Source organism: Enhydra lutris, unplaced genomic scaffold (genome assembly GCF_002288905.1).
Source record: "Enhydra lutris kenyoni isolate GAN:26980312 unplaced genomic scaffold, ASM228890v2 scaffoldscaffold65, whole genome shotgun sequence".
NCBI lineage: Eukaryota > Metazoa > Chordata > Mammalia > Carnivora > Mustelidae > Enhydra > Enhydra lutris.
In genome coordinates this window covers 7453681-7525769 of record NW_019154149.1, presented here as the reverse complement: position 1 = coordinate 7525769, position 72089 = coordinate 7453681, and the positions used below count along the sequence as shown (strand labels likewise).

At 41.0% G+C, this 72089-nt stretch overlaps 1 protein-coding gene across 1 annotated transcript; it reads left to right on the top strand.

Annotated features, from left to right (window-relative positions):
* Nucleotides 1-37395: 37395 nt before the first annotated feature.
* On the top strand, nucleotides 37396-38253 carry LOC111158939 (UPF0472 protein C16orf72). The gene has a single exon (XM_022521279.1). It carries the CDS (start codon nucleotides 37396-37398, stop codon nucleotides 38251-38253), a length of 858 nt encoding a protein of 285 aa, XP_022376987.1.
* The last annotated feature ends 33836 nt before the right edge of the window (nucleotides 38254-72089 follow it).

The following is a 72089-nucleotide window of genomic DNA, read 5'->3' as shown; positions in this document are numbered from 1 at the left end:
GCCCCTGGAAGAAGTGACACTTAACTCTTTCTTCTAAGTAGGAAAGATATAGGGAGCCGTACATGAGAGTTGACCAGAGCAGCGGGTACTCTAATCTCTTTAGCAACTGGCTCTTGAGCTCTGCTTAGACCTTTGCTAATAGTAATCCTGTGCAATCTGGTCTTACCCCTTCGGACTGAGGGCCTGGTTTCATTTGCACTTCCTAGGCTCTCTTCCCCAGAAACACTGTATTAACTGCCATGTCCTCACATCTGGAATACTGACCCTAACCTAATCCTGAAGGTCCGTCTCTTCCAGGTAAAGCATTGTTGCTAAAGTGATTGCAATTGATCAGCCAATGAGCAAGAACGGTGATGACCAACCTTATCAACTTTCACTGATTAATATTGATACCAGCAGTTACACTTTCCAGAGATAACACATTTGCCCTATTCCGTGTGCTAGGTTGGTTATAAGGGAGGAAAGAGTAGAGCCCCAAGTTTATGTGGGTATTTTTCTATACGCAACATTTTAACTTCAAATTCTGAGTCCCCACAAAAATTGGTCAGAAAGGGTCCTCTTACTCTTCATTAACTACAAAATGAATAAAAGGATCTCCTCCTTTTGTGCCCCCTCGTGCAGGGGCTTCTTGGGAGGTATGTTAGCCTATTCATATGGTAATTCTGTAGAGCCCTCAATCTTTTCACAGAGGCCCTGTACAATGAGAGGGGAGTCTGCATATTTCAAAAGAGCAGCATATGCTCCTTAAGGTGAACGTGCACTCTAACACTGCAGGGGAAATACAGTGCATTATTCTTTGCCCCTTTGCCGGGAGAGTTTACAAGCAACATTTGGAAATGGATGGCATTTCTCTATATAGAGATTGAATTTGACAATTAACCATTATTTTTTTTTTTAATTGAGAGATGCAGGTCTTCTAAACTACTTTTCTTTTTTTAAATGTAAATAAAAGAAACAAGAGAAATGAAAATTCCAGTTCCTGGAAAAGCCCCTGAAGGGCCTTTCCCTGAAGCTGTTTAACTGTTCTTTTCAAAATGAATTCTCCTCAGAAAAAATTCTGTGCTGCCAGGGAAGAGGACAATGTATATAACTTAATATTTGAAATCCCTCTCGTTCTTTTTTTTTTTTTTCATTATTAAGCCTAATGCGTCCTATCACAAGAATGCTTAATGTTTAGGTTATAATTTCAGATATGCAAATGATTCATTAGTCGAGTATTTGATAATCATATTTCAAAAAACTTCTGATAGACATTAATTGCTTCTTCTAGAATTATGTTCTAGTGCTCAGTAATGACAAACACTGTGTATTAATTTCACATGTATTAGAAATAATGATTAAAGTAAAACCTATTTGATGTAATGACCATTAGTTCAGAGCTGTTGAGCGATGCTTCATGGCTTAAGATGAATAATAATGGCCCATTTTTCATCAGACAGATGTTCCATCTTATTGTAAAAAGAAGTTACATCATTGAAATAGAAAATGTAAAAGAATTAGAATATACCATATCACTAAGCTTGATTAGCCAAATTGAACAATTAATGTCTGAAAAGCATTAGCATTCATGATGCACTATGAGCTGTTTCCATGTTTTCTATGGATCAGTTTTGAAGAATGTCTTACACAAAAAAATTTTAAAATTCCGGTAGAAATCCATAATAACATGGCTCAGGTTTACATGGACTATGAAATGATACAGTGTCAAACCACTGCAAAAATGATTTTTTTTTTCATTTGAAAAGCAACTGTTAGCAGTGGTTGTGTCCTGAGTGGGTTTTTGGTGGCTGGGGAACAGGAGTGTGAAGGAGACTACGTATATCAGCCTTACTTTTCACTCCTTTTTTTTTTTAACCTTTTGTGTCATGTCCCATATATGCGTGTTACCTATTTTTAAATAATTTCATTATAGGCAGTAACAACGCATAACCAAATATTAAAATGGAGAGGTAGTGATAGAAGCCCTAGCACAGGCTCTAGAGCCAGACTCGCACCCATGCACACGCACATGTGCACAAGTACCCTACACTGTCTACATACATAATGGTTCATTTCCCAGTTCTGGCTCTTTCTAGTTATGAGGCCCTGAGCAGGTTGCTTACCTTTTCTAAACTAAGAGAACGTGCCTCATGGGCTTGACATGAGGATTTATTTACTTGTTTGTTAAAGATTTTATTTACTTATTTGAGAGAGTGAGAGAACATGAGTGGGGGGGGCGGCAGAGGAAGAGGGAGAAGCAGACTCCCCACTGAGCGGGGATCCTGATATGGGGCTCGATCCCAGGACCCTGGGATCATGACCTGAGCCGAAGGCAGATGCTTAACTGACCGAGCCACCCAGGCACCCTGATATGAGGATTTAAATGGGTTTTAATATGGCACCTAGCATATGGTGAAAGTGCTTCATAAATGTAACACGGTCTTATCTAATTATGACTTCCCCCTAACATCTGTGACTTTTCTTGTTACAGTACCAGCATTAGAATCATGGCTTCTTTGCAGTAAAATTTTAAAAAATCCTATGGCTTTTCTGGTTAGACCGCTATCATCCTACTAACTCTTCTCTTACTTGTGAGAACTTCATTTCTAACCAGTTGCAGTGGTTGGAATTAGAACCCAGATGCCCTGACTCCTGATGCAGTGCTCTTCAGAGGTCCTTTTGAACAGAAATCTTTTTCAGCCAAGTTGGCTGTCTTAGATACTGTTGAACGCACTGACCTTGTCAAGAAGACTGCCTTTGCTGAGGACTTCATTTTGAATGCAAAAGAAGAAATTCCAACAGTGCTTCCTAGGCAGGACCTAGTGCTCTCTAGTCAAAGTTTCTGCTACCCAGTGGTCACCCTAGCATCTTCTGTTGTAGGGAGGATAAGAGACCGGGTAAGAGCAATTCTCCATGTGTTTTCTAGGTGTGCTTTCCCTCGGTTATTCTCAGCATGGCATCTAAACACAAAACAAATTTCCTTGATACTCTCTTTAGTTTTTCAGTGAGTGTCAGAATTTACCGTAAAGAAATTTGAATTTTTCAGTGTTTTCAATGTCTGTTGGGAACAAGAGCACTGTACCCCAGCCACTTTGTCACCTTGACACTTCATTATCAGTACAGGGAACAGGTGATCTTTTTTTTTTAAAGTTTTTTTAAAAAATTAATTTATTTGAGAGAGAGCATACAAGCAGGGGGGAGAAGCAAACTCCCCGCTCAGCGGGGATCCTGATATGGGGCTCGATCTCAGGACCCTGGCATCATGACCTGAGCCCAAGGCAGGTGCTTAACTGACTGAGCCACCCAGGTGCCCCAAGAACAGGTGGTCTTATAAAATGGGTTGTAGGAATGTACAACTTCTGAAACAGGCATCAGTGTCAGAGTCTGGGAAATCTTTGACAATGTCAAATGTAAGCTAGTCAGGTGAATTGTTCTTCTTTCTAGACCTGCTGTTTAGTGGGCCAGCTGGGCAAGCTAGGTAGGATTGGGGCTGCAAATAAGGGAGCCGTGCTTTCAGTGCACGTGCCACTGGGACAGGTCTTGGGTTGGACCAGGAGGCGGCAGCAGAGAGCAGGGCGGTCAATGAGCCCCGCAAAACCCAGGGAATGAATGAGTTTGAGTGAGACCTCTGGGCAGTAGGATGTGGGACTCTGAGCCAAATGGGTAGAAGAGATGCTAAGAGAGCTAGAGGTCTACTGGCAGGTCATGGGGAGGGAAGTTCCTGAGGGCAAATGCATCAGCTATAGAGTCAGAGTCCACCCAGTTTCATGGAGACATTGGCCTGAACTGACAGTCCGGCTTGGGCAGGTTAACATCTCTGAGCCTTGGTTGCCTCGAGTATGAAGGGGGAATAATAATAGTGCTTACCTTATAGCATTGTTATAAAGTAATTCTAGCATCAATGGAACAATGAAAAACTGTATAATAATAGCCATAACTACCTGCCGCTGTTCCAAAGATAACCTTTGATAAAAAGAGGATTTGAGGAGCCACTAGCTGAGCCTTCTGAAGACCAGTGGTTTTTCCCATCCCCTTTGGAACCTCACATTTGAGAAACGGATTCATACTACCAAGTTGTCTCTGTTCCTGATGTTTTTCAGACCATTTAAAGTCTGAAGATAAGTTGCCCTATTGTCACCATAAAACATGTAAATGTTTCTATATTTCCAGATACCCGTGTCCAAACACTGCCTCCCAGACGGTCATTTACATCTGGGATTGGCAAAGGAACTATTCCTTTGAACCTTGGATCAGAATTTGTGGTTTGGAAAACAGGCTCCACCTTCTGGGGGAAGGTGGCCAGTCAGGGATGGGCTTTGAGAGATCTGGGGTGGGGAAAATATTTCGGAGTAACCCCTCAGATCAGATCAGATCAGATCACAGCAGGGGTGTCCCTGAGTTTTCAGGCATGCTAATGGGAGTGATTTTTTTCCTGGGGTGGGCACCCCAGCTCTTTTCAGCATGTAAACAGTCCTGAATGACCTAATGCAATGATACAGACCATATAATGCAGTAATACACACTAGAGTTAAGGCCTTGGGCACCATGGTAAAGGGAGAAGGTTATGGATAGTAGGAAGGAAAAATAAAAGAGGAAAGCTGGATCGCTGAAGTGAACCTGACTGAACCATTGCTCTCCTGAGGGCTGGCCCAAATCCAGAACTTTGTATATATGTATTCAGTAACTCTCTTCTCAATGTTTCCAAGTTAAAAAAAATGTTAAGATTGGTTACCCCTGCTGGATTAAGATGTTAAAGGAGAAGCTTGACAGAAGAATAAAGATAATGGCTAGTCTAAAATTAGAGTAGCCTTGAGGAAATACTCTGAAAGGCCCAACTGGGATTTTGAAAGGGAAGAACTTTCTAAGCACAACCTCTTTTTTTTTTTTTAAAGATTGTATTTGTTTATTTGAGAGAGGGAGAGAGAGCCAGTGAGTGAGAGAGAGAGCGAGAGAGCACACACGAACAGGGGGTGGGAAGAGCAGAGGGAGAGGGAGATGCAGACTCCCCACAGAGCAGGGAGCCAGATGCAAGACTTGATCTAAGGACCAGGGGATCATGACCTGAGCAGGAGGCAGACACTTAACTGACCGAGCCACCCAGGCGCCCCTGAGCACAACCTTTTATGGATGCCTAAGGCCTGTGTTTGAGGAACTGTCAGAATTTTTTTCCCCTCCAAACATATCAATACAAAGTTCTGGGATATTTTTAAGAGTTGGGTATCTGCAGAACTGAGATACATGTGGACTCCTACTAGAAAGTTCTAGTACTTCCCAGGAAAATAGTTCTTGGGGATGCCAGTTCATTTGCAATTTTTTTCAAGAGTACTAGTTATCAGACTGGCAATTAGGGCATTGCATTTGCTTTATGATAATAAATAAATAATTATTTACTTCACTAAAGACTGTGGGATGTGATAAAAAAGCTCCTTTAGTTTAAACTGTCTAGATTTTTTTACCCTTAAAATGTGCTCTATTAGACAAGATATAGACAGGGAGAGAGAATGTCATATTTTATCATATTTTTAAAAATATTTTATTTTTTAAGTCAACTCTACACTCAACTTGGGGCTCAAACTCACAACCCTGAGACCAAGTCACAGTTCCACTGACTGAGCCAGCCAGGTACTCCCGTATTTTATTATATTCAAAAAATTCACTATAGGCCAATAGCTTATAGGACTTTCTCTTTTTTTTAGAAGATTTATTTATTTATGAGAGAGAAAGAGAGCACTCATGTGAGTGTGCACAAGCAGGGGGAGGGGCAGAGGGAGAGAATCTCTAAGCAGACACCCCATTGAGCATGGAGTCTTACTCGGGGCTTGATCCCATGACCCATGAGATCACGACCTGAGCAGAAACCAAGAGCTGGGTGCCCAACAAACTGAGCCATCCAGGTGTCCCACTTACAGGACTTTTATTTATTTATTTATTTATTTATTTTTTTAAGATTTTATTTATTTATTTGACAGACAGAGATCACAAGTAGGCAGAGAAGCAGGCAGAGAGAGAGGAGGAAGCAGGCTCCCTGCTGAGCAGAGAGCCCGACGCGGGGCTCGATCCCAGAACCCTGGGATCATGACCTGAGCCGAAGGCAGAGGCTTTAACTCACTGAGCCACCCAGGCGCCCCTACAGGACTTTCAATAAGTTTTTTTAATTTGTCATCTCCTCTGCGAAGCTGTGACACTTTCTCTAGGCCAAGTGTTTGCATGCCCAACTCCTCCAACTGCTGAGATCCTTGAGGGCAAAAGCTGGATTTCTTTCATCTTCCTGTGGGAAGGTGGCCCTTCCATAGGGCCCAGTGCTGGGCCTGGCATAGAGCAGATACTCATAAAATGTTAAGTGAAAGCATATATGAAGACATAAAATGTTTTTAGTTCTTTAGGATAAAAATGAACTATCCATCTAATAGCAAAATTGCATATCATATTTAATTTCACACAGGACATTTTAATTTTTTTCTGAGATCAGATATTTCTAAGACTATAGACTTTTTACCATACCAAATCAGTTTAAACTCTAGTCTCTCAAACAGCATGCCATCTGATTGGAACCAAAGAGCTTCATCTGTGGAGTTGCCTGTCAAAGGGCAGCCAGAGGCAAAAATGAGAGGTGGATGAAGTCTATCTTCAATGTTACCAATTTCCTCTTTCATTAGCCTTTAAACATGTTCTTCCACTGGTAAGAATTTATTGAGCACTTACTGTGTACTCAGGATTTGGCTGGACATCATAGCAAAAGATACAGAAGTCAAGGAGACAAGTCTAACCAGCCGAAAACATTTAGAGAGAGATACATGACAAGGGACTAACTACAGATGCTGAATTGTTGAGGTGCAGATTCTAAGTGCTGCAGGAGGTCAGAGGGATGGGGAGAATGATGACAGAGAAGTGTTCTGGGAAGGCGTCCTGAAGGAGGTGGGGGTGGAGCTAGATCCTCAAAGATGAGGAGAATCCAACAAGGTAAAGGGCAAGAGCACATTATTCCGAGGAGGGAGCTCGGTGTAAGCTAAGACCAGGAAGTAAGAATGAGTTGTGCCCACCTTGAGCACAGCAGAGTGGTTGCCCAACAACAGAGTACCACTTGGGTGGTTCAAAGTCAAGGCTTGCTGAGGAGGAAGGCAGGATATGTGTGTGACAAGCACTCTGGCTGAGTCACAGTGGCTTTCTCAGTCTTCTTACTCTTGGTTTCTATTGTACTTTTGCACTATCTGTATTTAGATGGTAAAGTAAGATGGATATGGTTGTTATGAAGTTCTTAATTATGACATATTTCCTTGTCAGTGCAAGCTGCTTCTCCTAGCCAATTGCCACCCCAAATGCCTTGGTTAAGCTTGCTGGATATCAAAGGAGATGGGACTGGCTAGATCTTGAGTTTGGAGAGGTGGCAGGAGCCAGATTTTAGAGAGTTCAAAACCCTATCAATAGAGTTTAGATGACAACAACACATTTTTATGATGCTTTATACCTTACCAGAGTGCTCTCTTGTCATTTGTCTCCTTTTATCCTCAGAAGAACCCTATAGGGTAATCAAGGAAGATATTTTTACTTCATTTTCATAGATGGGGAAGCTGATCTCTTAGCTTCTATGTCTGTTGCTCTTAATGGGTTCACAGGCAAGTTGAAAGAGGCCAACATGTAAACATACAACTTTAATAAACACTATAATTATTCAAAACCCCTCCAAAGAAGTGGGATCCCTGAGCTTTGGTATGTGGGGGCCTCAGATAGGCATAGGAGCAGCAATATTTGCCCAGAACTTCCTAGAACTAGAATGTAGCCCTAGGACAGCCAAGTTGAGATTTAACATCCTGGGGAGATGCCAACTCAAGGTCAATCTTCCAAATGAGATATCAGTTCAGACAGGCTAGGCAGAGAGGGAGAATCTGAATGTGAGCCAACAGGATCAAAACAAGGAAAACCAGATAAGAAAAGAAGGATGGGAAGGATGGGAGGCAGAACATAGAGATATTCTCTGAGCTGTTGAGGGCAACTGCAATAGCCATTTGAATGATCCTTGTGGTCTTGGTTGTTTGTGGTGAGGCATCATTAAAAATTAAAAATTCTTTAAAAAAAAAGTGTTTCTCATCCCTTTGGAGCTAATGATAGTCTTAGGGATTTAAGGCAACTCCATGGCCCCAGCTCAGATTCACAGCCATGAGTTAACCCAGTTAAAGGAACCACTGAGATAGGTGTATATCTAGCATCTCTTAAGTTGTGCTATTCTGTAACACATTGTCCTTGCTGTCTTTTAGTTTTTGGCCTCTCCTGTCATGAGTTCTATGATATGACCTTCTTCTTTTTAAAGATTTTATTTGTTTGGGAGAGAGAGAGAGAAGGAGCAGGGGGAGAGAGAGAAGCAGACTCCCTGCTGAGCAGGAACCCCCCCCCCCATGGGGCTTGATCCCAGGACCCCAGGATCATAACCTGAGCTGAAGACAGATGCTTAACCTACTGAGCCTTGGTGGCTCAGTAGGTTATAATATGACCTTCTTATGAAAAACTTAAATCCTCTATTTCATGCCACCTTTTTGCCAACTACATTGCTGATGCTTCTGTAAATCCTACCTCATGTAGTAGCCTCAAGTCGAGGCTCCCAGTTTATGATGAAGTGTTTTTAGATATGAAAGGGGCAAGGGCACTTCCCCATCTCCACTGTGATTGTGCAATAGATCCGGGACCAAGGTGGTGGACCTACTAAGCAAGTTCATTCCCTTTCCAATGTGTGTCAATGATTCCTCAGTTTCTCTTCTACCCCCCGAGGGTATCTTGCTGCTCCTTCAAAGCCTCCATCTCTTGGACCAGCTGTGGGAGATGGAGGTCCTTATACAAATAGACCATGGAGACCCTTCCAAGTCATCCTTAGCAATAGGTGGTTAAAAGAGATGCTTCAAGGTCTTGGGAGTTAGCAAGACCTCTTATCAGCCATAATGACCTTGTTCCTCAAACATCCCAAGCCCCTTCCCTCCCATGGAGCCTTTGCATGTGCTATTTTCTTGATCTAAAATGCTCTTTCTTCCTATCTTCATATGGCTGGCTCCTTATTATCATTCAGGTTTTCCTTGGAAGAGCCTCCTTTGACTACCTTCACTGAGCTAGCTCTTCACAAACATATCATCATCACTGTCTTTGTGTTTACTCCACCTAAATTCTTTCCTAACACAGCTCCCTAAACTGATACACATATTTTTTTGTTCTTTGTTCATGGCCTATCTAAATAGAATCTAAGTTCTGTGAGGTCAAGAACTTTGTCATGTATAAACTGTTCCCAATACTCAGAACTGTGGCACAAGCAGGTATTTGGTGTTTTCTAAGTTTATAATTATTATTACTATTATTATTATTTTCATTTATTATCAGGTGGGCTGAAGGAAGGTATCAAGGAAATGAAAGTCACAATAAGATTTTCCCTATCATCACCGACTACTATCCCGGTCCTGAGGACCAGGAGAAAGAAAAAAGCTAAAACAAAAATTTGAGCCCTGTGTGGTAGTTTCAGGACATCATGTGCCGGCCAAAATAGAATTTTTAGAGTCCTGGGTGCCCACAATCCTCTGTGGAACCCTTTGTGACGTATGTTGCCTTAATCCTGTGAACCAGCTAATGCTACCATGCTTCAATCTGCCCCTTCAAGTCCTCTGGAATTCATATCACCTATTTGACAAATTCACCTCTGAACTCAACCCTTTCATCAACTGGTCACTAAATGACTTAGCCTTAAGTGAAGCGCAGTTCTTGGTTGTGTCCGACTCTTGATTGCAGCTCAGTTCTTGATCTCAGGGTTGTGAGTTCAAAGCCTGCATTGGGCTGCTTGCTGGGTGTGGAGTCTATTTTAAAAGAGAGAGAGAGAGAGAAAGGAAGGAAGGAAGAAAGGAAGAAAGAAAGAGGAGGGAGGGAGGGAAGGAAGGAAGGAAGGTAGGAAGGAAGGAAAAGAAACTTGGTTCTTCAGAGACTATAACTCTAACTGTATTTTGAGCTGGCTGCGGGTTGTTTTCCCATACTTCATGGAACAGCAGGGCCAGTTTGTTCTTCACTCTCCAAAGCCACTTTCAGCCCATTGCTCCTCCACCCACTCATAAACACAAAACAGAAACAACAAATAACAATAACAAAAAAAACAAAAAAACCTTGCTCCTTTTGAAACACATGCCAATCATTTTAACTTCTCTTTAACCTTCCTTGTTGCTGTCATCTACTGGTCTCCTAGATACTCCTCTGTGTTCACCAATGACTTTGTCAGTAGGCCTGTTCTTTCCCTCTATTCTAAATCTTATTTTACATTGTTGCTGACTCAACAGACAGAAGAACAACCCATCCAGCACTTTGATCTTGATGCTCCTTGACTTCCAGCTCAGCTACCCACATTTCCCATCTCATCTTGGAAGTTTTCAAGACCCTAAATTTGTTCCACCTCTAGGACCACAACTTCAGACATTCCTTCTGGCTACAATCTCCTAGCTTTTCAATTTACTTAGTCAGTTTTCCCCACTGCCTCATCTCTCTACTTTCTCCCATTTTTACCCTCCTCTCTATCCATCTTACATAATATGGGCCATTACTATAATTACTCTCTTGTCAAAATTCTTTATGACATTATTTTTTAAAAATATTTTATTTATTTCAGAGAGAGAGAGAGTGGTGTGTGTGTGTGTGTGTGTGTGTGTGTGTGTGCAAGCATGAGTGGGGGGAGGGGAAGAGGGAGAAGTGGACTCCCTGCCGAGCAGGGAGCCCAATGTGGGGCTCAATCTCAGGACCCCAGGTTCACGACCTGAGCTGGAGGCAGATGCTTAACAAACTGAGCCACTCAGGCACCCCACTTCATGATACTATTGCCAATGTAACAAACTTATTTGTGCAGGGATGGGCCTAGGTAAATGAGCTTTCCCTGCTACCTCTTCTTCCTTACCACCCCCAAAATGGAAGGAGGCACTCACTGTCAGGTGCCAATCCTACTCTTGTATGACCCTGAAGATGAATGTCTCCTTAAATTTTGTGCCAGTAGAGGTGGGGTGTGGGAGGGAAGCTCACTTAGCTTATCCTACTCTCTAGGAAATTCCAGAACCTTCATGAATTCACTTAAATTATCCACTTTCTTTATACCCTTCCTGTATTGGCTGGGCACTGCCAGATAAAGTCACAAAGCAAGATAAATTTATTCCAATGTAAATTCATGATTATTCCTTCAAGTGGTTCTTCAAACCTAGCTTCGCAATTCACTCACTTCCCACTCTGAACAATAATTATTTTAAATCTTTCCACTTTTCTCAAACCTTTGACCCTACTATTCACCTCCACCTCCACTTTTTAATTAATTAATTAATTTATTTATTTAAAAGATTTTATTTATTTATTTGACAGACAGAGACCATAAGTAGACAGAGAGGCAGGCAGAGAGAGAGAGGGAAGCAGGCTCCCTGCTGAGCAGAGAGCCCCACGCGGGACTCGATCCCAGGACCCTGAGATCATGACCTGAGCCAAAGGCAGCGGCTTAACCCACTGAGCCACCCAGGCACCCTCCACCTCCACTCTTAAATGACAACTCTTATCTCTCTTCTCAGGGAAAATAGAAGCCATCAGACACAACTCTTTAAATCTCCACCGCCATATTTATAATCTTCGCTGCATCCTTATCCCATGTGAGGATGACATGTTATCTTTTTGCCATGATCTATTTTCCTCTCCTACCTCTTCTGGCATCTTCTTTCTTCCTCTTTGTAAAATCTCTTCCTCTCTATCACCTTCTTCCCATCAGCATTTAAACATGCACCAATATTTTAAAAATATCTTTCTTCAGGGTCAGTCTTCCTGCCAGACTACTACTGCCCCATCTCTCTGTTGATGCTCACAGCTAAACTTCTTTTTTATTTTTTAATTTTTTATTTTTTTTAAAGATTTTATTTATTTATTTGACAGAGAGAGATCACAAGTAGACAGAGAGGCAGGCAGAGAGAGAGAGGGAAGCAGGCTCCCTGCCGAGCAGAGAGCCCGATGCGGGACTCGATCCCAGGACCCTGAGACCACGACCCGAGCCGAAGGCAGCGGCCCAACACACTGAGCCACCCAGGCGCCCTAAACTTCTTTTTTAAAAAGATGTATTTATTTATCTTGGAGCAGGGGAAGGGGCAGAGGGAAAGAATCCCCAAGCAGACTCCCCACTGAGCACAGAGCCCAACATGGGGCCCCACCCTATGTGTCCCATGAGATCACCACCTGAGCTGAAACCAAGAGTCAGACACCCGACCAACTGAACCACCAAGGTGCCCCACAGCTAAACTTCTTTTAAAACATTTAACACACTTTCCCATTAACACTCACCCCTCCATCTACCAGTCTCCTCTCTTCCCATTCCACCAACCACCACCAAGAAACTGCTCACACCAATGATCTCTTACTTGCCAAAGCTAAGAGAGAGGGAGAGAGCATGAGCAGTGGGGAGGGGCAGAGGGAGAGGGAGAAGCAGACTCCCCACTGAGCAGGGAGCCTGTTGCAGGGCTCAATCCCAGGACCCTGAGATCATTACCTGAGCTGAAGGCAGCGGCTTAACTGACTGACCCATCCAGGCGCCCCAGCATTCAACATTATTGATCATGTCCTCCTCAAAAATTTTTTCCCTTTTCTTCCATAGCAACACACACCTTACACCGGGTGTGGAGATTATTTTAAAAAATAAATAAATAAACTTAAAGAAATACAACTTCGCAGCCACACCTATTCACCCATATAGGTCTGGAGGGGATCCTGAGAGTGTTTAGGAAATACTGGGCAAAACATTTCATTTTCAGGTAACATATTTACCCGTCTGAAAAACTGACATCCTGTATGGGGACAACAATGAAAAGAACCTACTTAACTTTCAATTATGTGAGTTTTGCTCCTGTGAGTTGGAGAATCCCGTCGAGGCAGAGGATGCATTTACTGTAGGAGGGATCCAGTACTCAGGCAGACATTACAGTATTTATTATTAAAAGTTCACATGAGGGGGCACCTGGGTGGCTCAGTGGGTTAAGCCTCTGCCTTCGGCTCAGGTCATGATCTCAGGGTCCTGGGATCGAGCCCTGCATCGGGCTCTCTGCTCAGCGGGGAGCCTGCTTCTGTCTCTCTCTTTGCCTGCCTCTCTGCCTACTTGTGATCTCTATCAAATAAATAAATAAAATCTTTTAAAAAAAAGTTCACGTGAAGTAAAAATGACTTTTCAACTCAGTCTTCAAAAGAATTGAGCCTGTTTCCCCTTAAGCAGTTATAACTTTGCCACCCACCTTTGCATACTGTCTCCTAATTTGCAGAGTTTAGACCTTCATGGTCTCATAAAAGCTCCCTAAAGTGAGTACTTAAAGGCTTATTGCCCCCTTTAACAGATGAAGACATTGAGGCTCTGAGGTTGTAGGAAATGTGACGATGATTAACCTACTCTCTACCTACCATGATGTTAACCTACTCTCTCAGAACCTGAGACTGGGACTCAGTCGTTTTCTCCCCCCAGCATCTGCCACAAGATTGTTGTTGTTGTGGATATTATCGTAGTTATTATTAGCTCTAAGGAGTGTTGCAAATATGTGTTACTTTACTGAAGGAATCCTGAAGATCTCAGCCCCATAAGGTCAGATAGTGAGAATCCTGCTTACCCTCTCCTCTTAAGACACTAGAAGGGTACAGTGCTTGTCAGCATCGAGCAGGGATTGTTAATAAGGCAACATTGTCCCTGGACGAGGAGAACATTGGTTCTTGGGTGATGAAAAAAAAATTCACTTTATGTGTAAAGCACACATACAGAAGCACATTAACAGATATACAGTGTATCTGGGCTACTAACATTTCATGAGGGGGCCATTAGGGGGAAAATATCTGAAAATACTCCTGGAGGTGGGATGGTGATGATGAAAATAAAAGTTGGGCCGCTGACAGAGGGCTGGGGGTAGTTCTGCCCTTCAGAAAGGCTTCAGAAAGACTCAGTTTAATTCAGCATTTTTTATAATTTAGTTTCCTCCAGCACCTCTTTGAAGCATAGTTCCTATAAAGAACATGACTGGGGAGATGCACTGTGGCCTGCCCAGGGGAATTGGATCTGCATTCCATCCATATTCGCTCTCTTGCAGATTCCGTGTCGAACAAATCACCCCAGGCCTTGTTCAGATGTCCAGGGCTAAGAGCTCAGGCCTGAGACAGGTTGCCCGGGGTTTGGATCCCGATGTTGGGATGTCGGGATTTGGATTCCGATGTTGGACCCCAACATCTACCAGTTGGGGTACCTCGGACTTGGGCAACACCTTGAGTCTCACTTCACTGATCTGTCAAATGTGGCTCCTAGTAGCATCTACCTCCAAGGGCTCTCGTCAGAATCCAGGGAGGTCATGTCTGTCAAGGCATTGGAGCGGTGTTGGACACCCAATAAATGCCACCCAAGTGAGCAACAGTGCCTGGTGGATAGTAACTGCTACCCAAGTGTTGGTTAAATTAAATGAACAGCTCTCGGTCAGCCATTCCCCTGCTGAGCAAACATCTCTTGCCCACTATGTTGAAGACATTGTGATACGTGCATGGGGCATGAAGACATGTCAGAAGTAAACCCTGTGCTCGGGGATTCTACTGGCTTTCATGTGGATAGGGGCATGAAAATAACTAGGACATAAAGCCACTAGTGTGAGCGCAGTTAGTGTCACGAGCGGTACCCAATACTCTACAGATGGCGGGTGGGTGGGGGAGGAGCATGTACAACAGGGTTTATGGAGAAAGCCTCTGTTAAAAAGGTGAGATTTTATTTGGGTCTTAAGGACATCATAGACGTTGTGATAGGTGGGGATTACTAGAAATGGGGTGGCCAATTATTAGCAGAGTAAAGAGAAGTTAAAAAGGCTATGAGGGGGGAAAGCCCAAAGTGTGTTTAGGGAAAGGTGATTAATCCAGTTTGAGTGTAGAAGTAGGAGAAAAACCCAGGGGTACAGACTAGAGCCAATAATGATTCTGTAATAATTTTTCTTTGATTTTTATTTATTTATTTATTTATTTATTTATTTATGAGAAAGAGAGATGGAGAGCACAAGCAGGGGGAGGGGTAGAAGGAGAGAGAGATGCAGACTTAGCACTGAGCAGGGAGCCCGAGGCTGGGCTCAATCCTAGGACCCCGAGATCATGACCCAAGCTGAAGGCAGATGTTTCACCAACTGAGCCACTGAGGCACCCCTGTAATAATTTTTTTAAATATTAATTTTTCACAGAAAGAATGCAGTGTTAGGACACCAGGGTCTGTGTCTGCCTCGTTATATGCTGTATCCCCAGTGCCTAGCACAGTGCTTAGCAAAGTATAGGATCTCAGGATGCAATTGTTAAGTGAATGAATGAATGATGAATGAGCAAATGAAACAAATAGCGTTCAAGAAAAGATCTGAAAATAAAATTTGGGCCATGGCATCAGAAGAGAGAAGCTATTGAACAGAGAAAAATGTAAGATTAAATTTCTTGGGGCACCTGGGTGGCTCAGTGGGTTAGAGCCTCTGCCTTCGGCTATGGTCATGATCTCAGGGTCCTGGGATCAAGCCCTGCATCGGGCTCTCTGCTCAGTGGGGAGCCTGCTTCCCTTCCTCTGTCTCTGCCTGCCTCTCTGCCTACTTGTGATATCTGTCTGTCAAATAAATAAAATCTTTAAAAAAAAGATTAAATTTCTTAAAGATAGGCTAGGTCTTCGGAAAGTATTCAAAACATGTGCATCAAAAATCAAAGGAATTGGGGCTCCTGGGTGGCTCAGTGGGTTAGGCTTCTGCCTTCGGCTCAGGTCATGATCTTGGGGTCCTGGGATCAAGCCCCTAATTGGGCTCTCTGCTCAGTGGGGAGCCTGCTTCCCCCTCTTTCTCTGCCTGCCTCTCTGCCTACTTGTGATGTCTCTTTCTGTCAAATAAATAAAATAAAAAATCTTTAAAAAAATCAAAGAAATGTCAAGGTCCTCTGCCCAGGAGTCTAAATCCAAAATGAGCTTCTTAACCCAAACCCACAGGCCAGAAAGAGAAGGGAAGGGAAGAGACAAATGTGGGCAGGCAGCTGTCTCCATGATCAGGTGAGCTGGTGAGAAGCCCGTTTGAGCCATAGAGGGAAAGGACTCACTGGGGCAACATAGGCTTTAAGAGCCATCGCTGGGTATGAGACCCCTCTAACTACAGCAGGAATTTGAACCCAGGAATCCAGACAAACTCAATAAAGCTTGGGGCCAGTTTGGAAGGCTTCTTAAAGATTGATATGCATAGGCCTAGCAGTGGCCCAGGAAATACACTGCCACGAAGCCACAAGACTCATGTTGGCCTGAGGGCAGGGGCACACTGGGTGTGCAGTACTGTTTGGATTATAAACATTAGGGACTGGGTAGAGAGCACCTCAAAAATTGGGGGAATGGGAATGCTTCTGCTTTTGCAACAGTTGTCGTCCCTGTTGTTTTTTGACCTATTAACAAGAAAGTTCCTATTTGGGTAGGAACACACATCGGGTATATGATGATGTCTGAAGTCAGATTCATGAACATGCTGTATACCACAAGCTGAATTTTGTGTAGCCTGCTGGAAACTTGAAATGATGAGCAAGTCAGGTGCTTTGGAAGCAGGAACAGACCAAGAGTTTGTGCGAGATTTCCCACTTCCTAGTTGTGGACTCTTGGGCGAATCCGCAGGTCTCTCTTCATCTCTGCTTTGTCACCTGTAAAATGCAGACAGAACAACAGTGCCTTATCTGAAATGACAGAGCCAAAAGCATCTTCCATAAAGGGAAAAATTTATAAGTTGGACCTCACCAAAATCAGAACACTTGTTCTGCAAAAAACAAAGCCCAAGCAAAGAGGATGAAAAGACATTCTACAGTCTGGGAGAAAACATTTGCAAACTATGTATCTGACAAAGGACTAGGAATTCACGAGAGAGTAAAAGCATATATTCAATCACAAATTGGAGAGAAGACATAGCAAGGATGTGGAGAAAAGGGGACATTTGTGTTCTGCTGGTGGGAGTGTAAAGTGGTGAAGCCACTGTGGAAAACAGTACAGAGGTTCCTCAAAAAATTAGAAATAGAAATAAGTACCAACTTTCAGGGAAGATGGCAGAGTACGAGGATGCTAGGCTCACCTTGTCCCATGGAAACACCTAGATAGCCCCCACATTAGTGTAAATAACCCAGAAAATGACCCAAAGACAGGCAGAACAGACTCTCCACAGCTAAATATCGAGAAGATGCTGCATTGAAGAGGGTAGAAAGGGCGGAAGCGTTGTTGGCAGCCAAACTGATAGTGCAGTACTGTCCATGGGAAGGAGGGACTTGGAAGGCTGAGAGAAGGGAGAGGAGCAGACCCCATACAGGCACCCCAGACACAGGTGACCCATACTGGGAAGATAAATCCCCATAACATTTGGCTTTTAAAACCAGAGGGGCCTAACCTCACAAATTCTTACATCAGTGGGGCTGAACAGCTGGACCTTTAAAAATCAGTGTTCTCATTTCTAGGAGAGCTAGAGGAATAGGAATAGGAAACTGAGTCCCTCCCCTTAAAGAGACAGAAAAACAGGCAGCACTGCTGAGATACAGCATAGAAGCAGCAGTTTGAAAAATGACTAAGTGTATACAGGAAAGAGTTTTTTTTTTTTTTAAAGATTTTATTCATTTACTTGAGAGAGAGAACACAAGCTAGTGGCAGAGGAAGAGGGAGAAGCAGGCCCTCCACCAAACAAGAAGCCCAATGTAGGACTTGATCCCTAGACCCTGGGATCATGACCTGAGCTGAAGGCAGATGCTTAACCAACTGAGCCACCCAGGCATCCCGGAAAGAGATTTATTTACTTATTTCAGAGCATGTGCTGGAAGAGCAGGGATCATTAGAAGACTTATCCAGAAAAGCAAAGTTGGAGGCATCAGAATTCCAGACTTCAAGTTATATTATCAAGCTATAGTAATCAAAACAGTATTTTATTGACACCAAAATAGACATACAGATCAATGGAACAGGATAGAAAATCCAGAAATAAACCCACAAATAGATGATGAGTTAATCTTTGACAAAGCAGGAAAGAACATCCAGTGGAAAAAAGACAGTCTCTTCAACAAATGGTGTGGGAAAATCTGGACAGCAACATGCAAAAGAATGAAAGTGGACCACTTTCTTACACCAGACACAAAAATAAACTCAAAATGGATTAAGGACCTAAATGTAAGACCTGAAACTATACAAATTCTAGAAGAACAGGCAGTAATTTCTCTGACATTGACTGTAGGAACATTTTTCTTTTCTTTTCTTTTTTTAAGATTTTATTTATTTGACAGACAGAGATCACAAGTAGGCAGAGAGGCAGGCAGAGAGAGAGGAGGAAGCCGGGCTCAATCCCAAGACACTGGGATCATGACCTGAGCCGAGGGCAGAGGCTTTAACCCACTGAGCCACCCAGGCGCCCCAACTGTAAGAACATTTTTCTAAATGTGTCTCCTGAGGCTAAGGAAAGTAAAGCAAAAATAAACTATTAGGATAAAATAAAAAGCTTCTGCACAGCAAGAGAACAATCAACAAAACTAAAGGGCAACCTACAGAATGGGAAAGGAATTTACAAATGACATCTCTGATAAAGGGTTATATCCAGAATATATAAAGAACTTACACAACTCAGCACCAAAAAAATAAATAATCCAATTAAAAATGGGCAGAAGACCTAAACAGACATTTGTCCAAAGAAGACATCCAGATGGCCAACAGACCCATAGGAAGACGCTCAACACCTCTCATCATCAGGAAATGCAAATCAAAACTATGATGAGATATCACCTCACACCTGTCAGAATGGCTAAAATCAAAAACACAAGAAACATCAAATATTGGCAAGGTTGTCGAATAGAAAAAGGAACCCTCTTGCACTGTTGGTGGGAATGCAAACTGGTGTAGCCACTGTGGAAAACAATATGGAGGGTCCTCAAAAAGTTAAAAATACCACTACCCTATTATCTAATTATTGTACCACTGGGTACTTACCCAAAAGTTATAAAACACTAATTCAAAGGGATATATGCTCCCCTATGTTTAGAGCAGCATTATTTACAATAGCCAAATTGTGGAAGTGGCCCAGTTGTCCATCCATAGATGAATGGATAAAGAAGCGGTGGTGTAGATATATACAATGGAATATGACTGAGCCACAAAAAAGAATGAAACCTTGACATTTGCAATGACATGGCCAGAGCTAGAAAGTATTATGCTCTGGGAAATCCACCATGGAATATGACCCAGCAATGATACGACTGAACTACTGATACATGGAACAATCTGCCTGACTCGCCAGATGATGATTCTAAGTGAAAAGAGCCAATCTCAAAAGGTTAATACTCTATGATTTTATTTATATAATATTCTCGTAATGACAAAATCCTAGAAATAGCAAAAGATTAGTGGTTTCTAGGGATTAGGATTGGGGTCTGGGCCCTGGGAGGGGGGATGTGCATGGGATTGTAGAAGGGCAACTGGAGCAATCTGTGCAGTATCTTGACTGTGGTGGTAGCTCCATGAACCTGCATACATGATAAAATTATATGGAACTGAATACACACACACACACACACACACACACACACACACACGAATACAAGTAAAAAGGTCAGTAGATGGTACTAATATCAATATGTTTGTTGTACTATAGTTCCTAAGATGTTACCCTTGGGGGAGCCTGGGCATAGGGTACATGACATATCTCTGTACAATTCCTCATGTCTGCATGAGTACCCACAGTGACCTCAATAATGATTTCAATAAAAGATACTATAAACAGTGACAGATAAACTAAATTATAAAACCAAATCTGAAAGAAAAAAAGAAATGAGAGAGGACCTATGTGTTGGGCAGGCAAGTGGAAGAGCTCTCAGGCCACCTCGCGTCTTCCGGCAATTACTGCCCAGAGGACCACGTAAAGAAGCCGGGCCTTGTGCTGAGTGCTCACGTGAATTTATTTGATCCTCATCACAGCCCCATCGCTGACTTTTGAAACCAAGCCTTCTGGTGCCCAGATGACTTCACCCTGGCCTATTATTAGGTGTTCTGCTTGCCCTCTAGGTCTTTAGCTGATATCTAGTTCTTCCTAGAGCAGCTGAGAGGTCCTTGGGATTGGGCTTTGAACATCCCTTCCTCTCAAGCTTCTGCCACCTGTGGTCCAGGATTGCTGACCAGTTAGGAAGTGGCCCAAGTATGACTCTGCATGGATCCTGGGCTCCCTCCACACATAACATCTTGTGACCCCACAGCACGACAGGGATCCTGAGTAATGATAGTTGACATCTGTGGCACATTTACTAGGTGCTAGACGCTCTGCTCAGCTATGTCAAAGGGCCACTGTCCTCTTGTTTCATCCCCACGAGCATCCTGTGAAATTGGTAGGATTTCCACCCCCCTTTTTCTGATAAGAGACCAAAGTGAATTTGCCCAAGTTCACAGGGCTGGTTAGTGGAGGGCAGTGGTTTGCTCCCAGGTCTGGCTGATGCAACAGCCCCTGACTGCACTCGGGGGTCTGTCCAGGGCCTAGATAGGAGTCAATAAATACATGATAGATGAATGAAAGGCCACTCAATAAAGCCTGTCCTGTGGCAGTGCTGGCAGATCTCAAGACAAATGTCCTGAAATTAAGTAACAAACGAGTCAGGTGGGGTAATGGGCATGATCCCAGCTTATGCTTCAAGGGTTCATCTCAAAGAAAGCACCAAGGAAAGAGCTGTTGATGTCTGTTGAGCACATGCCGTACACCTAGTACTGGGCTAGGCACACTTGGGGATACATATCAAGGATGAATGAGATAGGGTTCCCTGTTTAAGAAACACTCAGTGTTGTTAGGGAGGCCAGCGTCAGTTGCGAACTTCATGGTGTGTACCTGCTGTTTCCATCTCATGGGTCCCCACTTTTTCCCACCTTCTTGCTTCTGATTGTAATCTTGGCCATGCCTAGTATGCATTTCCATGACCTACTGAGTCAGTCTCTGGGGGTGGGCCCCAAAATCTGTTTTAATGAGCCCTCCAAGTAATTACGATACACATTCACGTTTGAGAGCCACTGGTATATATGAAGGGCCTGGGATGTAGCTGCTACTTCATAAAAAATGTCAAAATGCTTATCTGGAATGGTTCTGATACTTTGTAGAACTGACTAGTTAAGAAATTGTAGCTCCTGAAAGGGGTGATGTGGACCTCGCTCCAGTTTGCTCAGGACCCTCCTAGATTTAGCACTCAAACTTTCACATCCTGGAAACCCCCTTAGGCCCAGACCGCTGATCATCTGCCTGGTAAAAGACACTGTAATACACATCCTTGTTTTTCCCAGCGTTGCCAGCTGTCATTTTTGTCCCGATTTTATAGATGGGGAAACTATGACAGAGAGAGGTCATAGAGTCAAGAAGAAGGTGGTGGTGTCAGGACTCAAATCTGGGGTCTGTTTCATTCATGTTCTCTGCTCTTAACAAATTCCTAGAAGTGGAATTGCTATGTCAAAGAGTATGTACGTGAAAAATTTCGAACTCTGTTGCTGAATTATTGTCTCAGTAGCACAGCACATATTTTTATATACTATTGTGTGTTTGTATATATAATAACACAAGGTATGTATGACAACCGTATATAAAAATATATGTTTTCCCCATATCCACCAACTGGGCCTGTGAACCTGTTTAATCTTTACCAATCTGATAAGCGGTCCTCGTGTTATTTTTGGTTGTATATCTTTTGACTTTGTCTAGTGTGCTTAGTTGGACAGCAGGGCCGAGTGTAATTTGACACAGGAAATTGAATGGGGCTCTCATGGCTTAGTGTGAACTTCACTGAAGTAAAATCCCAATACACTTCAGAAGCTTCTGGGAGCACCATCAAAGATACAATATGTAAAAGCCTTGTGAGGATGAATATCCCATCTCATTGGTCCCAAGCAGACACCTGTATTGGAGAGGCCACTTTGTGAAGAAACTTGCTAGACTTCTCAGAGCCTCCAATGGTGTCTTCCTCTTCCAGGTCCTGGTTACCCTCTTGGGGGTAGGCTGTCTAAGGTGTAAGCTCAGTAGGTTGCCTACGAGGACAACATGTGGGGGTTTAGGCCACAAGCTCTATCCCTCAAAGAAGTGGTAGACAGGAACATTTGAGCTGTGACAGCACTAGGAGAGGGCAAAGGAATGCAGAAGCATGAGGTTGGGGGGAGGTATCTGAATGTTATACATGTTTAAGACCATGCTAATAAGTAAAAAAAAATGGAAGCTGTATTCTTGGGTAGAGTCCACAAAGATTTTGTGACTGAGTTGTGGGGAACAGAGGTGGAAGAAAAAAGGGAAAGGGAAATTAGGAGTTTAAATACATACTGCTTAGATTCTGAAGGAAGGAAGAAAGCCTTGAGATAGACTGGGGGGTGGGGGAGGAATAGTTTCAGATGGCTAACGCTTAGAAGAAAGCAAAGTGCCATATGGCATCCTCCAAGGAAATAGTTTGCATGGGTTGTGGATTCCCTGTACCCTGAATGTGGTAGCTTTCTTTTTTTCTCTTTCTTTCTTTTTTTTTTTTTTTTTTGCTTTCTGATATTATTGCACTTGGCAGATTTCCCCCAAGTTGACTCTGGGCAACGAGCTTGGACAGGCACTTTGGCGAAGAGAAAACCTAAAATCGTCGCATTTTTAGAAAATTTTCAACTCTATTGAGCTGCAATTTATATACAATAAGATTTACCCATTTTAAGTGTATCAGTGAATGAATCTTAGTAATTATTATAAAGTCATGTACCCACCATCATAATCAAGTTACAGAAGAATTCCATGAACCTAAGGAAGTTCCTTGTGCCCATTTATACTATTTCAAGATTCCTGGTCTCAGGCACGCACTGATTGGCTTTCTGTCACTGTGCTCTTTTGTGTTTGAGTGTTTTTCTTGGCAAAATATTTTTTGAGATTCACACGCCTTGTTGGGTCTGTTGGTGTTTTTTTTTTAATTACATAGTTCATCTCTTTATTAGTTGATGCGCATTTGAATTTTTTCCAGTTTGGGACTATTATGAATAATGCTGCAATGAACTTTCGAATGTATGTCTTTTCTGGATATAAATGCATGTTTAATTTTTTTATTTATATACATTTATTGTATGCATGTATTATTTATTTTAAAATAGGATGTGTGTGTGTGTGTGTGTGTGTGTGTGTGTGTGTGTGTGTATACACATGTAATCTTGTCATACTGTTTTGGTTACAAAAATACTAGTTATGAAAACACATACTAGTTACAACCACTTTGGATTCCTACCAGCAATTTCTGTGAGAGATCCTATGCTCCACATCTTAGCCAAGATGTACATCTTAGCCAAGATGTGGTATTACTAATCTCTTTAACATTAGCCATTTGAGTAGGTGTATAGTGATGCGTCATCATGGTTCTAATTCACATTTTCCTTATGACTAATGATAGTGAGTATCTTTTCATGTGCTTGTTGGCCATTCACATACTTTTTTTGTTAAGTGTTTGCTTCAACATGTTGCCAATTTTTAATTGGATTACTTGTCTTTTTATTGAGTAATAGATTTTTTTTATTATGTTCAGTTAGCCAACATATAGTACATCATTAGTTTTTGATGTAGTGTTCAACAACTCAGCTGTGTAGAACTCCCAGTGCTCATCACAACACATGCCCTCCTTAATACCCATCACCCGCCTACCCCCTCCCTCCAGTTCCCTCCCTTCTGTAACCCTCAGTTTGGTTCCCGGAGTCCAGAGTCTCTCATGGTTTGTCTCCGTCTCTGATTTCTTCCCATTCAGTTTTCCTTCCCTTCCCCAGTCATTCCTCTGTGGTATTCCTTATGTTCCACATATAAGTGAAACTATATGATAATTGTCTTTCTCTGACTGACTTATTTCATTCAGCGTAATCTCCTCCAGTCCCATCCATGTCAGTACAAATGGGGTATTCATCCTTTCTGATGGCTGAGTAATATTCCATTGTATATATGAACCACATCTTTATCCATTCATCTGTTGAAGGACATCTTGACTCCTTCCACAGTTTGGCTATCATGGACATTGCTGTTATGAACATTGAGGTGCATGTGACCCTACCTTTCACTACATCTGTATCTTTGGGGTAAATACCTAGTAGTACAATTGCTGGGTGGTAGGGTAGCTCTATTTTTAACATCTTGAGGAACCTCCATACTGTTTTCCAGAGTAATAGGAGATATTTATATATTCTGGATACATGTAAGATCTTTATCTATATCTGTATCTATATGGCGCAAATGTTTTTTCTTCCTGTCTCTGGCTTGCCTTTTTGTTTTCTTAATGCTAACTTTTGAATAGCAGAAGTTTTAAATATTTTTGTGATTATTTATTAATTTATTTTTAAACGTTTATTTGAGAGAGAGAGAGAGAGCACGAGCAATGGGAGGGGGAGAGGGAGAGAGAGATCCCCAGTAGACTCCCCACTGAGCACAGAGCCTGACGTGGGGCTTGATCCCATGACCTTGAGATCATGACCTGAGCCAAAATCAAGAGTTGGCCACTCAACTGACTGAGCCACCCAGGCTCCCCTTATTTATTTATTTTTGAGTAAATACTACCCCCCATGTGGGGCTCGAACTTATGACTCCAACATCAAGAGTTGCATGCTCTACCAACTGAGCTAGCCAAAATTTTTAAATTTTGACAAAGCCCAATTTATCAATTTTTATCTTTTATAGTTTATATTTTTGTGTCTTAAAAAATCTTTGCCTACTGTAAAGTCTCAAATTTTTCTCCTATTTTCTTCTAGAAGTTTTGTACTTTGGGTTTGTACATTTAAGTTTACGTATGAACCATTCTGAGTTAATGGTTTTTGTCTGATAGAAGGTTGAGGTTGATTTTTTTCCCCAAATGAGTACTGAGTTGTTCAGCACTCCTCATTTCAAAAACTGTCCTTGTTTTTTATTTCCTTTTGTTTTTCTTGTATTTTCTCTCTGTCCTTGTACTTTAATAAGCTACGGGTCTGTTGTCTCCATCTGTTAACAACCCTCCGGACCTACATTGTTAAATGAAAATGCTATCATTGCTTGAGAAATGGTTCTTTACTGTAAGAAATATCAGCAATTACATTTAACCATGGTAATGGTGAAGTTTTGTGGGCGGGAATTCATGCTACCATATTCTCTATGGTTTGTTAGCGCCTTGGAACTTTAGAAAGATTAAAAAAAATCTGAGGTTTAAGTAATAGAATTTGAAGGATGGTGAAAAGTCTCTATCAGTTCCGGGACATGAGGTTATAGACTCCAAGTAAGCACTTGAGTGAGGTCTCTGTAGCTCAATAGAGCAGAACAGGAAAAAAAAAAATCAAAACAAAACTGCACATATGATTTGGGATTTAAGCTGTCCTGAGGGGGTGGTGCCTGGCGGGCTCTGTTGGTGGAGCATGTGACTCTTGATCTCTGGGTTGTGGCTTCGAGCACTGTGTTGGGTGTAAAGATCAGTTAAAAATAACATCTTTTAAAAAAACTAAGTTTTCCTGAGGGAACAGGTAAAAGATATTTGATTGGTGCTTTAATTTTTCTTTTCTTTTCTTTTTTCTTTAAGATTTTATTTATTTGTGGCGGGGGGATGAGAGAGAGAATATGTGTGAGTGTGGGCAAGGAGCAGAGTGGGAGGGAGAGGGACAAGCGGACTCTGCACTGAGTCAAGCCCCATGCAGGGCTTGATCTCATGACCCTGAGATCACGACCCGAGCGGAAACCAAGAGTTGGATGCATAACCAACTGAGCCATCCAGGTGCCCTCGTGCTTTAATTTTTCTAAGGGAATAGAGGACAGATTTAGAAAAAGTATCATAAGGTTTATTTTTCAAATGTGATGGTAAATTTGGTACATTTTCAAATACTGTGGATGTTATCCAGTGGTCTGATTCCAAATTCTTGGAATCAAGATTCCAATATTATATTGGTCTGATTACAAATTCTTAAGTATTCATTCACTGTAAACATGCCTCTTTGCACACACACAAACACACATATTCACAGAGAGCCACAGTCAAACTCGTCATTCTTACCCCATTTGCTGCAAAAGATGGTAAACAGTCGACTATCCCTTAAGAGGGGACCGCCTCAATAAGTTATAGTTATGATACAGTCAGTAGTCATATAATAGAATATGATGCAGATAGCAAATAGATTGTGCTAATATAAAAATTACCTATACTCATGTATGCATTAAATGCTTGTATGTATCTCTGGATCCACTGAAATAAAAGCAGGTATAAAGCTTTTTGTACAAAGGGGTCACTATGGTGTTATTTGTAATGATAAATATCAAAGTATAGTAATAAAAGTGTCCACAAATGGGAGGCTCATTAAATAAGCATGGTATGCTCATACCTGGGGATATCCTGCTGATGTTAAAGAGAATGAAGTAGAGGGGCGCCTGAGTGGCTTAGTTGGTTAAGCATCAAACTCTTGATTTTGGCTCAGGTCATGATCTTAAGGTCATGGGATCAAGCCCCACGTCAGGCTCTGCACTCAGTGGAGAGTCTACTGGGGATCTCTCTCTCCCTCTTCCTCTGCCCCTCCCATTGCTTGTGCTCTCTCTCTCTCTCAAATAAATGTCATGAGATTTGGCCCTGCGCTGGGCTCTGTGCTCCACCCAGAGTCTGCTTGTCCCTCTCCCTCTGCTCCTCCCCTGCTTGCTCTCTCGCTCTCTTTCTTTCTAAAATAAATGAATAGATAAAATTTTCAAAATAAAAAAAAAGAATGAAGTAGATCTACACATTATGTTTGGAATAATCTCCAAAAAATACAAATATGGGAAAACAAGAAGTGGGGAACAAGATAATGTGAAAATTATGCACCTAGGTGTATGTGTGTGTTGCATAATCTGAAAGGATATATTAAAAATGTTAACAAATGATTGATTTCGGCAAGGAAGATATGGGGTCTAGAATTGAGGGAGACTTACTTTCCAGTATATATCCTTTCTATTTGAATTTTGTAACCATGTGCACATCTCACTTTTTCTTTTCTTTTCTTTTTTTTTTTAAAGATTTTTTATTTATTTGTCAGAGAGAGAGGGAGAGAGAGCAAGCACAGGCAGACAGAATGGCAGGCAGAGGGAGAAGCAGGCTCCCCGCCAAGCAAGGAGCCCGATGTGGGACTCGATCCCAGGACGCTGGGATCATGACCTGAGCCGAAGGCAGCTGCTTAACCAACTGAGCCACCCAGGCGTCCCACATCTCACTTTTTCAAATAAAAAATGCCTTTTTCTTCTTCATCTATTACCTAAAATTGAGATCTATTTTTATACTGTGTCAGAAGCTTGTTTGGAAGATGGAAATTAATCATTTCCCTATCTTTGACTCTAACCATGTTGCTAACCTTCCACCAATCTTCTGATTCTTGATTTGAGGGAGGACAGTTTGGACAAGAGAAGGGAGCAGAAGGGCAAGAAGCTGAGTATAGAGTTAGGAATAGCATCCTAGGGTGACTTGGAAGTTAAGGATATGTGAAAATTAATAAAAGGAAATCTCACTAAAATGGAATTGGGAGTCCAGAAGGGGGAGCTCCCAGGCCCTACCATTGGTGGTCAAATGCAGACCCAACAGGAAGAGACATAACCTTTCAAGTGGATACTCCTTTAGCTCCAACTTTACTACCTGGGCAGGAGGTAGAAAGGTTTTCTCCTCTCCCAGCAGCAGCAGCCCAGCCAATAAGAAACTGTCACAACTCAGCCAATGAAAAGCCACTATACTTTGAACTACCAGTTTACTCCAGTGGACTTTTTGTTTATAACAGCCTTCCCAACTACCCCCTTTTCTCAACAAGAGAGCTTTCTTCTTTGTTCTCTGGACTTGTCTTGGTTTTGCAGTAGCTCACATATCCCAAATCACAGTTCTCTGCTATTCCTGAACAAACCCATTTTTTTTAAAGATTTTATTTATTTATTTTGACAGAGAGAGATCACAAGTAGATGGAGAGGCTGGCAGAGAGAGAGAGAGGGAAGCAGGATCTCTGCCGAGCAGAGAACCCGATGTGGGACTCGATCCCAGGACCCTGAGATCATGACCTGAGCCGAAGGCAGTGGCTTAACCCACTGAGCCACCCAGGCGCCCAACAAACCCATTTTTGCTGGTAAAATAACTGACAGCTTTATTTTTTTTTTTTAAAGATTTTATTTATTTATTTGACAGAGAGAGATCACAAGCAGGCAGAGAGGCAGGCAGAGAGAGAGGAGGAAGCAGGCTCCCTGCTGAGCAGAGAGCCCGACGCGGGCCTCGATCCCATGGACCCCGAGATCATGACCCGAGCCGAAGGCAGCGGCTTAACCCACTGAGCCACCCAGGCGCCCCCTGACAGCTTTATTTTTAAGGTGAATGGATACTACAAGTAGATCCAATGCACCTAGCAATTCCAGACTAATAGGCAACATGCTAAGCCATTTATCTTCACCTGTCTTTGAAGACCTCTAAGAGTATTGGGTGTAATTTAGCTTGGTGGTTATTGAACCTAGCCTTAATCAGAATTACCTGGGGTGCTTTAAAATATCCTGTTTTTTAATCATGGATATAACCTGCATACAGTTTTTAAAAAATTGAACAGTATAGAAGAGAAAGAAAAGTTTCATGTTTAATGGCTAGTTTCTGGTCTCCAGAGGTAACCACTTTATTTCTAGTTTCGAGTTTTTCTGATGATTAATACCATTAATCTAAATAATATGCTTCTATTTCTGTTTCTTATTTTATCAATTTTAGAGAGGATTTTTTGACTCTCAAGAAAGATGATTTAGCATACTTATGCTACCACCTTTACCTACTTCTGATTGTCCCAAAATTTTATTATATTTTTACGATATTCAGGGCATTTTGGGGGTTACTTCTATAATGTTGAATCCTATACTTTAATTTTTATTGTTGGATCCATTAATTCTAGACAAAAGTATCAGAGATACTTTCCCACACTCTCCCTCCCTCCTCCCACTGCTTCTGACTTCTGTCACCTGTGATATTATGTATACATTATTAAGCTTATAACAGTTACTGCATAGGTTCTCATCTAAGCCCCACCACTTGTTACCTATGTAATCTTAGGTAAATTATTGAATATCTCTGTGCCATCAGTTTCGTCGAATGTTGACTGGAGATGATATAGTAGTATCTACTTCATAGGGTTGCTGTAAGACTAAATTTTACTTAAATTGAAATAAATATTTCAAAGTACTTAACGTAGTATGTGGTACACAGTAAGTGCTTTTTAAGTGTTAAGCTAGAACATAGAACAGCAAAAGTCAAAGTAAAATGAGATCTATTTTACAATTCAAATTAAATCCTCAGCATGGTATATCTATAGCTTGATTTAAAAAAAATGAGCTGGGGCACCTGGGTGGCTCAGTGGATTGGGCCGCTGCCTTCAGCTCAGGTCATGGTCTCGGGGTCCTGGGATCGAGCCCCGCATCGGGATCTCTGCTCAGCGGGGAGCCTGCTTCCTCCTCTCTCTCTGCCTGCCTCTCTGCCTGCTTGTGATCTCTCTCTGTCAAATAAATAAATAAAATCTTAAAAAAAAAAAAATAAATAAAAAATTAAAAAAATGAGCTAAAATGCAAAAGACATGAAAAGACATTTCACCAAGGAGGATTTATAGGTGGCAAATAGGCATATGAAAATATGTTCAATATTACTAGTTATTGCAGAAATGAATGAAAACCACAAAATGAGATATCAGTATATATCTATCAGAAGAGCTAAAATTAGTGAGAATAACAAATGCTGGTGAAGATGTGGTGAAACTTGATCATTCATACATTGCTGGTGGAAATGCCAAATGGTACAGCTACTCTGGAAAAAGAGTTTGGCAGTTTCTTTAAAAAATTAAAGATGCAAGCACTGTACAACCTAGCAATTGTACTGCTGGGAGAAATGAAGTTTGAAGTTCACACAAGGGGCACCTGGGTGGCTCAGTGGGTTAAGCCTCTGCCTTTGGCTTAGATCATGATCTCAGGGTCCTGGGATCGAGCCCCGCATCGGGCTCTCTGCTCAGCGGGGAGCCTGCTTCCCCCTCTCTCTCTGCCTGCCTCTCTGCCTACTTGCAATCTCTCTCTCTGTCGAATAAATAAATAAAAAATCTTTTTAAAAAAATGAAGTTCACACAAAAATATGTATGCAAGTATTCTGAGTGGCTTTATTAGTAATAGCTTTATTCATAAACTGGAAACAACCCACATGTCCTTTGACAGGTGAATGGCTAAACAAAGTGTGGTACAGCCATGTGAAGAATTATTGCTCAGCAATAAAAAGGCAGGAACTATTGATGTAGGTGACAACCTGGTTAGATCTCCAGAGAATTATGTTGAGAGGAAAAAGCCAATCCCAAAAGGTTGAAGACTGTCTGATCATATTAGTGTTATTTGCATATATTCTTAGAATCGTAAAATTATAGAAATTGAACTGTTTATTGGTCACTGTGGATTAAGGAGGGAAAGGGATGGGAAGGAAGAGAGTGTGGCTATGAAAAGGAAAATAAGGGATCCTTGTGATGGAACTCTTCTGCATCTTGATTGTATCAATGTCAATATTCTGATTTTGATGTTGTTTTATACTTTTGCAAAATGCTGTTGGGAGAAACTGAGTAAAGGGTACACTGGATCTCCGTATTGTTTCTCACAACTGCCTGTGAACTTTACTTCAAAATAAAAAGTTTAACTAAAGAACCGAACAAACAGCTTTCCCAATATTAACTCCATGTAAATGTTATTCACAGCAGGATCAAGTAATGTGTTTGGACCTACAGGGAAAATAAATGTAATCATAGGGCTGTAAGAAAGTGCTGCCGGTAGGAGAACATTTCAAATGTCAAAGCCAAATGGATTATCTTTTCTTACGCTCCTTCAATGGCTCAAATGATGCCACATTTTAGCACGCTTCCTACTAGAACTAGAATCATCATACAGCTTTTTGTTCTCAGAGTTCGTAATTGTATTCCATTGTCAATCAAAAGCACACAAAAATAGCTTCTGGTTTCTTAGTGATATAGGGCGATTATAGAATTTGCATCCATCTTAAGGATATTCTTCACTGAACCCTTTGACTTCTTGTTCTAATTACGACCTAATGCTTTCTCGGTCAGCTTAGCAGTTGTCATCTTGGGATTCCTTTAATGCTTTAAAATACAAATTCCCAGGCACCATCGCAGACCGATTTAATTGGAGTTTCTTTGGGTGAGGTATGTCTGGGCTATGTGTATTTTTTAAAAAACTACCCCACCAGGCAATTTTGCTGATCCAATTTGAGAATTCATCTAGCTAATCCTGAGAGTCCTATAACTGATACTAGTAAGAGTAACAATAGACTCTGTTTTCTGAGGATTTGCTATGGGCATTGTTTTAAGAGTCAATGCATGGTCCTATTTAATCTTCACACAAACCTACGAAATAGGTACTATTATTATCATCCCTGTTTTAGGGAAAACTCAGTATCAGAGAAGTTAAATCATACCACTTTTCAAGCTCCAGAGCCAGGTTGAGAACCCAGGTTTGTCTGGCAATAAAATTTTGGATTTTAACCAACAAAGTATGTTAATTTTAAAATGGATAGACTCAAGAGCCCCATGGAAAACATCTAGAGGTAAAATAAGTTGGTGTTGGAGCACAGGTAAAAGGACTGTGTATTGTCAACTAATTTTACAGCTGAAACCTGGCATCTTTTAATCAGTTAATTCAGCAAGGTCATTCTTGTGAGATACCATAAGTATGAATAAGGGACCATGGTTCAAATTGGAAGCCTTTTAGCAATTTCTTTTTGATTCTGATTATTTTGGATGGTATAGAAACAATTCACAAACCCTATCAATAAGCATCTTAAACGTTTTCCCATGTAAGCATCTTTAACAAAAGTTGTATCTGTGAGTTATCTGTGACTTTCACCTCACATTTTCTCTGGCTCGCATAGATGGATAATTGGAGTTAGCTATACTAACTTGTTAGCATTTGAAATAGAATACCTAATTCAGTAGTTAGAAGTAAGAAGAGCCTCCAAATGGCTTGATCACTTGGTAGCTAATACTGGAATCATATATTTGCCCACTGTGGAGATGGACTCTTAACTTTTACAGATACCAAATATGACTCAAATCCATTCACATTTCAGAAGCATGCCCTAGTAGCTCTTAATATTCTGATATGGACCGATCTCCAAGATCTCTCATGTTAAAAAAACAAAATAGTGTATGTAGTATGCCACTATTTATATAAAAAAGTGGGGGCATGTATTAGTAGTATTGGGTGATCGATACAGTAAAGTCTCTGAAAGGATACAGAAGAAAACAAAAGAAACATGCCCTAGTAATGGGCACAAAAATAATGTTTAAAATCTAAATTTAAATTGTTAACAGAATGTGGAAAATCACTACACACTCACACATAATAGAATAGTGAATTTTGTGCTACATTAGACCACTGTATGCTTTCATACTGTATTGGTTGTTTTTCTTCTGTAATTTAAAAACCCAAACCAACTCTGCTAATTAAGCTTTCCCTGGCCAAGAGCTCACTTGGATCCCTGACAGTCCCTAGTTAAAGCTTAGTTTGTAGTTTTTGACAGCAAACCAAGACCCTCTTGTTTGCTTCAGAAAAACTGGCTGGTTTTAGTCCCTGGCGTTATTTTAGCGGTACCCCCATTCCAGCAAGTCACCAATCCTCTTGACCGTGACTTAGAATTGTGCCAGAATTTTCTTGGATTTTTTTGTTTGTTTGTTTGAGACAGGTAGCAGGAGTAGTAGTAGTGATGACATTATTGTTAGCTTGGTTTTAATTTGTGACAAATTATCTTGGACACAGGAATAAGGTGGTATATTGACATGATAAAGCAAGGGCAAAGGCAACTCAATCAAATTTTCTTGAACATGTGGTTTTGGCATTTATCTTAATTCTTTTATTTATTACTCCTTAATTACTCCATAACTCAGAAGGTTAAAACCACCACAGGCAAGTGACATTTTATGAAATGAATTGTTTAAAATGTACTTTTTGTGATAAGGGCACTTGATGTGAATAGTATTTAGTTAGTTTTTTTTTTTTTAACAATTTTACTTATTTTTGTTGACATGTTTGGAAATAGGTAAAAAGTCTGAGTGAGAAAATTTCAGTACTTTTATTACTCAATGCACCTCATCTCTCTTTATGTGACTCCTTACCAGAAAAGAAATGGCCTCAGAATTTCTACCTGCCTGATATTACATTTGTAAAAGTCTTATATTACTTTGATTTCCTAAGTGTATTACCCAAAGGAACTGATTTTTATAACCCACGCCCCTTAAGGAGCCCAAAACTAAGCTCACAGGGAAACCACAAACCTTGAAAAAAAATTAGAAATATTCCTTATCTCCCCTCTGTGGTCTCCTGGTGTCACTTAACCAAAACTCCTCAGTCTGTGACCTTGAGAAACCTAGAGGCGAAGTAGGAGGAGTAGAGTATTGAAGGTTATCTGGTCCACCACTACCCAAAAAGGGGAGCAAAAATTCATCATAACAGGTAAGTGTTTTTATACTTATGGCAGATGGTGATTGAAGCAAAGGCAATTCAAAAGGGGAGACACGAGAAAGCAATAATTCTGAATGTTTGACATTTGTTTTGAAACTACCTTACTACCCTATACCCTTTACCATCTGTCTGTTATCCCTCCCAACACCCACCTCTGTCTTCCCACAGGGCTCCATTGTCTGCAGTTCCTGTTTCTCAGGGGCGGAGCTGTGGGAGGCAGCCATGGGTGCCATAATAGGCACCTGCGGCCAGCACAATGGGCTGTGGGTGCTTGTGGGAGAGACAGATTGATGTATTGTGCATGGGGGAGGAGGGCTGTCACTTGAATCCATGTGAACCCAGGCTTTAGGGGCAAGGGAGATTGACAGCTTTTGTAGGTTGCATTTCTTTTTCAAAGCTTGGCTTTAATAGACAGTAAGTTTGGGGCCCCAGGCTTTCACTCCCATAATTCTAACAGGGCAATCACGAGCATTCAGCATTTCTTTTTACCCCCCTTGTTACGCATTAAATGATTTCAGTAAAGGAATGTGCAGCATTAATTAGAATTTGTTAGCAGATACCAAGGGGAAAAGTTTCTTCACAACAACTATAGGAGGTGTCATTTGTACAAAGACTTTTTTGTTTTCTTTCCCCATTACATTATCACTGCAATATGTAAGGTAGTGATTCTTTTCATTTAAATTAAGTGGAAAGCTACTAAATCTTGTTTTATTCTCCAAAAAGAATAAGGTCCTTAACACTTATCTTTTAACTTCTTTCATTTCCTAAGGTTGGTGTTTACTTTTGCTTTCAGTCCGACCCATTTACTGATCTGTGTGGTTGTGTATCCAGTTCTGTGTACCATTTAGCTCTTACAATTACAGGCAACCCACTACAGATATATAAGGATTGTTTCAGGTGAAAATAGCTACCAATAATACTGAAAATCATTGACACACTGAGGCCCTTTTTGGTACTGGTGCACTGAGAAATGTCAAACAATTAGATTCCCCTAGGTTTGTGTCCTAACTTACTTTCTAAAACTATTTTTCCCTAGTTGATATTTAACCTTAGCTATGACATCAAATTTATGGAAGAATGAGGCAGCAGCCAAGGAATATTTTTTCCCATAGAAAACTCATTCCTAAACCATGGCAGTACAGTATTTTTAAACATCAAAATCCTCCCCACCCCACCTCAAACACACACACAGAGCATCATTTCCTAGTTAAAATGATCTTAGGGCTTTTTTGGTTTTATATTGTTTCTATTTTCTATTCTGATTTTTTATTCCTGACGGTTTAGACTTTTATGGGAACAAGATTAATCTCAGAGAGGAGATCTTGTAAATGTACTCTTTGCCACCCAAAGAACTGAGAAAACATTAAAAACGTTGGCCATGATTTTTCTACTGTGTCTCCCATAGAAAACCATTTTCTCTATGGAGGGAATTGGAGGCTAATTGAATTAGAATTTTTCCCATTCATTGTTTTATTTAAATGTGTTAAGGGCAATAGTGAAAAATATTAGAAGTCTACCATTATTTCTCAGAAAGAACATATTCCCACACACTTGTCTGGCTCTGTCTATTATAATAATTTGGTGCAATGGTTTTAAAAGTAGTGGGGTGACAATAATAAGGGTGTGCGACACAGAAATTTCAATGCTGGATTCAACATTTCACCATGCAGGGCATGAAAATTGCCGACTGGGCTAGTCAGCTCTAAGTACTAATTAACTAATTAATCAGGTGCTGAGACCAACTGAATGGAGGATACCGGCCAGGCAACTCAAGCCCAAGCAGAGGGTTGTGCTCTTTCAAAGACAGCGCCGTCTTTCTTCTTGGTTTTTAACCCAATCAAAAATGAGGGGAGAAAATAGGATATCGTGTCCTACTGTCAGTCATTTCAGCCCAAGCTTTTTACGTAGAGAAAATAAACTAAAAACATGTGCCTCTGATAATAACTGTGAGGCACTGTGTGCAGAGCAACCCCCAAAGCTCTGGCAAACTCAGTATCTCCTTGGCCATGAACTATTTCAGGGCTGGTGTATGTGGGTGTGTGGGGGAGGAAGGGGATCTGCCTTCTTGGAGTTTTCTACAATATATTTTTTTAACACTGGAGAATGAGAAATGTATTTCTCCTTTTGGGCTGATCTTAGGTCTTTTGCCCCATCCCTCGTTTATGTAAATGAGAAGAGTCCAATTACACATATGGAAAAAGGGTTTAATGAATCGTGAAAAAGCCTGGTTTGCAGAGAAAGGGCACAATCCCCTTTCTTCTTCTTCTTCTCTTTTAGATTTAACTTAGAAACATGTATTTCTTTTAAGGAAGATGATAAAGCTTAATGATTAGATCATTTTATTTTATATACTAATTTTCATGTTTGGGAATTATTAAACAGATTTTGTTAGAAGATTTCGCTTCCTTTATTTTTGTAAGGCTTTACAGAGACCTGGCTAGTATTGTCTACAACCAAAACTGTGAAATTCTAACTTTTTCCCTAAATTTAAAAGACTATTACATGTTAGTTCCTCCCATTTTTTATGTTATTCTTAGCTCAGTGATAATTTTTCTTCTCTTAACACAGTTTGCTCTCTAACTGTCTGCACTGAAAAAGAACTGCATCATGACAGGAGAGGAGGGTTGTTGTCCAACCCAAGGAAAAGACTTTAGTATCACATAGGTTTAGCTTAATTTTGGTATTATTAAGATGTTTTGCCTAGCTATAATTTTTAGGGTGTTGGATTAGGTAAGCTTTTTTTCCCCCTTTCCTAAAGACAGTGAATTTTTACACTAGAGCGAAGAATACCGTGTTTGGGATTTCATTTTCCTATTTTCTCTCCCCTTACTTCTTCATCTTGGAATTTTCAGTAGTTGAGGGGAGACCACAGAGAACCCCAACCCATTTTTTTTTTAAAAGACAAAAACCTTGCAAGGATACTGAGGGGAAAAAATCATTACCATGTCTGACATGACTCTTAGATTTGATAAGTATGCCACTAGCCTAGAAGAGATGATTTGCAGCGACAGCAGGAAAGTTCTAAATCACGGCTGTAAGTGCTTTCCAGAGACTTAATCCGGCCACCTCATTTGGCACTTGGGGAAACTGAGGCCCAGGAAACGTGGTGGGGGGAGGGAGGAAGGGGACAGAGTTATAGGATTTTTTTTTTCCTCTACAAAATACTGCGACGCTCGGCGGAAAACACTTTTCTTGGGTACCTACTGTGTAGAGGGCATTGCTGGGATTCAGACTGCCTGCCTCTTCGCGGGGGTCAAGCTCCTTCCACTCTACCCACCCCACACCCCCCCACACCCCCACCCCCGGCCTTCCCGGATCGGCGCCCTGGATGTGATCGACACCATGAAGTTGCCCCATAATCCTCTCTGGCAACATAGGATGTAAAATTTGATCAGCTCATTGGATGAAGCCGACAAGTCTCAAAAAATGTGTGAAAAGAGGGCCAAGTGGTAGGCAAGCGCCGCGTTGAGGCAGCGCTCCAGCCGGTCCCCCTCCGAGTTCTTGGTGCGGCAGCCGCGGCGGAGCGGGGGGCTGGGGCCGAGCCGCGGGACCGTGGCTGAAGCGGCGGCGGCGGCGGCTGCGGTTGCGGGGAGGCCGCGGCGCCGTGGGGGGGCCCTAGGAGCGGACGGCGGGGCCGGAAGGGGGCAGCAAGGCGGCGCCGGCGGCTGCGGAGTTATCTCCGCGGCGTAGCTGGGGGCCGGGCCGGGCGGGGCGGGGCGGGGCGTGCACCAGGGCCGCGGGCGGCGCGCGCCGGAACAGTTGGCCTCAGGGCCCCGCCGCCCGCGCGACCGCCCGCCGGCGCACGCGGAGGAGGCGGCGGCGGCCGCAGAAGGAGGAGGGGAGCGCGGAGCAGGAGGTGAGGTGGAGGTGGAGGAGCAAGAGTAGGCGGAGGAGGAGGCGGCGGTGGAGGAGACGAGCGGCCAGGAGGAGGAGGATGGAGGAGCAGCCGAAGGAGGGCGAGGCCGAGGTGGCGGAGCACTGGTTTTCCAAGTGGGAACGCCAGTGCCTGGCCGAGGCCGAGCAGGGGGAGCAGCTGCCCCCCGAGCTGCAGGAGGAGGCGGCCGCGGAGGCAGCGGGGCTCAAGAGCGAGCGGCAGAGGCTGTGGCACCTCTTCCAGATCTCTGCCACGGCCGTGGCCCAGCTCTACAAGGATGCCGGGTGCCAACAGCCAGAACTGTCCATCTGGGACCCCTTCCAGAACGCGGCCATGGCCGTGACCAGTCTCTACAAAGAGAGCGGGGATGCCCACCAACGAAGTTTTGACCTGGGCGTCCAGGTCGGCTACCAGCGTCGCATCAGAGATGTCCTGGAGTGGGTGAAGAAGGGCCGGAGCACCATTCTCCGCGAAGACCTGATCAGCTTCCTGTGTGGCAAGGTGCCCCCCGCACCTCCACCGTCGCGCACCCCCAGGACGCCGCCGAAGCTGTCCGTCGCGGCCGCCGGCCAGGCCGCAGCCACCGGGGCCGGTTCGTCCGTAGACGTCGACCTGCAGCCCTTCCATGAGGCCATCGCCTTGCATGGCCTCAGCGGTGCCATGGAGAGCATCAGCGTGAGATCTGGCGCCCCTGGCTCCCCGCCTCAAGCCAGCGGCGGGGCCACCAATGGCGTCCCCACCAGTGGCCCTGGAGGTGGGCGCCGAAAAAGTAGCTTCCTGGAGGACGACTTGAACCCCTTCAACTCAGAAGAACCGGCCCTCCGCCTGGACAGTGGGGGGACCCGCAAGCGCACCTCGGCCCAGTGCGGGGATAGTGTCACAGACTCCCCCACCCACAAGCGCAACCGAATGGTCTGAACCTCGCCGTTGGCCACCAGCTGCCATGTTACTTGAGAGCTAACTTGACCTTCCACGTGCTTGTCGAAAAGGATGCTCGAGACCATCGTTTTCTTCTCAAAGTTAAAGATTTCTATCAAGTTTGCCATACAGAAACTTTTAAAGTATTCTAGAAGAGGCCTCGTATGACTCTGACTTTCCCGAAAATGTAATTCTAGCAGAGAACAAGTATTATGTAGTAGTTAGCAAGATCAGCAAAAGCAGAAGTATCCGGTCAAAAGCGGGAACCTGGTTTATCTTGTTCACAGTTAATATTCCTTAGCACTTAGCACAGTTGCTGGTGCTCAATAAATGTTTGTTGAATGAAAAATGTGACCTTATTTAAAATTCTTAAAGGGGAAAGACGAACAGGTGTTTACTTGGTTATAGGATACTTTTATCCTCTATTATTTGGTTATTTGCTTTAACCATTTTTTGCCAGTTCAGTTACATTTTGTCAAAATGTGAAACTTGACATCTTGGTGAAATCTGGAAATTTCTATTTTTGCTCCACTTTACCATGTACCTAACTTGTACAAAGTGTGCAAGTGATACATATTAGGCTGTAAGGTGTTTTTTTTTCTTTATATAGTTGGTTATTATGGTGATTATGTGATGGTGTGAAGGGCTGCTATAATGGTTGGGCAGGTAATACTTGATATTGAGTCCATTCAGTGCTCTTTAGGAAAATTAAGCCAACAATGGAGATCCTGAGATCAAAGATGGTGGTCCTGGTGGCGCAGTGGTGCTCCTTTAACTGAGGAATGTAAAAGGTTCCTTTTCCTGCGGTTATATCTTTTTAGTGATCTCTGTTTTGAATTGGAAGACAGAGTTGTCAGAATGAACTGGATTTTATTTAAGGATACAGCATGATATAACTAAAAGGGCATGAGCTTTGTATTAAAAAAGGACCAGCAGTAAAATCCCAGTCCCACAGCTTCACTGCATGATTTTGGGGAAATCACTTAAGGTCTCTTGACCTCAGTTTTTCATCTGTAAAATGGAACTTTGTGTCTCCTAAAGTAGTCACGAGGATAAGATGATGTCCATAATTTAAGTATCGGGCCCAGTGCTTAAACACCTAAGGGTGCTCAATAAATGTTCTCCCTTCTCTGTAAGTAAAGGTCAGCAAAACATTAAAATCCATTGTATTTTAGAAAAAGCAGGAAAACAGATCCATTTAGAAATCAGAAAATAGAGTCTCTGTGTTTGAACAGGAAACTGATAGTTGAAACTTACCTAAGTATCCCAGGTCTTGTATTACAAGTGTGTTCAGCTCATGAGTACTCAGGATAGTCACTGTGCATATTAAGGCAGCCTTGGAGTTCCTGAAATTGCCCGAGCGGTACACCTTACCACTGGAGTTGTGAAAAGATCTGCCTCCTCTGGCCTGAAAAAAATATAAGAAGGGGGATAAGAATGGAAAGGATTTGGAAATGAAAGTCTTAGGGACACCTAAAAGGCCAAAGTGGTTCTGGATAGAGCTGGGCGAGGCAGAGGAGGTGGAGTAGTTATGGAAGGGGTGGAAGTTAAAACATACATCTCTCCCTCAGGCCCTTCTAAAACAAGCATATAAAATATTGTAGATGGATGAGTAATACCTTGACTTTTAGGTTCATATCAGAAAGTTGTTTCTGGTTTCATTAGCGTGGCCTTTGGAGTAGATTTGTAATCAACTAATGCGTTAAAATAATACAGCAAACTACAGTGAATTCCCAGATCGAATACAAACTTCCTGTTGAGGCAGTCTGCCCATACTTACTGAGGCACTGTGCTATGTTCTGAGAAAGGATGTTAAACAAACCAAAAACAGTCTTTATCCTTGAGCGGCACATCCTACTTGGAAGGTAAGTTAATGTAGTGAAAAAAAGCACTTCTAATTGTAGGAAAAGTACCTAAGGACCGTGCGAAAGAATTCAGAGGACGAAGGTCGTCCTTGCCAAGAGGGTCCCAGTTTCTGGAGGAGTAGCATTTGAACTGGGCTCAGAAAAATGTGTAGAAAGAGAAGGCACAGGGGATACCAGCAGGAGAAGACTATCTGACCAAGTCTGAGAAGGAGGGAAAGTGTATTCAGGGCATCACAGGAGCCAGGTAGGGGAGGCAGAGGCCAAAGTATATTTGAAGGTCTCAAATGCCTGGCACAGCCCTCTAGATTCTACCCTAGGGCAGGAGATGATACCACCCCTTTCAGGAAGATAGCAGGGTGCCTGGATGTCCAGCAGGGATGTCCCTATAGGATGTTCTTACTGGGGACATTGCCTTTTGGTTAATCGGGCTTGTGGAGATGTTTACCTTGACAGGACTTCCTCTGGGAAGCCTTTGCCTACTCATACCCTCCCATACCTCAAACCGTACCTGGTAGGAGACACCTCTAGGGTGTATTCTGCACTGCTTCTTGAAGACTGAGAAAGCCTTTAATTCCAGCTGCAGAATCTCTTGGAGGGCTAGTATTTAAGAAACAAATACTTGTGCCTTCCTTTCCGTCATTTCTGCTGCTTGTGTCCCAGAGCCGTCCTCCAGTGCAATCACTGGGGCGTTAGGGGCTGCAGGACTGACCGAGCAACCGCAGTAAATTCTTCTTAAGATTTTATTTATTTATTTGACAGATAGAGATCACAAGTAGGCAGAGAGGCAGGCAGAGAGAGAGGGGGAAGCAGGCTCCCTGCTGAGCAGAGAGCCCAATGCGGGGCTCGATCCCAGGACCCTGAGATCATGACCTGAGCCGAAGGCAGGGGCCCCAACCCACTGAGCCACCCAGGCGCCCCAACCACAGTAAATTTAACAGGTAGGTATGGAGAGTGGTAAGAGGGCATGTCAGTATGAGGGCAGGAACCTCATTTGTCTTTTCTTCTGTAATTCCCAGTGCCTAGCACAGTGCCTGATCTGTATGGGTCTCATGACCACCTAACTTGGGAGTGTCCTGAGTTGCTTATGAAGGTAGCAGCTCCAGGCGAGTTAAAAATCTCAGTAGAAAGGTCCCCGAAGTGACCTGCTTTCAGGAGGAGGCCTCAGTGATTGTGATGCCTAGTGAGGTCTGAAGCCCCATGCCTCTATTGTGAGATTTGCGACTGAGTCTTGGAGCTAATTTCTATGTATGTATGCATGTATGTATGTTTCCTGTATTGAAGGGCCTAAGAAGTGGCTGTTGAGACAGTCACCAGTTGTGTGACCTTTTTTTAAAAAGATTTTATTTATTTATTTGACAGACAGAGATCACAAGTAGGCAGAGAGGCAGGCAGAGAGAAAGGGGGTAAGAAGGCTCCCCGCTGAGCAGAGAGCCTGATGCAGGGCTCGATCCCAGGACCCTGAGATCATGACCTGAGCTGACGGCAGAGGCTTAACCCACTGAGCCACCCAGGCACCCAAGCAATTCTGTGACCTTAACATGTGATGCTGCTGGCATCCCACCTTCCATGATAGCATGGCTGAAGAACCACAGAGAAGCCTGAAACCCAGGGAATCCCATTGTGAGATTTGTGATTGATTCAGGGAGCTAATTTAAAATTGATCATTGGTGGTGAAATTTCTGTGCAGTCTTAAAAAAAAAGTGATTTTCTCCATTTGTACTTACTGTCTTTATCATCACTTTGCATCTCTCTCTCTCTCTCTTTTTTTTTTTTTTTTAAGTTTATTTAAGTAATCTCTACACCCAACGTGGGGCTCAAACTCACAACCTGGAGATCAAGATGCTCTTCTGACTGAGCCAGCCAGGTACCCCTCACTTTGCATATCTCATAGATTTTCCTTCTAGGAGTATAGATGAGAAGAGTGAGTTGAAAACCTGTCATTAAATGAAATTTCCTCATTTGTGTCCTTTTATAGGAGCCTGAGAAAAGGCTCTGATTTCCTAACTTGTAGCCGACTATATTTTATCCATTAGACCACTGCTTGCTAATCAAAATTCTTTATGAGCTGAGAGTTAGGAAACATTGTTGTGAGATCATGTTGTCTTTATGAAATGATTGAATAGGGTTAGTTGTTGATCAGCCTGGGCCTTCGTGGAGGTTTATAAACTTCCTCTAGTACTGTATGCATGGTGGGATCCTTCCTAACTTCAGAGCCAAGAGGGACCTTAAAGATCATCTAGGGAAGGGTCAACTATTCAGTGTACAGATGGGACAAGTGACCTCACCTGGGAGGGCTGCTGACTCACTGGTAAGACTAATACTGCATACCAGGTTCCATTGTTCACGGTGCCTCCCTGAGTTATATTGTATATGACCTTTAAATTACTGTGTTGATGATGAGTGGGACTAGAAAACTTGTATCACGCAGCTACGCTGGCACAGCAAGCACACTGTCTTTACTGTGTTATGTTTCTTTGCGGGAAGCCGTTGGCCTCGTGCATTCGGGGAATAGAGGTCGTCCATCCCTTGCCAACAGCGTACTGCAGCCACCAGCCAAACTAGACTACTCGAAGTTTCCTTCCTATCATCTCTGGCCTCTGTCCTTTCTAATTTCCATACCTTCCTCTCCCTTCCAAGTTGGGGTTAAAGTCCCTTCCCCAAAGTTCTCATTTTGGACTCATCACAGAACGTGTCAGTTTGTGTCTATCCACCCCACTAGACTATAAACCATTAAGTCTCCTCCCAACGGGGTCTCTTCCCTAGGGAAGTGTGTACACATCTCTGTATCTGCATGTGTAGGTTAAAAAGACATATTCAAGGGGCGCCTGGGTGGCTCAGTGGATTAAAGCCTCTGCCTTTGGCTCAGGTCATGATCCCAGGGTCCTGGGATCGAGCCCCACATCGGGCTCTCTGCTCAGCGGGGAGTCTGCTTCCTCCTCTCTCTCTGCCTGCCTCTCTGCCTACTTGTGATCTCTGTCAAATAAATAAATAAATAAAAATCTTTAAAAAAGACATATTCAACATTACATCATACTTGTATATATTTTTTAATGTTTTTCTTATATATATATATATATTTTAAAGATTTTTGTTTATCTGTTTGACAGACAGAGATCAAAAGTAGGCAGAGAGGCAGGCAGAGAAGGGGGTGGGAAGCAGGCTCTCTGCTGAGCAGAGAGCCCGATGAGGGGCCAGATCCCAGGACCCTGAGACCATGACCTGAGTGGAAGGCAGAGGCTTAACCCACTGAGCCACCCAGGCGCCCCATACTTTTATATTTTTTAACGAAAGAATTATTTTTGTCATAAAATTATGCTGTGGGAAGGAAAGCTCAAAATAAAACTTTGGAGGAGCAGTTTTATTCCATAGGACATTATATGCGCTTCCTCAAAGAAGTCTAGTCTGTAATAATGAGTTTTCAACATTCCTCCTCATTTGCAGATATGCTTGTGGCGTCTCGGGTGTCAGTGGCAAGGCCATGGGATTCAGATTGAAGTTTTGACTTTCCCAATAAGTGACTTGGAGCAAGCAGCCTTTTTTTGCCTATGGTATATGAAATAAAGAAGTTAGTTATGCTAGACATCTTTAGGGTGTCCACAAGCTCTGGCATGTTCTGATCTGTGATTTAATTTCAATAGGCAGTGGTAGGGATTACCTTCTTTCTATGATATTCTCATTTTGATAATCTAGTGTCTGACTAGCTGATCTCTGTGAGCCCCTTGAAGCAAGGACTCCCAGGCTTACCTCTTTCTTTTGGTTCCATCTTCCCCAGCAGGTCAAGAATTTAAAAAAAATTTTTTGAATGCTTAAGAGACTTTTTTATAGGCGGATGCCCCCTTATTCAGGCACTATTCTGTTTCAAAAATAATAAGTTGAGCAGTACAGTGTTACACAGAGAGGAGTTCATAGACTCAGTGGACGAAGGGGGGGCCTGGAAACCACCTAGTTCACATGCCCCAGCTCTGGTGAGAACTGGAATGGAAATCATCCTGGACCTGTGACTTACTGTCTTCATCTTAAACATCTTTTAGCAGAATCTGAAGCCTTCTTCTTCAGGAGCTACAAGCAGGTCTTTCTGAAAACAATCCTAGATTCCTCAAAAATGTAGCCTGGTGTGCTGTTCTCCTTCTGTTGTAACCTAACTGCAGGCGAACGGGCTGTCCATCTCAGTGGAATAATCCTGCATTTTTTTAAAAAGCTTTCATGTCCAAACCTTGGCTTTAGACATTTAAAACAATCTAATTCTCTCTCTCTTTTTTCTTTTCCAGCCTCTTAGTTGGATATAATACTGTTTGTTTCTATGATCCCCAACACTGCCCAAAAAACCCAACATATGGTACGTATTATATAGTATGTTTTATATTTACCCTCCTACCCCTAATAGTAATAGAGACCTGGTTGCAAATTTCTCATTCTTCTTGAAACCCCAGGCTTTCTTTGACACCAGTACCCAATTTCGCATTTAAGTGTGAATATCTTAAATTAGAAGCTTATGGGAAAGTTGGGGGAAACGTTAGATCATTAAGAAAATCATGTGCTGAACCACGTGGGAGCCTCTTAAATACAACTTTGGTGGTCATGACCCTGGCCAGAAGGGGAAGCCTGTGATGTCACCCCTTCCCCGAGTCCCAGTTTCACGGATAGTATCTCTGAATGGAATTGTCTGAGGGAAATTGTTCCTTGTGAAAAGTTCACATGATGGAGTTTGAAGAGCTTGTTTCACTTGGAGCCCAGCGGGACAGAGTGGTTTGGAATGCAGCATTCACAGTGTTCTGTTTGGCTGAAAGCTGTCACAGGGAACAAGTACTTAGCAAACAGCATGAACAAGGATTTGAACTAGAAAACGAGAAGGGCCTTGACAACATTGTAATAGTGGCTTGTCTCCTCCAAAACTGCTCAGTGCTCCACAAGAAGGTAATAAAGAAGACTAGGAAAATACATAAATACATCTGGGTCTCATTCAAAACAACCCAGTATAAGAGTGTCCTAATTTGGGTAAAGTTTGAACGGAGGTTACCAGGTCGCTGTGGCCATCTCTACTTTACTACAGCTGATTGGATTTTTACCTCTTTTTAAGGCAGTAGCCTCAGACTAAGTCTGTGCTTACAGGATGTCCGCACAACCTGTTGAAAATAGATCGATCAATCAACTGCTTAGTCTGTTTTCACAATGCCAAGTGCCTGGGTCGAATGTTTTTCTTTTTATATTTCTCTGAATTACCTGAATAGACTTGTTGATAGTGCTTTTGGCTTTTCAAATGGAATTATGTGTAATTTAACAGGGCTGTTCCTTCAGTATTTACATTCCCTTTGCTTAAAAATTGGTTCTTCCTCTGTCTTTTTTTTTAATGGGGATATAATTGACAAATCCAACAGAAAGATATTTAAAGCCTACAATGTCATGATTTGATGTACTTACACATTGTAAAAGCCCCCCCCAACTAGTTAATTAACGAGTTCTTCCTATTTCTCAAGATCTCTTTTTAATATTCCTAATTTCAGGTGCTGTCTGTGCCTTATAGATGGAGCCTGAATCTTTGTGGCTGAGGAAATGTAGCTACAGCAGGTGGTGTGTGCGACAGTCGAAGGCTCTGTTATGAGGCTGTCTTCAGGGATGCTGCGGGAGCCCTCCTGCTTAAGGTAAAACATGGATATAAGACAGTGCTTATCACAATGAAGGTTACATTTATACCTGCGTCCGCTGGCTGGGGTTCTAGCAGGGAGCCAGTAGTTGCTATATAAAGGGCCAAGAGAGCACAGTACCCACCCTCAATGCATGTTAATAGACTCAGTGGAGAGCTATAGCGTTGTGTATGGACATACCCTGGTTCATTGACTTCAGTTTAAAAAGAGATCAAATCCAATTAGACAACCTCTTCCAAATTCAATTCACTTCAACAAACACTGTTAGGATGCCAGGCACTGTGCTACCTCATGCAGAGCATTTGGATTTTATTTTACCTTTTCAGTTTGTTGTGGCAAGTTAAGTTGGTAAATATTGAGGTTTTGTTCAAGAATGCCTTTTCTCATTGTAACTCCTGAAAATTGTAGAATTCTCTTCTCTGCTTGGAGGGCCTTCATCTGGAACGCCTATTCCTTGCCTGGATACAGACTCAGGTATTTCAGAGATGAAGATGTAGTACTTATCCGTGCTTTGTGTCATAGCCCTTTGGTTTTGGGGTCCTGTTGGTCTCAAGAGGAATTAGTGGATGTGCTAATTAGTAGCATTTAGGTTGTTTTAATGATAGATTCTCTTCTGGGGGGGTGGTTTCCAATTTTAGTGCTGTCCAGTGGAAATATAATGCAAGCCATGGGGTGCCTGTGAGTGGCTCAGTTGGTTAAGCACCAGTCTCTTGATTTCGGCTCAGGTCATGATCTCAGGGTCCTGGGATCGAGCCCCTTGTGAGGCTCCCTGATCAGCAGGGAGTCTGTTTGAGAATTCTCTCCTTCTGCCCCCCGCCAAATAGATAAATAAATTCTTAAAAAAATAAATAATGCAAGCCTCACATGTAATTCTAAATTTTCTGGTAGCCACATTAAAAAGAATAAAAAGAAAAAGGTGAATTAATTTTAATAATATATTTTATTTCATTGAGTGTGTCCAAAATATTTTCATTTAAACATGCAGTCAAATATAAAAATTGCTAATGATATATTATTTTTTAAATCTTGTTCTATGTCTTGGAAATTTGGTATATGTTTTGTATTCACAGGCATTTGCCTTCTCTGGACTTCAGTCTTGGCACATTTTATGTGCTCAGTACGTGCCCGTGGCTAGGGGCTCCTGTATTAGACAACACTGTCCCAAATGGACGTAGCCTCCAAATGGGATAGAGCTTATGGTAACTCAAGGACACTGACCCCCCTTGAGGGATTCAACAACTATACTCAATTCCATCGAGAATTTGAATCCCTGTTGTCAGATCTGGCCTCATCAGCCACTTTGCTTCAACAGTGACTGTGGTTCTTAGGTTGAGTACTGATTTCTCCCTTTTTTCAAAATGTGCCTACAGTCAGCTATTACTCCATGGACTTGTTTCCTGAATTACAGGATTCAATAAGGAGGGGAATACCTTAAGGCTTGAGATAGATAATTTTATAATAGAGAGAAAAGGAAACGCTTCTCTTAGCAATAAATGAATGTTCTCACTCCCTTTAACCATCAACAGCGATGACTTGAGGAACTACTGCATGTAAGGCCATGTGCTAGATGCTGTGAGGGAAAATAGTGATGACCAAGACATGTTTCCTGACCTCAGGAGCTCAGATTATACTCCTGTGAGCGAGGCAGTACACAAGAATTCAGATACACATAGGCACGCACATGTGTACATGCACACCCACACACTAAGACAAACCGTATTTTAGCGAGTGTCCTACTTGTATTAGGGGCACAGACTAGGGAGAATTTAATTCCAACTCAAGAGATTTAGGAGCTGACCGTGGAAGAGGTAACTGAACCGAGCCTCAAAGAATCACATATAATCACTCCCAACACGTACAGACTCAAATTTGAAGTAGGTCCTAACAGAGTGAAACTTCCCTGATTGCCGGGAGATTTCCTGCATACTTTTTCTGCACTGGGTCAGTCTTCAGTGAAATTATTTTCCATTCTCACAATGTGCCCCTTGGTGCCAGCGTCAGAGACTCCACAGGGCCGAAGTTAGCTCCAACCGAATGTGGCTTTTCCGGTGTTACCTGACTACGTTCATTGCCTTCTCAAGTCGGGGTTCCAGCCATAGGCTCTTTGATTAAAATTAATGTTCTTTGAGGTCTGACTTTCTTGTTATATAGCTACCGATTTTCATTTCCATTGTTGGCTTTAGAAGGGGAGTAGGGAGCATTTAATCGCTAGGCTTATCAGATTTATTTGTCAAGCATTTTGCAGTTTACCAAGTGTTTTTGCATAGATAATTACATTTGATTCTTTTAGTTTCTTTATCTGACACCAGTACAGATAAAAAAACTGCGGCCAAGAGAGGTACAGACTTGCTCCCAGTCCTTTGGCTAGTAAGTGCTGGAGCTGGATGCTGAAGTCTTCTGACTTTCTGGCCAGAGTGTCCTCACCTTGTCTTTCCTCTTCCCCAAGTCCTATCCTTCAAGGGCTGAGAGATAAGAATATGTAGGCTAGCTCTCTTTTAAGAAATTTAAGGGACAAAAATCCAATCACTAACAACAGATAAATCAGAGAGGGATTACTCACATTGTAAAACAGTTATTCCATTGGTTAAAAAAGTGACCTTCTCTGGAGGGGTTAGCATATAATTTCATTTACAAAAATATCTTCTGCCCGATAGCTAAGGAGGGCATTTCTTAGGTGAAATAAAGTATACATAGCTCCACGGAGTCAGTTTCTTGAAATTGGCAAGAATATTTTCTTCATATGTCAGTTTTCTATTTCCAGAAATATATTTGAACTCGAAACCTCTGAAATCAGTGAAGAATTTCAAATTGAGTAGGGTTTTTTTTTCTTTTTTTTTCTGGTAAAACACTCTTTTTCATACTCAACGAGTTTCACAGGATGGAATGCATTTTATTTTCCAAACCGTAAAAGTAAAAAGTAAAAACCATTGCTCTGCCTTTAGGAAATTTCATTTCTAGTTCCTTGTTTTGGTGAAACCCCCTTCTAGTTCTGTTTTCAATGGTGTTCTGAAGAATCATCAGCCTTAACAATGGCGTGGAAGAATCAGATGTGACATACAATGCAACCAATTAACAAGAAAACCCCAGAAACAGCAAAACCTGCTGGCATGGGTCACAACCTTATATATTTCGTATCTTATTACCATTTGATATACATCGAGATGAGGCAAATAAGCAATTTTAATGGGAGAGAAATGAAACTTTGGCTGCATTAACTATTGACCTATAACATAACAAGAAATGTTATTCATTTTCTTCAAAACTGCAATGTTAGTGTATGGTTTTCATTGGAAAAGTAAGATCAGCAGATAACTGCAAGAATTAGGGGAAGAGATGTACTATTAAAATGCTGTATGATTGGACGTCGCTAAATGCAGTACGGCTAAGTAAAAAGAGCCCTCTTCTTAATTGAAAGCATTTTCAAATGATAAAAGGTAGAGTGCTGAGTAAATATTTCTGGGAAGTTTCTGTTCTGACACATGGAGGGTTTGAGTGCTATTTTGACCTCTTATTAGCATTCCCTAGCAACATCCACCTCCCATACTTGGAATTCCTGGAAAGGTTTTAACTGAAATTACAGTATTTTTCTGCCCAAGAAGGGAAAGCAACATATTTAACACAGAAGGGACTGTGAATGTATGTTAGCTTCAGTCCCAGAGATGTACCCTGTGATGACATCATGCATCTCCACTTTGATTCATATATTGATTGCTGAAGGAATTTTGTATAGACTGAAAATTGTACACCAAATTGTGCTGGGGAAGGAACTCTGGACCAGGAGCTGAGAGGCTGGGTTGTCAGTCCTAGCTTGCCATGCCTTCTCTGGACTTTAGTTTCCTCATACATAAAATGGGGGGAAGGTTGGACTCAGCAGTATCTTTCTTTTTTTTCTCTCTAACTTTATTGAGGTATAATTCACAAATGAAATTGTGAGATATTTAAAATGTACAACCTGATGATTTGATGTCTGTATATACTGTGAAAGGGTCTCCCCCACCTCGAGTTGATTAATACATCCATCATCTTATATGTATGCCTTTATTTTTTATGCTGGGAACATTTAAGTTCTACTCTCCTAGCTGATTTCAATTATACAATATGGAGTTATCAACTGTAGTTACAATGTACAATCTCGTTTTTTATCTCTAAATTCTACCTCTTCTTTGCTTCCATGCTCCCACGTGCAATATACACTATTTTCCTTGGTCACGTGATTAACAATCCTTCAGGTTCGCAATTGGAGTAAAAGTGCTACTTTGGAGAAACTTGCCATAGTAACTAAATTTCCATTGCAAAAACAGAACCCTGAAAGGGCAACATTTCTGATGTAGTTTTATCCCCCAGATGCCCTTGGACCGTATGGCACTTGCATATATTAGTGATGCAAATCCGGAAGAAGAACAAGACCAAGATGTTATGACCAAGATACTCGATTTGCATTGGAATGCCCCATGCAAACAGCACATCAGAACTCATGAAGTGGCATTGGGCTTGAACTCATGGAAGGCATGCCAGTCTACAAAGAATCCAAACTGCAAATGTTGGGATGAGAGTGGTCCGTTGTTCTTCTCTAAATGCAACTTGACACTGAATCTGAAGAGATTGGAAAAAAGTATGAATTTGATCATTTGACTAAAGTCATTTCCCCTCTGTGGACACCCATGACCTCATCTATAATATGAGGGCATAAAACTTGGACATGGACCTTCCAACTCTAACATTCTGTCTTTCCGTTTGAAAATTTTTTTTTTTTTTTTTACAGGAGTGGGTTTAACACTTGTGTGTTGGAGGGAAAGGAGAAAGCAACTTCTTCTTCTTTTTTTTTTCTTTTTTAAAAAATTATTTTTAAAATATTTTATTTGTTTATTTATTTGACAGAGAGAGAGATCACAAGCAGGCAGGCAGAGAGGGTTGGGGAAGCAGGCTCCCTGCCGAGCAGACATCTCGATGTGATGCGGGCTCCATCCCAGGACCCTGAGATCTTGACTTGAGCCAAAGGCAGAGGTTTAACCCTCTGAGCCACCCAGGTGTCCCTTCTTTTTTTTTAATAAAAGGTTTAACTTACTTATTTGAGAGAGAGAGAGTGAGTGAGAGAGAGCGCACAAGCCAGTGGAGGAGGGGGACAGGCAGAGGGAAAAGCAGACTCCGGGCTGAGCAGGGAGCACTATGCAGGGCAGGGGTAGGGGGGGTCTCAATGTGGGGGCTTGATGGAGGGGCTCTATCCCAGAACCTTGGGATCATGACCTGAGCTGAATGAAGGCTAACGCTTAATTGAGGGAAGCTACCAGGAGCCTTAGAAGAAAACAACTTCTGAGTTGAGGGAGAGTTCTGGAAGAACCAAGGTTCAGGGATAAACTTCACTGCCTTTCCAGTTTTGTCCACTGTTTGCTGCCCTCTTCCTCTCAGGTTAAAGGACTAACAAAAGTGATGTTATAACACTCTACGTCCATGTGTGTCAGTGGGGTATTGAGCCAGTAATGAGAAAAACGAGTACTGACTTCGGGACTCCTGGCTTCATCTCTATCTTCCTTTTTGGGCCTCTGGTCATCTCATTGCCATCTTGCAAAGCTGCTGTGAGCATCAAATACATCATCATGTCTCCTAAACACTTGCTGTTTGGAGGGCAGGATGGTAGTGACGTGAGGGCAAAGTGAATGCTGCTTTATAGGTTTTGTTTATTTAATTTAACTAAATCGTACATAAAGCTCAGGTACTCTTCTAAGTACTCTTAGAAGTAGGTACTCTACTAAGAGTTTTGCTAGGTACTCTCCTAAGAGTTACAAATATTAACTCATTTAGTTTTTATAACATGGATTATAAATTGGGACCTAATACCATCCCCTATTTTACGGAGGAGGAGGAAATTGAGGCACAGAGAAGTTAAGTACATTGCCTAAAGTCGAACAGCTAGTGACAGCAGAAACTAAGACCCAAGCCGTCTGGGGCACCTGACTGGCTCAGTCAGTGGACATGTGACTCTTGATCTTGGGGTCATAAGTTGGAGCCCCACGTTGAAGGTGGAGATTACTAGAAAAACAAACCAACCAACCACCGCCTTCCCCCCCCAAAAAAACCCTACAATCTTTAAAAGCAAAACAAAACTAAACCCCGAGCAGTCTGGCTCCACAATCCATGCTTTTAACCTCTGTGCCCACGGGGTATGGAGTTATCTGATATAATTCTCCATGTGTCTAACTCTGAAAGTGCAGCAGGTTTTGTGAATAACCCGCAGGCGTCAGCAATTGGACAGCCCCTTGGCCTTCGTGGTCCTGTCAACCTGATTTAGACCTAGATCCCGGGAATGTGACATTTCTCCAATCCTGGGTTTACCACTGTCGAACTCCTTCCACCCTTCACACACCAGGATTTTGTGTTCTCTGATCCCTGTCCTATAGGTTTTCTTAAGTTCTCAGACTGTCTACCAAATAGCAGATGTTCTATAAGCCTGTTGGTTTATCCAGACAGCCAGGAAATTGAGCAAGGAAAGACAGTCATGTCGATAATAGCTTTTGTTTATTGAACAATTACTACTTGCCCTGCACTGAGATAAACTCTTTGCCTGCGTTATCTCATAATCCTCCCATTAAACTTATGAGGTGGCTTCTGTTATTATCATCATATTACAGATGAAAAAAAACAAAGCTCACACAGGCCAAGTAAGTAACCCAAGATCACACTTTTAAGTACATGGTAGAGCCAGAATTTTGACTTGGGAGATATCTGATCCAAAGCTCTTGGATTTAACTGTTACTTTATGTGCCTCTAGCATTTTTTGCAGCTCCTATTGACATGCTCCATTCTGCCTCAGTGGGTCATAATTTTAATACAAGCATACCATTCTCTTATAGTATCACAAACTATTTTGGGATTGTAAGGGAGCATTTGCCTTGGCCATAACTGGACATCTTGTGTAATGGATCTTCATTAACTGTCGCCTTGTCTCAGAGAAGTTATGAAAAGAGACTGAGAGGCTTTAACTAGGCCAAGGGGATGAGAGCATGCCATGTATCATACTCCTATGGGTTTTTTGAAGGCAGAGCTTGGGTATTCCGGATAGAAAGGATACAAGAATGTCGTGAATAAAATACAGGAATTATTATTATAGTGGATGGAAACATCTCTAGAGCTTGTGATTATACAATATCCCCCCCTTTTTTTTCCTGTTTGGAGAATAAATGATTGCTGCTCTCAAATGCAGCTTGGTTTGAAAGCAACTGAGATGGTATTAAAGCTATGGATGATGCTAAAATATCCATATGAGAAGGCTAAATTAACCAAGCCATACTTTAAAATCCATTTGACTTTATTAATCTCTGTAACTTAAGTGACACTCCCAATCCGAAGGGATTCTGTATGCCTTCGGTCTGACTCTAATTGCCAGTTAATAAAAATTCCAGTGTATCCTTAATCAGCCAATTAACTGACCTAACAATTATAATAGGGAGAGAAGGTGGGAGGGGTCGAGACTGGGAATAACAAATCCGTCAAGGTAGAGTAGAATTCTTCAGAGGTTAATGGTGGACACCCTTTAAAGTAAAAGGATTTTCTTCTACCTTGATAGGTTCCTGTTTTTCTTTCCTTTCTACCTTCCCTGACATTTGTAATTGTTGGAACCCCTAATTGGCTGATTAGCTAATTATGAGAAGGGGTGGGGAATGGCTTAAAGATATATAGAATATGTATTTTTTTAAAACACATGGTTCTTTATTCTCTGAAAAAATATTTATGTGGAAATAGTTCATTACAGTTTATTATTATTATTATTATTATTATATGAAATTTAGAGCATCTTTTTTTAACTGTAACTGTTGCCTCCTAATTTATAAATGCCACAGCCTTAACGTATAGAGTGAGACTGAATATAAGGTGAAAAGTCTGACATTAAGGAAGTGAATTATTGGTTTTGCTCGAATGGATCTTCATAAAAATTTTAAATAACAGTAAAACAGCAAGTATCTTAGTTAAAAGAGTATATTATTGGAACAAAGAGTGTATTATTGGGACTATTTTTATTTGTATGCTGAAAATTGTAATATGAGAGTCCTGCAACAAGTGTGCATGTAGGTAAAATTTACCATTTTATAAATATTCTCAGAAGTTGATGATAAGAAAAACATTTGAGAATACAAAGAACTGATTTTTTAAAAATATATCTGCCAACAGTAAATTTGGACATCTGCTCAAGGCTCAATCCCAGAGTTGTAAAGAGCTCTTTAAGATTTCTGAATTATATGTAATAATTGGGTACTTTTATCAATATTCATCTAGACTCTTGTTACTGGCATGGGGAAATAGAGCATTTTGGAATTGGAAGGAACCTTTGAAATCACCTAGTTCTGCTTTCTCATTGAACAGAAGAGGACTCAGAGGTCCAGAGAGGGGGAGGGACTTACCAAAGGTCACAGGAAATTTCTGGCTGAGGTGGGAGCAGGTCTCTGGATTCCCAGTCCCGTGTTCTTTCCTTTCTTCCTATCTTGCCCTTAAAAAAATGATACAGAAGGCCAGAGGGCAAATGTCAACCTCCATATTCTATTAGAGACTGTTTTGATGCAAAATCTGTTGCTCTCTGAGTCTGGTTTCCTTCATTTTTTAATCATTCCTCAATGGCCAACTCAGAAGCCATATGTCTAGTTTTATTCTTTTGAGTCCCATCCCTCTTTCACTAATGCATTATTAACATGTCTCTTTCTGTCTTGAAATGTTCTCCGGGGGGAGATAACTGGGTCCTGAATTAGGAAGTGGAAATGACTGTAGGATCTATTCCTTTTAGTCTGATGGATAGGAAGTGCTGCCCTCTCAGTTCTCCCAAGATCCTGCCTAAAAATGATTGTTCAAAATAGTTCTTCTCTAAAGCTGTTATAAACTCCTCTCGGTCCTGCAAGGTATATGTATCTTGACTTTTATTTGTCTTTTTTGTTCGGAGGGAGAGGGTGTTTGTTTTTTTGTTTTCTCAGCTTCTCCTTGTGTTTTGTTTTCAATCTTTAGGCTTTAAAATTTATTTGTGTAGAGACTTCTCTTATTTTTCTTACCGAGGGCTAGTTTCCCTTGAGCTTGTAAATTGCTTGTAAATCAAGATCTGATTAGGAAGTAATATATTCATCTGTAACTCCTGCATAAAAGTTATTCAAGTATTGTGACAAAATAAGTGTTGTTTACTTTATACATTTTCTGCAAATTCTAAAGATTTCGTCTAACTTAAAGGCTCTCATGGAATCTCGGGGATTGTGGCTTGCCCACTGAGAGTATAAAGGCTTGCTAAATTAAGTTGATTTGCCTGTGAAAGAAATGCTTCCATTATTCATGTCAGAAGCCTGTCACATCAAATTGAGGGAGTGGAGAAAACCCTTTTTTATCAACATTTAGAACCAAGAAAAACCAACCATTGAGAGCCTGAATTTCAATTGGGGAAAAAGTCAGGCTGAAAGCAGGGTTCAGGAAAGAAAAAGAGAGAGAGAGAAAGAAAAAAAGGGCTGGGTATTTGTCTAATGTTGAAAATCAGTAGAGGAGATTGATTTAACTTTGGCTGAAACTTTTTATATAGACAGACAGAATGAAACTTCTTAAAGCAGCAAGTAGTACATACAATCTTGGTGTCTTTCATGTGTAAACTTGTCAAAAGTAGTTAAGCTAATTCAAATTTAAATCTCCTTGAATTCCTATTCTTGGAAGCTTAATTTGTTTATTTTAAAGGATTTAGGAATGCATTTCTTGGGAGTTACTTTTCAAACATCGATGAATGTATTTTGTTTTTCCAAAGTTCAAGATTATAGGCTCTGGTGTGTGATTAGAAGTTGTATTAATAAGAGAAGGAAGACAGGCTGGTCAAGGACCAGCAACCACCCCCCTCCGTGTTTGTATCAGGTATGTGGGCATTTGTCTCTGTGCAGGATGTATTGTATACATGTACACACACACACACACACACACACACACACACACACAACTTCAAATGAAAAACAGGTCATTAAGAGAATAACAGAACTTGGAATAGGAATGGGAGGACTATTTCTCAAGACAAAATATCTTCATGCAATTTTAGTTCAGGAGGATTTTCTTGTGTTTGCCAGGATAGTAGATTTTGCTAAATTTTAAGTATTTGAAAAACAATTACTTGATTATATAATGAAATCTGAGCTTCACTGTTTTTTTGCAATATTTGATTTCTCTTAGCATATGTATTTCAAATGGTTGCATGCCTCAGTCAAGTCAATCACAAGAACAAAGTTTCATATTTTTTGCAGCATTAATCCTTACCAATCCTCATTTACCTTGAATATGTTTCTACCATTATTATCCAAGTGATACTCTTCAGATGGCAGTTTTTATCTGATTTACAGAAAACATCTTTTGGGCTACTGAAAAATGTGGAACATCATTTTCTATATTCCTTAGATCTATTTTTGCAGCTTTTAACCTAAGTTTTGCACCAAGAAAATTGCTCCAAGAATGAAAAACAGAACATTTTAAACTGTTTGAAGGGATGCTCCCCCACCACACCCCACCTTTTAAAAAATGAGGCCTGAAATCCTGCTAATGAATAGTACTGAATCTTTTCTCTCTCTCTCTCTCTTTTTTTTTTTTTTTTTTTTTTTGGTGGGAGGTTCAGCAGCAGTTCAATCCAAAATTGAATTTTATGCTTAATTGATATTTGTGTCTAGTGGAAATAAGAGTTGGTTTGTGGCGTTCCTGTACAGAAGTAATTACTTCTCCGATTGACTGCAAATATGTGCAGGTTGTAGATGGGGAGCAATGAATGAAATAGAGAGGCGATTGTGCTGTGGAGGGCTGGAGAAGACAAGGATTAATGGCGAGCAGAATTGTATTTTGGTGTTCTTTCAGTAACGTTACAATCTCTCTGAGAGTGAATGGGGCAGAGGGGTGGAATGGGGTGGAGGCGGGGCGTGTGGGGGGTTGTGAACTGGTAAAACCAGAGAACCATGTCAAAGGAGGAATTGAATGTCTAACTTATGTGTGTTTACAAAAGTACAAAACAAACAAAACAACAAAACAAAACTTCCTAATTTGACCTGTGCTTTTTTAGATCATGAAACCACCAGAGGTCATTCCTATTGTGCAAAACCCCAGTCCCTACTTGCTGGCTTTTTCCAACCATCAGGATATAGATTATTGTCTGGGGAAGCAATCTTAATGGGTGTATAGCAGGCACTGAGGATGGCACTTGTGAACTCTTTGAGGTTTAAATTTTCTTCCCTCATGAGATGTAATCATGTTTAGGCAATTTTCAAATGCTGATAGGGTTTTTTTTTAATGAATAAAATTTGAATTATATAGAGTCATACAATGATAGCTTGTTAGAACTGGGAGACCTTTAGGCACTGGAGAGGGTTAACCAATCTTACAGATGGGAAAACTGGAAACTCAGCGGGGAAGAGGGACAGTTAGCATCAGAACCTTGTTTTTCTTATCCCTGGGCCAGTGAAATTCTCACTAGTTTGCATGACTGATGGCTGCAGTTTTCCTCCACTTGTTGAACGATATGGAGATGGACCATATTAAATAAAAGTTAAAGGCCTCTGCAACCCTGAACCCTTTTTATTTTCTATACAAAAGTTTTAAATTTTTATGTAAGCAGAGCTGTTAGGTTTTTCCTTGTTATTTTCTGGCCTTGATGTCAAACAAAGAAAGACCTTCCCATCCATGATTAAAAAAAGAAATACAAAAAGACCTCTCCTTTCTTCTAATACTTGAGTGGTTTTGTTTTTACACACTTAAATAGGCAAGGCTCACAGTGATAATGGTAGATCTCCTTTTCTCATCACACACGCAAACACGTGCGCCCCCCACACACAGAGGTAACTATGGGAGATGAGGGATATGTTAGTTTGATTGTGGTCATCATTTCACACCCACACCGAATACATGTATCCAAACATCATATCGCACACCTTAAATATATGCAACGTTTGTCAAAAATAAAAAAAAAATAGCAGGGGTATTGAAGTAGGAAAATCTGTGTTTGAGTCATTGCTCTATTAATTTCTGGCTGTGTAAATTTGGATCATTTTTCCTCTTTGTTCCTTGATTTCTCCATCTTTAAAAAGAGTTTAAAAATAGAATCATTCCAAGTATTAAATTAAAGTTAATGATTGTAAAGATCCTACCTAGCCCAATGCCTGGCACATGGTAAGTCCACAATAAGTTATAGCTATTATTCTTATTTAAGATTGTGATAAATCTGTAATTTATTTTGTGTATAATTTGGAAAAAAATAGAATTCCGAGTGGAATTACATGAAGCATATGAATGATCTCTGGAGACAAACATCTTTACCAAATTGAGTCCCCCATGCAAGGTTTAGGTCTTATTTTCATGTACTTTTTAAAAATTTTATCATTTTCTTAGTATGGGTCTTATACTTTTCTTGTTATCTCTTTTTTTCCTGGCTATTTCATAATTTTTATTGTTATTGAGAATGAGAGTAATTTTTATTGATATTGTGAATGAGATTTTTTCTTTTCATTATAGCTGCCAGCAGGTTATTGGCATAACTAATGTGCACTGTTTTTATGCATAGCTTATGATGGGCCACTTTACTGAACCCTTTATTTATTTTATTCTTTTTCAAAGATTTTATTTATTTATTTGACAGACAGAGATCACAAGTAGGCAGAGGCAGGCGGGAGGGTGGGGAAGCAGGCTCCCTGCTGAGCAGAGAGCCCCATGCGGGCTCGATCCCAGGACACTGGGATCATGACCCAAGCTGAAGGCAGAGGCCCAACCCACTGAGCCACCCAGGTGCCCCTGAACCCTTTATTAATTCTAATAGTTTATTTTCTTGAGGACAGTTGTATCATGTGTTCTCCCTTTTAAACATTTATTATTCGTTTCCTTTTATTGTCTGATTGCATCAAATAAAAGATTGAGAACAATATGGAGCCAGTGACATCCTTGTCTTGGTTTCAATTTTAATTTTTATTGAGCATTGACTTTTATCATGATATTGCATTGGTTTCTAATACGTATTTTTTTAAAAAAAGATTTTATTTATTTGACAGAGATCATAAGTAGGCAGAGAGGCAGGCAGAGAGAGAGGAAGGGAAGCAGGCTCTTGAGAGCCCGATGTGGGGCTCGATCCCAGGACCCTGGGATCATGACCTGAGCCAAAGGCAGAGGCTTAACCCACTGAGCCACCCAGGTGCCCCTTTCATACCTACTTTTGTATTGATAAAGGGGTTTCTATTAAGTTTCTCAGGTTTAATTTTTTTTAAAGATTTTATATATTTGACAGAGAGACAGTAGGAGAGAGAACAAAAGCAGGGGAAGTGAAATAAGTCAAGCAGAGAGAGTCAATTATCATATGGTTTCACTTATTTGTGGAACATAACAAATAGCATGGAGGACAAGGGGAGTTAGGAGAAGGGAGTTGGGGGAAATTGGAAGGGGAGGTGAACCATGAGAGACTATGGACTCTGAAAAACAATCTGAAGGGTTTGAAGGGGCGGGGGGTGGGAGGTTGGGGGAACCAGGTGGTGGGTATTAGAGAGGGCACGGATTGCATGGAGCACTGGGTGTGGTACAAAAACAATGAATACCGTTATGCTGAAAATAAATTTAAAAAATGATTAAAAAAAAAAAGCAGGGGAAGTGGGAGAGGGAGAAGCAGGCAGGCTTCCTGCTGAGCAGGGAGCCCAATGCGGGGCTTGACCCCAGGACCCTGGGATCATGACATGAGCCAAAGGCAAACACTTAATGACTGAGCCATCCAGGCACCCCCAGCTGTTGAAATTTATTACATACCTTTTTAGCACGTAATGGGATGACCTTTTTATTGTTATTTATTTTACTTTTTAGAAAAATTTTAAAAGTTTTTTTTTTTAATATGAGAGAGAGAGAACTTGAGCAGTGGGTGGGGTGGGAGAGGGGAGGCAAAGGGGCAAGCAGATTCCCCGCTGAGCCCAGAACCCCATGTGGGACGGGATCCCAGGACCCTGAGATCATGAACTGAGGCAAAATCAAGAGTCCGATGCTTAACTGATTGAGCCATCCAGGAGCCCCCTGACCTTTTTATTTAAAATTAAAAAAAATTTTTATTTATTTATTTGACAGAGAGAGAGAGATCACAAGTAGACAGAGAGGCAGGAAGAGAGAAGAGAGAAGCAGGCCCCCTGCCGAGCAGAGAGCCCGATGCGGTGCTCGATCCCAGGACCCTGAGATCATGACCTGAGCTGAAGGCAGAGGCTTAACTCACTGAGCCACCCAGGCGCCCCTGACCTTTTTTTTTTTTTTAATTTATTTTTTTAATTTTCAGCATAACAGTATTCCTTGTTTTTGCACCACACCCAGTGCTCCATGCAATCCGTGACCTCTCTAATACCCACCACCTGGTTCCCCCAACCTCCCACCCCCTGCCGCTTCAAACCCTTCAGATTGTTTTTCAGAGTCCATAGTCTCTCATGGTTCACCTCCCCTTCCAATTTCCCCCAACTCCCTTCGCCTAACTCCCCTTGTCCTCCATGCTATTTGTTATGCTCCACAAATAAGTGAAACCATATGATAATTGACTTTCTCTGCTTGACTTATTTCACTCAGCATAATCTCTTCCAGTCCCGTCCATGTTGCTACAGAAGTTGGGTATTCATCCTTTCTGATGGAGGCATCATACTCCATAGTCTATATGGACCACATCTTCCTTATCCATTCATCCGTTGAAGGGCAGCTTGGTTCTTTCCATAGTTTGGCGACCGTGGACATTGCTGCTATAAACATTGGGGTACAGATGGCCCTTCTTTTCACTACATCTTTATCTTTGGGGTAAATACCCAGTAGTGCAATTGCAGGGTGGATCATAGGGAAGCTCTATTTTTAATTTCTTGAGAAATCTCCACACTGTTCTCCAAAGTGGCTGCACCAACTTGCATTCCCACCAACAGTGTAAGAGGGTTCCTCTTTCTCCACATCCCCTTCAACACATGTTGTTTCCTGTCTTGCTAATTTTGGCCATTCTAACTGGTGTAAGGTGATATCTCAATGTGGCTTTAATTTGAATCTCCCTGATGGCTAGTGATGATGAACATTTTTTCATGTGCCTGATAGCCATTTGTATGTCTTCATTGGAGAAGTGTCTGTTCATATCTTCTGCCCATTTTTTGATATGATTATCTGTTTTGTGTGTGTTGAGTATAGATCCTCGATATCAACCCAGGCGCCCCTGACCTTTTTATTTAAAAAAAAAATCTCATTAACCAGTTAATGTAATGAACTTAACTTATGTTGAACCATTTTTTACATTCCTAAATTAAAACCTACTTGGTTATAGTGCATTGTTCTCTTATTGCATTGCTGGTTTTGATTTACTAACAATTAGGATATATGCATCTAAATTTCTAAGTGAGATTGAATTTGTATTATATTCATCAGGTGTTAGTACAAGTGTTACAAAATCTTCCAAATTTATCGCATAAACTTTTTCTGCAATCTGGAATAACTGAAATAACACAACATTTACCTATTTCCCAAGCATTTGAAGAATACAAGATTTAAAACAATTTTTTTGTGATAGATGTTTGATATACTTTTTGAATTCTTCTGTGGCCTTTGTTCTACTTAGTGTTTGTTGCTTAAGTCAATTTTGCAAATTTATGGTGACCCAGAAAATGGTCCATTTTATCTAGTTTTCAATGGCATAAAATTATGCATACCATTTTCTTTTAAATTGAAGAGTCTCTTCTGCATCCGCTTTATCATTTCTTATAATATATGGTTTTGTTTTGTTTATCTGGTCACTTAGCTTTTCTAAAGGAAGCCATTGATTTTACTGATCATATCTACTTTTATGTTTTTAAAATAATATGTTAATTTCTGTTTAATTTAAATTGATTTCTTCACCATACTTTGTTTTGGCTTCCCAATTTACTTTTCTGGCTCATTTTTAGTTGACTATGTTGCTTATGTATTTTCAGTCTTTCTTCTGTAACAGTAGAATAGTTTAAAGCTATGGGTTTTCCTCTGAGCATGATTTTCTTGCATCTTATAGGTTTTGATTCTTTACTATAGTCTTCATATTGTCTGTAATTCAGTTTTGATTTCCTCTGGATGGCTAAAAATTCACACCTACTTTTTTATTATTAATTTCTTGTGTTATTTTTAAAATTGTGGTCAGGCAATAGAGCATGTAAAACTTTAGAGTTTTTACGTGTTCTTTGAGACTGATTAAAGTGTTCTAAGTGTTCTGGTTTTTTTTGTTTTTTTTTCAGAAATGTTCCAAGAACATTTAAGGAAACACATTGTCTTCAGGATATAAAATTCTTTCTATATTGATTAAAAATAAGCTTACCCAATATATTATTTAAACCTTTATTTATTACATATTTACTTGATGTTATAAAATTCTGAGAGAGAGCTCTTAAAATTTCCCATATGATTATAGGTTTATGAATTATCTATGTGTTTCTAATATCTTCTTTTTAATTTTATCCTTAATTATTATAAAATATCTCTTTAAGTCTCATTTAATCCTTTTGGCTTTATAGTCAACTTTGAGATTAATGTGGCCTCCTGTGTCCATTTTATTTGCTTTGCCTGGTATATATTTTCCCATATTTTATTTTTATTTTATTTATTATTTTTTTATAGAGGGGGGGCAGAGGGAGAAGAAGAGAGACATTCTTTTTTTTTTTTTTTTTTTTTAAGAGAGAGAGAGAGTGCAAGTGCACAAGCAGGTAGAGTGGCAGGCAGAGGCTGAGAGAGAAGCAGGCTCCCCACCAAGCAAGGAGCCCGATGCGGGACTCAATCCCAGGACCCTGGAATCATGACCTGAGCCGAAGGCAGTGGCTTAACCGACTGAGCCACCCAGGCGTCCCGAAGAGAGACATTCTTAAGCAGACTCCACACCCAGCACGGAGTGCAAGGCAGGGCGTGATCCCACAGCTCTGAGATCTCTGGACCAGAGCTGAAATCAAGAGTCAGATGCGTAACCCATGAGCCACCCACGCGCTCCTCTTTTCATATTATTTTAGGTATTCCTCTGACGAACAGTTGGTAGCTAGATTTTAAAAATTATTTTACTTAGTCTGAGAGTTTTTGTTTCAATAAGGAAAATCAGCACATTTGCATTTGTTGTAATAGTTTATTTGTTCCTTATTCCTTCTATCTTTTAAAAAATATTTCCTGTGGAGTATGATTTCCTATCATTTCCTTCATTTTATTTTCTCAACTTCACTAGAACAAACAAGTTTCATATTGTCCAGTTTTTTGTTTTTATTTTTTTAAAGATTTTATTTGTTTATTTGACACACAGAGAGGGAGATCACAAGTAGGCAGAGAGAGAGGGGGAAGCAGGCTCCCTGCTGGGCAGAGAGCCCGATGCGGGGCTCAATCAATCCTGGGACCATGACCTGAGCTGAAGACAGAGGCTTTAACCCACTGAGCCACCCAGGCGCCCCTCCAGTTTTTTATTTTTTAGGGTAGTTGGAAGTTCTACTTCAAATTTCTGTTCTATCACTTTCCTTTTAATGATTAACAATATACTTGAACCTATATTTCTCTATCAGTTTAAAAAGTTAAATAGTAATTTTGTCTCTCCTTCCCACTTCACCATGACAAGATGATAAATTTATTATACTTTTACTTTAGCCCTTGTTCCCTCTCACTGGTATTGAATTAATCTGGAAAATGAGCTCCAGATTAGTACTGTACTTTCCTCTTGTATTATAAATCTATTCCAAGAAATATTTGTTAACAGAGGCATTACACTTCCTGATCACATGATAAAGAGTGATTTGTGTTTAAAGTTTATTGGTTTATTTGCTTATCGCTATTTTTATTTTGTCTTCTCCTGCTTTGAGGTATTTACTTATATTTAATATCAGATGAGCTAGATTTAATAGCTAGAATACATCTGTGAGTAAATTTTTTTCAAAGATTTATCCATTCATTTGAGAGAGGGAGAGAGAGAGAGCCTGCAAGTAGGACAGGGGGTAGGCAGGGATCAGAGGAGGGGTAGAGAGAAAGGGAGAGAGAGAATCCTAAGCAGACTCCCCACTGAGCACAGAGCCCACCTTGGGCCTCTGATTCTAGGACACTGAGATCAAGACTCTGAGCAGAAACCAAGAGTCAGACATGAACTGACTGAGCCACCAGGCACCCCTGTGCATAAATTTTGGCCTATTGTTGGACACTTAGGTAAAACTTTTGCTATATTCGCTTCTTCTGTTTTGGAAATATTTTAAATTACAGACCTAATGATGTTTCACCTGTACATAATTTCTATGTGTTTTTCTAACAAAAAGGACATTTTTTTCTGCACAAATACAGTGCCATTAGAGGTTTTGCTATTATGACCAATGCTACCATGAATATTTGTATACAAGTTTTTGTGTGAACATATGTTTGAATTCTCTTGGGTAGATACCTAGGAATAGAATTGCTGGGTCATATGGTACCTCTATGTTTAACACTTATAAGAACTACTAAACTGGTTTTCAAAGTTGCTGAACCATTTTACATGGCCACTACCAGTGTATGAGTATTTGCATTTTCCACATCCTCTACAACACTTGTAACTGTTGCCTTTTTGATTATAGCCATTCTAGTGAGGGTGAAGTGGCATCTCATTGTGGTTTCAATTTCCATTTACCGGATGGTTAATGATGTTGAGTGTCTTTTCATGTGCCTCTTGTGCATTTATATATCTTCTCTGGAGAAATGTTTACTCAGATTCTTTGTCTATTATAAAAATTTTTTCTTTGTCTTTTTATTACTGAGTTATAATATTTTAATAAATATTAAATCAAAATATTTTATTTTATTAATAAATTAACAATTGACAAAAGTAATTAAGTATGATGTTTGATGTTGAGAAGGTATACTTTATACTTTATTTTTTTTTTCTTTTCTCACTTGTAATATTGATGTCCAATGTAAGGGATCATTGTCTAATCCAAGGTCATGAAGATTTATATCTATGCTTTCTTTGAAGAATTTTGCAGTTTTAGCTCTTCCATTGAGATCCTTTTTTTTATCCTTTTTTTAAAGATTATTTGTTTACATGAGTGGGGAAGAGAGAGAGAGAGCATGCACATGAGCAGGGGTAGGGGGGTGGGGGGGAGGAGCAGAGGCACAGAGGGAGAGGGAGAAACAGGTTTCTCACTGAGCAGGGAGCCAGATACAGGGGCTCAAGCCCAGGACCCTGAGATCATGACCTGAACTGAAGTCAGATGCCCAACCAACTGAGCCACACATGTGCCCCGATCTTTCATCCATTTTGAGTAATTTTTGTATATGGTGTTAGGTGGGGTTTCAACTTTATTCTTTTGCGTGTGGGTATCTGTTGTCACAGCAATATTTGTTGAAAAGCAATTCTTTTTCCTTTGAATTGTCTTGCCACCATTGTCAAAAATTAATTGACTATGGATATAAGGGTTTATTTCTGGACTCAACTCTGTTGATCCATATGCTTACCCTATGCTAGTACTATACAGTGTTAACTCCTCTAGTTTTCTGAAATTGGAAAGTGTGAGTTCTTCAAATTTGTTCTTTTTAAAGATTATTGTGGCTATTCTAAATCCCTTTTTATTTCCATATGAATTTTAGGATCAGATTTAGAGTTTCTGCAAAAAAATCCAGTTGGATTTTTGATGGAGATTCTGTTGAATCTGCAGATCAGTATGGGGGAGTACTGACAGCTTAACAATACTAAATTTTCCAATGGATGAACACGGGATATCTTTTTATTTATTTAGGTCTCCTTCGATTTCTTTCAATGATTTGTAGTGGACAGGTTTTGTACCTCTTTTGTTAAATGTACTTCTAACTATTTTTTATTTTTGATGCTGTTATAAATGGAGTTGTTTTCTTAATTTTATTTTTAGATTCTTCATTGCAAGTATATAGAAAGTCATTTGATGTTTGTATATTGATCTGTATCTTATAAGATTTCTAAACTCATTTATTATTAGCTCTAGTAGCTTTTTGGTGGATTCTTCATGGCTTTATCTATGTAAGATCATGGTATCTGCCAATAGAGATAATTTCAACTCTCCCTTTCCAATTTGGATGCCTTTTATATCCTTTTTGCCTCCTCTAGAATTTTAGAAGAACATTTAATAGAACTGGTGAGAGCAGACCACCTTGTCTTGTATTGTGATCCCTGGTGGAAGGAATTTAATCCTTTACCATTAAGTATGATGTTAGCCATGGGTAGTTTCCCTTCATTTAAACATTTATCTTGATTTTGTGTAGGAAATTCTTTTTCTCCATTTCGCATATGCAAGTACAGACCACCGAGTTTGGGAAACACTTTTAACTCTGTGACTCTATGCTTGTTCAGGATAAGATTGCAAGCAGTGGGACAAAGCATAAGACTTGAGATGCCAGGCATCCCTGTGATGCTTTCCTCACACCACTCACATGTGTAGAGAATGGGACCAGAAACCAGGTTTTTTGAGTGTTCACTCTCTAATGCAATAAAAGCATCATTCTTTTCCTTAACCTTGGCATTAAAGAGTTCCACAATTTTTACAGCCATCTCACAGAGGAACAAATTTCCAAATTTGAGAAAAAGGAGGAAAAAAATAATTGGTGGTCTCATATATTCTTTTCACCTCTGTGAGGTTTTCCAAAATGGCTTTAAGAAAAATCCAAACCATGAGAGACTGTGGACTCCAACAGACAAACTGAGGGTTTTACAGGGGGGGGGGGTGGGGGGATGGGTTGGCCTGGTGATGGGTATTAAGGAGGGCATGTATTGCATGGAGCACTGGGTGTTGTATGTGAACAATGAACCTTGGAACACTGCATCAAAAACGAATGATGTATTTTATGGTGACTAACATAACCCAATAAAAAAATAAAATAAGATTTATTAAAAAGCTCTGAGAAAAAATCCCATGCTCTTTTGAAAGTGCTAATACCCACTTTCACAAAAACAGCAAATTTTGGCTAGTGAAACTGTATCACCTATTCCAACCCATGAGATATTTATTAAAAGAAAAACAAATTAAAGTACTATCTCTTGCAAACCCCAACAAGACATACTAAATATCAAGTGCAGGCAAACAACTCCCAGAAAAAAAACAAAACAGAACAAGAGACTTTCATTTTCTCTGAAGGGCTTGCGTGGTCAGAAGCCATTTTGCTTCTCTAGCCTGGTGTCCTAGCGGACTAGCCATGATGAACTTGTAGATGGAACAGTTTCTGGTGCCTTCCTCTGCTCTTTTTTCCTTAACTATAAAATTGTTCTCTTTGAGAAAATAATTATCAGTCTCATTATTCTGCAGTTTCCCCCTTTACAAAAGGAGATCAAGGCCAGCCATCATTCAACTCAAGACAATTGCTGCTATGAGGAAATGTAAGGACCAGACTTGCCAGAGCTTCCAAATTTCTAAGAGAAGTGAGAATACATATTTTTACTGGTTATTTGCCCATTTAAAAAAAATTTCTTTTAAAAGATTTTATTTATTTATTTGACAGAGAGAGAGAGAGATCACAAGTAGGCAGAGAGGCAGGCAGAGAGAGACGGGGAAGCAGGCTCCCTGCTAAGCAGAGAGCCCAATGCGGGGCTTGATCCCAGGACCCCAAGATCATGACCTGAGCTGAAGGCAGAGGCTTTAACCCACTGAGCCACCCAGGCGCCCCTATTTGCCCATTTATAATTTTTGACAAATTTTAATTTTTCAATCTGCCATAGGCTATGTATAATCTCTAGTCCAGGTCCAAGTGGAAAAGACTCAGTTATCTTTTAAAGTGATTTTAAAAGGAAGTTAAAAAATCTATATTTACTCATATATTTTACATTTTAAGTATCCTTCATTCCTTTGTGTATATCCAGATTTCCATCTGGTAACATTTTCTTTCTGCCTAAAAGACTTCCTTTAACATTTCCTGTATTCCACTTCTGCTGGTAATGAATTCCTTCAGCTTTTGTATACATGAAAAAAGTCTTTATTTTAAAACATTTTTATTTTGAACATTTCTAAACATATAGAGCAGTAGAGTAAATAGCTCAATGAGCACTCATATACCATCATCTAGATTTAACAGTTGTAACAATTTCACTATACTTGCTTAGTCTATTTTTGAAATATTCAAAATAAATTACATACATTATATTTCACCCCTACCTATTTTTACAAGCATCACTAACAAAAAGGACATTTTCCCTATATAACCATAGTACTGTTATCACATCTAACAAAATTAACAATAATTCCCTAATATCCTTTAACATCTAGGCTGCATTTAAATTTCCTTGATTGAACCAAAAATGAGTTTTTATAGCTGGTTTATTCAAACCAGATTCCAATCAAGGGTCATTTGGTGGTTATAGCTTTTAAGTCTCTTCTAATCTAGAACAGTCCTGCTGTCTCTCCACCTTTTACCCCCCATGTGTGATATTGTGATTTATAATAAGGAATATATATTCGGTCTTTGGCCCTGTTTCTGGCACAGAGCTCTTAAAAACCCTTGGGATTTCCAAAGCAAGAGTTTAAAAAAAAAAAAAAAGTGTCTTTTGTTATGTTAATAAGGTGACGTTTGGAGTGCACCTAAAGATGGCAGACTGGTCGTCATGGGAACCAACCATGTGATTAGAGGGTTGGAATGTTCAGTCCCACCCCCCAACACCTCCAGGGAGGGGAGAGGGCCTGAAGGTTGGATCAGTCACCAATGGCCAATGATTTAATCAATCTTGGCTATGTAGTGAAGCCTCCATAAAAACTCAAAAGGATTGGGTTTGGAGAGCTTCCACGATGTTGGGTATCTGGGGGAGAGTGGCATGCCTGGAGTGAGCATGGAAACAGTGCTCTTTCTCCAGACCTTGCCCTATGCATTTCTTCCATCTGGCTGTTCCTGAGTTATATCCTTTCATAATACCTAGTGATCTAGGAAGTAAAATGTTTCTCTGAATTCTAAGAGCTGCTCTGGGAAAGTAATCAAACCCAAGATGGGAGGCATGGGCTTTGATTTATAGCCAGTTGGTCAAGTACTGGGAACAACTGTGCGGGCAGGGATGGTCTTGTAAGACTGAATCCTTAACCTGTGGTATCTGATCCTATTTCTGGATAGACAGTGTCAGAATCGAGTTTAATTGTAGCACAGCCAGTTGGTGTTTGGAGAGTTGCTTGTAGCATGTGTGTGGGGAACCTCCCACCCCACATCTGCATTGAGTGAGCAGAGCACAAAAGACCATGACATTGACTTCTTTCAGATACCAGGCCAACTGTCCTGTGGAATCCCCCACTTTCTGAGTTTTTCTCATGTTTTCCTCATGGTGTTAACTTGTTATTTTTTTTTAAAGATTTATTTATTTATTTGTATGTTTGTTGAGAGAGCGAGTGAGAGAGAGAGAGCGGGAGCACAAGCTGGGGAAGAGGCAGAGTGAGGGAGAAGCTGACTCCCCTCTGAATAGGGAGCCTGATGCAGGGGTCAATCCCAGGACCCTGGGATCATGGCCTGAGTCCATGGCAGATGCTTAATGACTGAGCCACCCAGGCGCCCCAACTTGCTAATTTTTTTTTAAGATTATACTTATTTATTTGAGAGAGAGGGAGCACAAGCAGGGGCAGGGGTAGAGGGAGAGGGAGAGAATCACAAGCAGACTCCCCACCAAGTGTGGAGCCCAATGTGGGGCTCCATCCCACAACCCTAAGATCATGACCTGAGCTGAAATCCAGAGTTGGTTGCCCAACAGACTGAACCACCCAGGCACCCCTAACTTGTTATTTTATCCTCTGTATTTTATAGAAACTGCATATTAGAACTAAGAGCTTGATCTGGTTCTGGTTCAATATTTTTCTTCATGAATCATTCAGAGGTGATGTGTACACATCAAGGGGCACATGGTAAATGGCACATAAGTCCCACTATCAGAGATAACAAGATTGAACCGTGGGTTTAGGTGGTAACAGACTAATTCTTCCTTTGTAATATTTTCTTCCTGGTGATTAACACAATCAGTGGAGTGATACTTTGGCATCATGGGAATATCCAGTTTTCCATCAGCTTTTTACCCAGTGGTTTATGAATCCATTGACAGTTTTGGCTTGAATTTATTGTTTCATTATGGCCAGGAAAATGATGTGGTTTTTTTTTTTTTTTTAATTTCTATCATCCCTTCTTCAGTTATTGGCTAACAATCTTCTGAAAGAACTTTTCCTCATTGACTGTGTCTGTTAGTTTATGTTCATTTTATCAATACGGGTCTAAATAGCTCAGCTGACCTCAGGAGACCAAGGTGGGGGAAAGCTGGCAGGTCGTTAGTGGACAAAGTGAGTCTTTCTCTCTGGTCATCCAGTTGTACCTAACTTACTTTGATTATGGAGGGGAAGGTTGAGAGCCTTGTAGACCGCATCCTTGATTTGCCTCTATCTTCCCATTGGAGGCCTCCTGTGGAAAAGATAGAAGCCAACTCTGAAGCTTTCCACTGTGCTTAAAGGTGACCAGCTGTTGTTTCATTTCTTCCCAAGCACATGGAAGTACAACTACTTCTTTTCATTTGCCCACGAAGGCTTGGTTTGTTGTAGGCACTATGGAAAGTTCTCTGTGTGCACTGACTCAAGGAACAGTCACAACAACACTTGGAGGTAACTGCTATTTCTGCTTTAGAGATGAGGTTATTGGGGCTCTGATGGTTTAATTAACTTGCCTACGATCATATAGCCAATAAATAGAAGAACTGGGACTCAAATCCAAGTCTGTAAGATTCCAAAGTCTATGCTTTTTTTAAAAATTTTTTATTTTTTTATTATTTTTTTTAAACATTTTATTTATTTGACAGAGAGAGATCACAAGTAGGCAGAGAGGCAGGTAGAGAGAGAGAGGAGGAAGCAGGCTCCAGGCTGAGCAGAGAGCCCGATGCGGGGCTCGATCCCAGGACCCTGGGATCATGACCTGAGCCGAAGGCAGAGGCTTAACCCACTGAGCCACCCAGGTGCCCCCAAAGTCTATGCTTTTAATTAATTGACTCTGTAAGATCTGGAGGAAGGAAAAGGCCATGATAGGAGAACCAAGTCCATACTTGTTTCTTTTAAAAATATTTATTATTAAAGTGTAGTTGACATTAAATGTTACATAGTTTCAGGTGCACACTTGTTTATTTTGAGGGAAGTTCACTGGCTGGTAGTTTCTTACTTGGGAAAGAACGTGGGCCAGTCGAGGGAGTCAGCAATTGGATCTTACTTATTTTTGTTAGAACACTTAATTGTGAGAGCAAACTACTTCAAAGTCTGTTAGGTAAAAATGGATATCAGAATCCATGGAACAGTTTGAACTACACATCCATAGGAATAACTTGATCCAGAGAATTGACTACAAATGAGATTCTCTGTCATTAATCTAGAGCAATATATGGCCAGACTCATCCTCTTTGGTTGTGCACACTGACTTTCTTCTCCTGACAGAAACCATGGCTGTTGAGAGTGTGCTAGACAATTACATCTTATGATTTTGACTGATTTGCTCCTCAGTTCTGGTTTTACAAGTTTTCAGGAAGGATTCTGATTGATCCAGCTTGGCTTAAGTGTACAACCACATGGGGTCATGTTAGACTGTGGTGATTTCCATGGGAACTACATGTTTAGATTAAGGGGAGGCGTGGTTCTCCGAATCTGAGGCCGGGGTTACTGATCCTAGCCTGGAAGGTACTGTTTAAAAAATAAATAATAGCTGAGGTCAAGGGGGAAAAAATCCAGACTTCTTGGGCAAAGAGATGACAAATAGAGATTCCTCTCTTTAGACTTTGCATCAAGTGACTGTGGAAGAGGAAGGAGCGTTGTGCTAAGACACTAGGAACCAAAGGGTGTCTGGATGGCTCAGTCAGTTGAGAGTCCGACTCTTGATTTCAGTTCAGTTCATGATCTCAGGGTTATGGGACAGAGCCCTGTGTCAGGCTCTGTGCTCAATGCAGTCTGCTTGGGATTCCTTCTCTCCCTCTGTTCCCCCACCACAGTCCCATTCATGCACGCCCCCATGATCTCTCTCTCTCTCTCTTAAAAAGGTCCCTCATGGGACCTGGGAGTTTAATTCATTTTCCCAATAGTCCCAGTTTGGTAAATGAGGTCATCATTATCTCCATGTAGCAGATGAAACCGTGGAGATTTCAGTTTTTTGTGTATGTTTTTAAGACTTCTTCAGTTTTAAGTAAGTTGCTTAAATTCATGCAACCACCAACTGGGGGAGGTGGGATTTGAATGCAACTCTGTGTAAACAGTGGGCTCAGTCGCATCCCTAAAGTATGATCTGAATGAATCATTGAGTTCCTGGCCTGGAGAAAGTCTCCTCTGCCCTAAATGAGACTTTGCTTCCTATTTGTGTGCTTTTTAGTGAGGAGTATGAAGTGAGAGGCAGAACTTTATTTATTTATTTTTTTATTTTT

Coding starts and splice junctions, on each gene's coding strand:
- LOC111158939 (XM_022521279.1), top strand. CDS start 37,396: ATGGAGGAGCAGCCGAAGGAGGGCGAGGCCGAGGTGGCGGAGCACTGG.